A 70,939-nucleotide genomic window follows, 5' to 3' on the forward strand; every position below is an offset into this window, starting at 1 on the left:
ACACCCACGATTGCAGGCGTGCCATGAAAGAGCGTGGCCGGTTACTTCATTCTTGCTTGCTTCTTCGCCTTTTCAACTAAGTGGATTTCTGAGAGCCCATGCCCCGTCTTCGGGAGCCTTCATTAGTTAATGAATTGAATGAATATGTTCTCTTTTCATAGGCTTGTCCCGAGAGCCTGGCTCAAATGGAAGGGAGCGGGATTTCCCAGCCTGAGGTCTGAGTGCCGCGGGAGCCCTCCCTGCGCGCTCGCGGGGCAGGTGAGGGAGGCGCGATGTCCCCGCGGTGCCTTGCGCCGCGGCGCCCGGCTCCGCTCGGCGTGCGCGGGTGGCGGGCGGCGGCCGGGCCGAGCTGGACTACTTTTGGCCCTCGGCAGGCGCCGTCCCCAGCGCCAGCTGAACCCTGAAGCCCTTCGCCTTGCGAGGACCTGACCCCTGACCCGGCCCCCTCCTTACAGGTGGGTTTCCCCTCGCTGGCCTGGGGTGCCGGGACCTTGCGAGGAGCCCGGGGGCCGCCGCCGGAGGGCGGGAGCTCTCTCGAGGCAGAGACCCAGGCTGGTGCCCGTGGGTCCGGTCCGCCTCGGGCTCGGCCATTGCGCCCCTCGGCGGCCCCCACCGCGCAGTGTCAGGTCGAGCCGGGTTGCGCCCTCCGTGCGGCTCGGGACCCCGGGGTCCTGGCGCACGGTTGCCAGCGCCCTAATGCTGTCCCAGCCCCGATGAGGGTCTTTTTTAGTTTTTGAAAGCGCCGTCCCGGCACCTTGCCAGACTCCCAGGCCCCTGGCCTGGCCTGGCCCGGAGCCCGCCCCCGAGTCACCGCGTCTCGGTCCTTCCCCACCCGGGTTCTGGCTCTCCCCTTCGCTGCTGGCCTGGTCGGCTCTCGGTTGAGTGGTCCTCGCTTCCCGCCTCCATCCCACCCACCACTGCCACGGCTATCCTGACCCCAGCGGGCCCTCTTCTTGCCTCTGAACAAAGTGGATTAAAAGCCCACTTTCCCAGCTCCTAAACGGTCAGCGATTGAAACACTTTCTGGAGTTGAGTCTACATTACTACAGTGGTTCAAAGTATGGGTTCTTGATGCTTACCGGGGTTCACATCTTGGCCTAGTCTGTTGTCTTCTCTAGCTAATGGAGATTAACAGTTGAATGGACTTTATCGAGAGAAGTAAATGAGCTATGCACCCCAAATCCAGCGTTGTTAGCCAGCTCCTACTTTGGATATTAAATCTTTCCCGAGAAATGTGCAAATGACTTAAGACCAGCAGGTGGCACTGGTGACGACTATACTATTGTACAGTGTGCAGCTGGTCGGAGGACACCTTCACTTAGAGCTCCCAGCAGCCTTAAACGTTCTTCAAACTGGAAAGCACATAAGAGATGAAATAATACTACATCCTGTTTTTATAGGTGAGCCTCCCCTGTCTGGCCCAAGCAGATCACAATAGGTCCTAAGTTTCCATTTTTTAACGTGTGTATGTATGTCACTAGGATTTAAACTCAGAACCGCACGACTACTAGCTGAACACTACCACTTGAGTCATGCCAATAGCCTTTATTTTTAAAAAGAAAAACCTTCCTGCTCCTTGGTTAGCCTGTTGAGATAGGATTTGAATATGCATTAGAATTAGCTGGAAACCACAGAGTTAAAATGAGTGTCTGTATTCACTCAACAAATATCTATCAAGCACATACTATTTGTCAATCTTTGGTCTTTGCACTAGTATAACATGGTGAAACAAAGCAGACACAGTTCTGGCTGCTACAGAGCTTCCATGTTGGTGAAAGAGATGGACAACGTAATGGGAATAAGTATACATTTCTAGGACTGGGGCTGTTTTTGATTGGGTGGGTCTGAAGAAGTTAGGTGCTAGACTGGGAAAGATGTGATAGTTTGTCATGCAAAGAGCAAAGGGAAGAGAATTGCATCTGTAAAGGCTCTAGTAGAGGAAAAGGTCATGAAATGAACAAAGGTTGGGATGGCTGGAGTACACCTATTGAAGGGAAAAGTAGCAAAAGATGAAGTGGTAACCTAGGACTAGAATTTTATTGTCAGTGTATGTTAGATCATTGAAATGGTTTATGCATGGCGTTCCCAAATTTTTATTCTTTTATTTTAGAAGCTCATTCCTGCTGTGATGTAGAGAAGGAACTGGGGGATTCCATGAGTAGCAAGCATACAGCTAGTTGAAGCTTATTGCAGTAATCCAGGTGAGCAATGATGTTATCTTCAAATAGGGTAGGGGCTTTGGACATGGAGAAAAGTAGGCAGAATAACATATATGTCAGAGGTAAAAATCAGGAAACCAAAATGATATGTAAGAAACAGTAAAGGAGAAGGGGGGGGGGAATCTAGGATAATTTTCAGGTTTCTGGCTGAACAACTAGGTTGTTAGAGGTGTTGGAGAGAGGTACCATTTCTCTACATGAAAAAAAATTGACATGAAAAACAAAAGAGCATGGGGAAAGAAACAACAGAATAGAAAATTCCATTTTAGACTAACAGGTATCTTTGCTACATACAGGTAGAAATATTTAATAGCAATTGCATATAAGAACAGTTCTTAGAAATTTGTATGAGTGATATAAATTTGGAGGTCATCAACATATGAATGATACTTAAAGCCAAAGAAATGATGACATCATTGAGAAATGATCTGGTTTGATGGCTATCACCATCAGGCCTGTGATAATCAGTGTGATTAAATACTTTAGGAGTTTAAAGAGTTAGCTTTAAGAAATTAGATTTCAGTAATAGAGTAATTGGGCTGGTTTTACTTCTGCAGTTAGTCTTGTCACCCTTGTGTTGCCCTGAATTGCCCCATCTCATGGAGGAGAGAAACAAGAGCTCGTGTTTCTGGATATTCCCTGGTTCTGGCTCTTATGCTTACTAGTTTCTATTTTCAGTAGGCCAAGGCCATGTTAGTTTTCTGCCACCTACAGGATTGACCATGAAGCTGAAGGAACTTGAACAGCCCGCTGTCCAAGTGTGGAGCCCAGCCAGTCAGTATCCTGTGTATCTGGCCACAGGTAAGATGATCCTGTGAACTAGGATCCCTGGAAGTATATAGGTTGAGGGGAGACACAGCATCTAGAATTCTTTAGTGAATGGTCATCAGAGAAATCTTTAGACAAGGTGAGATGGCTCCCAATACAAATAAGGGAGGTATTAGGTAGTTTAGGGTACCTAGCAGCCACCATGGACTAAGACTCAAGGCCAGTGGGCACCTCTACTCTATTTGTAGCTTTCCCTAACTCATTTGTCCCTTACATCCATATGTATATTATGTGAATGTGTGTATGTATGTGTGTGTACATACATATATACATACATACATACAGCTGCTTAGCTTATACTCTGTCCTTTCTTATGCCTAGGAACATCTGCCCAGCAGCTAGACGCCTCCTTTAGCACCAATGGCACATTGGAAATCTTTGAGGTTGATTTCAGGGACCCTTCTCTGCACTTGCAACACAAAGGAGTCCTTTCTTCTTCAAGCAGGTACTCTGGACTACAGATGGGTGTGCAGGGCATATCTTGACCCAGATACTGATGAGGAATCCTGGGAGTAGTGAATATATTTCAGGGATTATAAGGCAACAGTGAGGGGAGATGGTGGCTTTTCTGAGAAAAGGTTAAATCCTGGATATACTTTGCAAAAGGATTTAAAAACAACTAGCCCACCTTCCACCTTCCTGGTCATCATCTTGAGCAGCAGCAGCAGCAGCAGGCAGAGAGCATGTGATAAACATGCTTCACACAAGCCTGAACCTACGTGTACCTGGGATTGTTTTTGAACCCTTCCTCCCTTGGCATTTGTGAAAATAACAGAGTTACCCAATATCATATTTGTCTGCCAACAAGGAGGAGAATGAAAGTTGCTCTCCTCATTGCTACTAGGTGCTGATTGGGTACTCACTCACAGGTGATATTGTGTAACAATCATAAGGAATTTACATCCAGCATTTCAGTTCTTTTTCAGCCATTCTTTGTCCCTTAAGAGCTTTACAAGGGTGACAATTAGTTTTGCAGCCAACAATATTGAAGAGCCTTTGAAATACAAGTACTGAATTTCACCTCATCTGTTTGCCTGTCCTGAAGGGACTTGGAGCCAGTGATCAAAATAATATAGTTAATAATTTGGTATGCAGGATTAAACCTAGTACTTTGTACTTGTTAGACAAGTGCTCTGTTACTGAGCTGCAGCCCCAGGCCCAGTTAACATATTTGATATTAAGGGTGTTTTCATGTTGAGTATTTCATCTCTCTTTTCTTTTCCCACCTCTATTACTGTCTCCTAAATTAGATTCTCATTCCTCAGATCCTTGAGATTACCAGTCACGTTGAGGTCTTTCTGAAGAAATCACTTTGGACACCTCCGGGTGTAAGATATCTACTTCTTTCTGTTCCAGTCTCAACTAGTTACTTACTGGAAACTCAGTATCACAAAGTGCAAGTGGGAGGTACCATGACTAAATTGCTTGTTGAGAGGGAGGTCTTGCTAACGTTTTGTCTGGGCTAGATTTGAACCATGATCTCTCAATTTCCACCTCCTGAGTAGCTGACATTACAGGCATTAGCCACCATGCCTGATCTAAAATTGGGATTTTTTTCAAAAGGAACTTTACTAATCAGGATAATGAAGTAATGAAATTGTGGAGGCAAGAATTTATATAGAAAATATTACTCTTTTTAAAATTAGTGCCCATTGTTTGTACAAAGGAAGTTTCATCATGACAGTCTTCCACATATCAACAATGTATCCATCCATATCAACTTTCCCCTCCATTGTTCTCCCTATTCCTCCCTTCTTAATGCAATTTCGATAGATTTCATACAAATAAACTGCCTTGACCACATTCATTCTCTCCATTAACCCTCTCTCCTCCTGCTCGTGCTCCTCCCCACCCCCCATCCCAGCCTGTTTTACTTTTCTGTCATTCTTTCTTTTTCTTGGGGTGTTGAATCCTGGTCTCAGATAAGCTTCACCAGCTTATCATCCTGATTTTACCTTCATCAGCTTATTGTGTTCATTTTGTTCTATCTTTTCTTGAAATTCAGTGTCTTCCCTTCTTGCTGTAAGCCAGTGTGCAGTTTGATGTATCTAGTACAGTGTTTCCATCCTTGGGTACTTGTAATCACTGGGGAGTTTCTGTTACAAATGTAACTTTTGATGATGTCCTTCTGGATATTCTGCACTATGAGGGCTAGTGGGAATCAATGAGCCTGTATGTTCCTTAGATACTACCCATCACTCTGTAATGCCATGTAATTTCTAGTATTGCCATCGTTATTGTTATCATTGTCATTAGCTATGAGCAGAGAATTCCACCTTTATTCTCATGTTTAAAAATTCACACCTTCCAAGTTGAGCATGGTGGTATATACCTGTAATCTCAGCACTTGGATAATGAGATTCTCTCTCATCGACAAAAAGAGGTCCCTCCTCCCTATACCTCTCATTTCCTATTTTCAAGATATTCCATCATTTTTGTTTGTTAACTACATTTAAAAAATTCAAACATTATATTATAGAAGTATATAATAAACAATTGTTACCTTTACTTCGCTGCATCAATTATTAACATTTTGTCATGTTTGCTCCCTGCTGCCCCGCCCCCTCCCCGTGACTATCTCATTTTCTATCCACTTGGACAGCAGAGATGATTGACAATCCTTGAACCCACTGAGTGATAGAGTCTCCTTCCTTGCTTAACTTGACCAACATGTCCTCTGTCACTGCTTTTCCAGGTGCTAGCTTCACACTTACTGGCAAGGCAGGTAACAGCAGAAAGAAACTTTCTGTGTGCATATAGAAAGAAACCTATTTTGTCACACTCTCTATGTTCTGCAGTTTGCTTCTTGAAATAACACCTCTCTTTTCTAACCCTTTGGTGACTTTTGAGGCCTTCAGTCTTTTTATTTTGATCTGGATGTCATGTACCCTGACTAAACTGAAATCTCTCCAAGTCTGCATATTTTTACTAGACATACACACACTCTCTCTGTGTGACCTGTTAATGGGCATCTCTGACTGCTTTGATGGTTTTCCCTCTCTCCCCATGGAGTTTAGTCCCTGGGTGACATGGCAGCCACTTGAGCCATTTCCACATGAAGATCAGTGTGCCTGCCTACCTAATCCTCTACTTAAAGGTAGCATCAGAGTTACTGTTGTGTCAGCTCTGCCTTTCTGCCTTAGATGCTGGCCTAGTCTGAAGTGGTGCTCCATTCTACATCTTGCCAAGTTGGCTCTGCTTGAATGCCTGGCAAACAAGTTTCTGTCCTATCATGCCACTCAATTTCTTTGCTCACCATTCCGAGTGTGGAAATACTTCATTGCATCTAGAGGTTTTGTGACATAATTTTGTGTGGAAATCTGGCCTCTCTGAAGGACTGTGGAAATGTCCTTGGCTAGCTGCTGTAGCCCTGTCAGGCTTCCCAAGGGGCTTTGCAGGGGACCCATACTTGTTGGCAAAGGATCCTGGGCACATCCTTTTCTTTTGACTGGTGCTCTCTTTTTAGAAGTATCCCCAGAAAGCCAGAACGTGTTTCCTAATTCCTAGGTGCTAATGCACATAGCATTTCATGTTTCTGTGTTTGTATGGCTGCTCCATTGCTCATGGCAGCTACAGAGAGGCAGACACATAGGACTTCCTAGCGATAAAGTGAGAGCGACTTACTATGCACAGTATCCACAGTAGTTTAACAATTTCTTTAAGCCTGTTTCTTTAGCTGAAAATGGGGATGATACCTATGGAGTGCCGAACAGGAAGCCAGTTAGTACATGTAAATCATCTGATATGTGACAGGTATTCAGTAAGTGTAGGTGGTTATTACTATTCCTGAGTAAATGAGTTATGAGAATTCAGTGATCTATCTAAAGTAGTTATCATGGAGCCCTCATGACTCAATTTCTTTCTCTCAGGACCTCACATTTGCTAAGCAGGTAACTCTGTTACTTGAACCACTATGCCAGCTCCCTTTGGGGGTTGGTTTTCTTTTTCTTTCTTCTTTTTTTTTTTTGCCAGTCCTGGGGCTTGAACTCAGGGCCTGAGCACTGTCCCTGGCTTCTTTTTGCTCAAGGCTAGCACTCTGCCACTTGAGCCACAGCGCCACTTCTGGCCTTTCCTATATATGTGGTGCTTAGGATTCAAACCCAGGGCTTCATGTATACAAGGCAAGCACTCTTGCCACTAGGCCATATTCCCAGCCCTTGGGTTGGTTATTTTCAAGATAGGGTCTTGCTTTATGCCTGAGCCAGCCTGGACTAGAATCTTCTTCTATGCTTCCCAATGTCCCTGGGTTGACAGGCACATACTACTGCGCCTTGCCATTGGACAAGATAGAATCTCACTATGTTTTCTGCCCAGATTGGCCTCGAACTACAATCCCCTGAGCCCTTCCTCCTAAGGATTGAGACACTATGCCTGGCTTCAATGTTTACTTAAAACAAACAAACAAACAAATGTTCATACAGCTTAGAGGCAGGGGCTTCCTGGCTTCTCGTGTAACATAGATGGAACATGTTTGTTTGTTTTTTCAGAGGATGGTCAGAACCAAGCAAAGGAGACATTCCTTTTCTGGGAAATGAAGGAGCTAGGCAGGTCCTGTCTGAAGGTGGCAGAGCCTCACAAAGACACCTGCCCTTTGCATGCTGATGTGAATATAAGTCGGTGCTGATACCAGTTCCTCCTCTTTGTAGGTTTCACAAGCTGATCTGGGGGAGCTTTGGCAATGAGCTTCTGGAAAGCTCCGGGGTTATTGCAGGCGGCGGGGACAATGGCATGCTTACTCTATACAATGTGACCCACATCCTGTCTTCGGGAAAGGAACCTGTGATTGCCCAGAGACAGAAGCACACGGGAGCTGTCAGGGCTCTCGACTTTAACCCTTTCCAGGTACTCATTTCAGTTAATCAAATATAGCCAAGCCATGGAGCAGCAGATCTAAATGGATGCATTCACTTATACCTCCAGGCTGAACCCTTTTGAGGTTGTAATGGGAAACTTTAACTATCCCAAATATGGGTCTCCTCCCTTTCCTGCTTTCCTCATTTTGGGGGGATCCTGCACCTCCAAATGCCTTTTATTCACACAGGGCAACCTCCTAGCCTCAGGAGCTAGTGATTCTGAGATCTTCATTTGGGATTTGAATAACCTGAGTGTTCCAATGACCCCAGGATCCAAGTCACAGGTGAGGAGGCTGACCTGGGGATGCTGCAACCTGTTGGGCAGATGTCCCAGGCTAAGTCTTGCCTTCTGCAACCAGCCAGAGCACAAGAGATCTCAGACTTTACCACTGGAGGGCAATAAAACCCCACAGATGAACGTGCTGCCAGCTAAAGAAGGGCTGGGATGGAGGGTGGGGCCGGGAGTTGTTGCTGTCTGTGGAGTGGTTGGTTTGTGATCACTAGCTGTTCAAAGAGCCTCTGGAAGGAAGATGAAGGGTGTGGGTGTGGAGTTGGTTGGTGGTGGTATGATTTTGGATAGGACCAGAGCAGGAGGAGTAAAAGAAAGACCCTTGACCTGCTGTCGTTCTTAGGTGGGGAGGGTCAGCTTTGTCCTCATCCATGGCTCTCCCACACTTGGGGTCTGGTGCATTTTATTTCTATGCATCTTGGTCAGTCTGTGACTGGTCCCATCTTTTTTACTGGCTTTTCTCTGTCTTGTGCTTATAGTCTCATCAGGTAAGTATTTCATCACCATGTGCCCTGAAAATAGCACTGTTTTCTCTTTCTGCCTCACTCTCTGTCTTTCTAGGGGTCTTGGGTATTCAAGATTTTTTTTTTTTTTACTCCTTCACTTTCTCTTTTCTCTCCCTTTTTGTCTTAGACAAGAGGGCTGTTTCCAACTCAGGTTGAGTATACTCAAATGTTTCTCTGTCTATCTCTCACAGACACACAGACACACAGACACACTGACACACAGACACACACACACACACACACACACACACACACACACACCCCTCTATACCAATACACAAAAGGATCTTCCTGTGAAAATTTAACTCCTAGCTCCCTCCCTGAGACTATTGAGCCTCATGGGTTTGCTGGGGGTAGTTGGGAGCAGTGGAAGGGCAAGTGCCACTCAGTCCAGGGAGTGAAAAGCTGTTCTCCTCTGCCATCCTGCCTCAGCAGCCCCCAGAAGACATCAAGGCACTCTCTTGGAACCGCCAAGTCCAGCACATTCTGTGTTCTGCTCACCCCAGCGGCAAGGCAATTGTATGGGATCTGAGGAAGAATGAGCCTATCATTAAAATCAGTGATCACAACAGCAAGGTGAGTGGTGGAAGCCAGAGCTCATGGTTGGGCCCTGGCTTCTCTCTGATGACAAGCTGTTGGAGCTTCTGGAAAGAAAGAGAATGACTGAGCCCGGAATCCACTTTTGAGTGTTAGGCATGTGGATTTAGTCCCTTAGCAGATTTCCTATTAAAAGTAAAAGCTGCTGGGTACCAGTGGCTCATGCCTGTAATCCTAGCTACTCAGGAGCCTGAGATCTGAGGATCGCAGTTCAAAGTCAGCCCAGACAGAAAAGTCTGTGAGACTCTTGTCTCCCAATAAACTACTCAGAAAAAGCCACAAGTGGTGCTGTGGCTCAAGTGGTAGTGTGCTAGCCTTGAGCACAAAGAGCCTCAAGGATGGCACCCTGGTCCTGAGTTCAAGCCCTAGGGATGGAAAAAAAAAAGAGTAAAAGCTTAGGGAAGCTAAATAGAGCTGATCTGGAAGCTTCTACCATCACTTACCTATTCATGGCTACCACTTATTCCCTGGTAGTTGTGGTGTTCTCAATACAGAAGAGACACAAAGAGTTCCCTCGGAGTGGTTCCATTCCTACAGAGAGACAAAATTCATAGACAGAGAGTAGGATTACATTATTCAGCATGATCTGCTTTGTTCACAGATGAACTGCTCCTGCCTGGCCTGGCACCCAGACATAGCCACGCAGTTGGTGCTGTGCTCAGAAGATGACCGTCTCCCAGTGATTCAGCTGTGGGATTTGCGCTTCGCTTCTTCACCCCTGAAGGTGCTAGAGAACCACAGCAGGTAACATCTTAAATACAGTCCACATCTTCTGGGAGCTTGCATGGCACAACTGACCTGGACAAGAAGCAATGAGCATCTTACTTTAACCACCAAACATCCTCCCTGGCTTCAAAGTCATTGTAGAGTGAGCACTAGCTCCAGCCCTAACCAGGAGGCATTCCTTTTGACCCTGAGATTATGGAAAGCCTGCCAAGTCCATCTAACTTCTGGGGATGGGAGTGGGGGAGGGGTTATGAGTAACATTTGAACCAATCTCTAATCTCTGTATTAGCTTTCCATTGCTATTGTAACTATCAACATAATGAACTCCTAAAAATAAAAAGGTTAGCTGGGCGCAGTTGGCTCATGCCTGTAATCCTAGCTACTCAAGAAGCTGAGATCTAAGGGTTGCAGTTCAAAGCCATCCCAGGCAGGAAAGTCCATGAGACTCCTACTCCATTTAACCACCTGAAAACTGGACGTGGAGCTGTGGCTCAAAGTGGTAGAGTGCTAGCCTTGAGCAGAAAAGCTCAGGGACAATGCCCAGGCCCTGAGTTCAAGCCCCAGGACTGGCACAAAAAGAAACAAATAAATGAATAAAATGGTTTATTATAGTTCACAGTCTTGGAGATGTTGGTTCGTGATTGATTAGTCCCATTGTTTTTGAGCCTGTATTAGGGCAGCAAATCACAGCAGGAGTGCAGGGCAGAGGAAAACGGTTATCCTGGCCAGGGAGCAAAGAGAGGAGAAAGCAGGTTCTGAGTGACCATAAACTAGGTCCTACCTCTTAAAGATTTTGCCACATTCTAGTAACACCTCTCTGGGGACCAAGCCTTTAACATATGGGCCTTTGATTTCAAGTATACCAGTACTACTAGGAGTTTCCCTAGTATCTGATCTGAGGATAATGTTCATTTCCCTTGTGACAAGGTAGCTTCCTCTAAGACTTCCTGTTAATTAAAGCAGCTTGGTTCCTACCTGTTCCATGAACAGGTCTGCCTCAAAAGCTGTAGTCCCTGGGCCCTCCGCAGAGGAAGTGGCTCCACCACCTGTTCCTTTCTTTCTTTCTTTTCAGCACCCTTTCCGGTATTTGCTTATTTGGTTGGTTGGTTTGGGTTTTCTTTTCTGTTTGTGTGGTATAGAGGAATCGAACCCAGGGCTTCATGCCTGCTAGACAAGCACTCTACCACTAAGCCACACTCCCAGCCCCACCACCTGTTCTTTCTAGCTGAAAAGCCTTTATACCTCCTTAGGGACTTTGTGGGTTAGGTCTTCAATGTTTATTCTCCTGTTCTAAAAGCACCATCAGGATAGGTGTTCGTGTGATTCATACTTTTACATACTTCTACTCTAATTGGTGGAAAGCAGGCCATTGAGCAGTGCTCTCTGAAGAGCAAGAGGTACAGCACACAATGCTCAGCCTCTGGGGTTTAGTTTGCATTGTGGCTGTGTAGCTATCTGAAAGTTATTTTCATTTTTTCAAAGCCTCCTTTTTCTCCCCTGTGAAATGAAATATGACCACTCATTTTGTAGGGCTGAGATTTAGCTGAGAGTCACACGGTGGCTTCCTCATAATACGTGTTTCTTTTTTAGGGGGATCTTATCAATGTCATGGAACCAAGCTGACTCTGAGCTGCTGCTTAGTAGTGCCAAGGACAGCCGGATCTTCTGCTGGAACCTGGGGAGCGGTGAGGTAGGCTGGCCCTTCGGTGGGCTTGCAGGAACGGCGAGGAGATGGTGGTAGAGGCCCAGCTATGTGCTTTGGGTAGCCTCACCTAACTCGGGGTTTCAGAGCTGTATGGTCCCTCACAGTTCTGTTCTACATGGTAGGTGGTATATACGCTACCCACAGACAGCAGCTGGTGCTTCGATGTGCAGTGGTGTCCTCGGAACCCTCCAGTATTCTCTGCTGCCTCTTTCGATGGCTGGATCAGTTTGTATTCTGTGATGGGGAGGAGCTTGGAAATCCAGCACATGGGACAGGCTGACAAGGTTTGAGGGGCTTGATGGAGAGTGCTAGAGGGAAGGGACTATGTATGTTGGGGGGTAAGAGGAGGATATGTGGCCTTGGAAGAAGAGCTATTGAGAGAGCCTAAACCCTAGGGGTTGGAGGGTTGTACCCAGTGTTCCAGTGCCTGTCTTTCTGATGTCAGTTTCTGCCACAAACAGAAGGAGGCCTTCACCTCCTATGACTGGATGTGAACTGTAGTATTTCAGAGACATTAGACCTCCATGCTGGGACCAATCTCTCAGGAATACAGACTGTCTTTTATCACCCCCTCAGCTGTAGATTCATTTGCATCACACTCAGGCTGCCAGTGTAGTAGGCTTTCCAAGAGCTTCCTGCATGGAAATCCCCTTATCCTCAGTCCAATCCTCAGCCCCTGAAAAGTGGCAGCCTGGCCTTTATAGATTAAATTGAGGTCCCAAGGATCCTTCTTAAAATGGAATTTGTAGGTGGAGTTGTTGACTACTCAGGTTTGTGATACAGGTGTCATTTCTGCCTAGATCTCCTCTTCCTTCAGCAAAGGTCAGCCCCTTCCACCACTGCAGGTGCCAGAGCAAGTGGCCCAGGCATCACTGATACCTCCCCTGAAAAAGCCTCCCAAATGGATCAGAAGGCCAGCAGGTGTTTCATTTGCTGTAAGTGTCATGGGTATATGGTGTGGTTGGATATGGGAGCCTCTCATGGATATTCTTGGTAAGGAGCAAAGTTCAGGATTACTCTCACTGCCTCTGTCTCAGATGAAGTCTCATTGCACCCATCTGTACCCTGCTTGCTATGCTGGAGCTGTCTAAAAGAAATTGCTCTAGACCTCTTGGTTGTAGAGAACATTCTGAGATTTCACCTGAGATGTCTCTAAGCCTCACATATCTGGAAAGTTGCAAGGAATACAAAGAAAGAAAGAAAAAGTCAATATTATTCTGTCATTCCTCTGCTCACAGCTTTTGAGCCTGAAAACCCATTGCTTTTGTGGGTACTGGATATTTGGGGAATATTATATAGTTATGTAAATGAGCAAAGAGAAAGAGCTTCTGGGAAACTAGGCTTGGGTCTGACTGTGGGGTTTGCTGCATCAGGCAGAGGTGTGTAAGCACCTTGCGGTGACATGTGGGAACCCCTGAGTAGGAACAGGTTGAGAGAAGCAATAGGTGGAATGTAAGGAGCTAGAGGAGGGAAAAGAATGAAGGCTAGCAAATTGCTCCAGGAGTCTAGATGTGCTAGCACAGAGTGGGGTGGAGGGGCTCCACATGAGAGACTTTGAGCTAGAAGTGGGAAGTCTTGGCTGAACTAGGTATAGATTATGATAATGTACCATGTTTGGGCCAGGTGCTGGAAGGACAGGAGAAGAGAAAATGTGTCCTATGTAGTGACATTTTAAGTTAAGTCTGTGGTACTAAGGATGCAGGAATGGTTTGGATATGGAGCACATTTAGTACTCAATTTTAGATCCTATTCCACCTCCAGGAGTTTGCTTTTTATTGGTTTCCTATCCTAGTCTTGACCAATTTATAGCCTTCCCTGTGATCTTGACTTGGTATTAGCTTTTTGGCTGAAACACTGTAACCTGTATTCTTCTTACCTTTTCTCACCAGTTTGGGGGGAAGCTGGTTACCTTTGGTCTTCCCAGCACCCCTGCCCAGCAGGCGACACAGCCCTGCCCCCGCCTTGTCTTCATCAGTCAAGTCACCACAGAATCTGAGTTCCTGATGAAGTCAGCTGAGCTGCAGGAGGCCTTGGGATCTGGAAATCTCTTGAATTATTGTAAGCACAAGAGTCAGCAAACTTCACTGCCAAGCGAAAAGATGCTCTGGGAGTTCCTGAAGGTAGGAGGCTGCTCAAAGATGTTTCCTGAAAGCTTAGAACTCTAACATCTGTCCGTTCGAGGAGATACACAATGGCACTGTGACCCAGATTACAAAAGTCCTAATCCACATTGAGTTTTTCCTGTGTATTCTTTTTGTTGTTGTTGTTTTTTTTGCCAGTCCTGGGCCTTGGACTCAGGGCCTGAGCACTGTCCCTGGCTTCTTTTTTGCTCAAGTCTAGCACTCTGCCACTTGAGCCACAGCGCCACTTCTGGCCATTTTCTATATATGTGGTGCTGGGGAATCGAACCCTGGGCTTCATGTATACAAGGCAAGTACTCTTGCCACTAGGCCATATTCCCAGCCCTTTCCTGTGTATTCTAACACAGAATCTTCACCTTCTACCAGAGGCTCGGAGGCCACTTGTGAAGATGGGGAGTACAAGAGAAATTCGTGGGCTGGTGATATGGCCTAGTGGCAAGAGTGAGGCCCTGGGTTTGATTCCCCAGCACCACATATACAGAAAATGGCCAGAAGTGGCGCTGTGGCTCAAGTGGCAGAGTGCTAGCCTTGAGCAAAAAGAAGCCAGGGACAGTGCTCAGGCCCTAAGTCCAAGCCCCAGGACTGGCCAAAAAAAAAAAAAAAAAAACACAAAACAAACAAACAAACAAGAGAAATTCGTTTTCTTTGATACTATTGCCGATACAAGAGCCAAAGCAAAAGATTTCATAGTATCATGCCAGAGGATAGATAGATGGGAAGAAAGAAGAGAATGAGAAAGAAGGGAAGGACTATTAGTTGGAAGGGCACATGATTATAAGAAAGCTCTGAATTTGTTTCAGGTAACCCAAGATTAGTCTTTGTTGTCCCAGGGTTCAGGTCCCACTATTCCAGTGTAACACAGTGTCAAGTTGAAGTGCTTCACCTGTCAAAGAAAGTGAGCAAATGAGAGATCTAAAAGAAGCAAGGGAGGAAACTAACTTGTCAGATGGTGGAAAGATTGTGTAACTTTGAGAATTGTAAATAAAAATGCAAAAGGAGGACATGGTATATCTCAGGAGCTTTGAGAGAGAATTGGAATCTGTGCTTCAAATATAGTATGGACTTATGAAGAGTATACTAGGAACCAGGTGACAAAAGAATTTGAAATAATCTGGGAAGATCTTTAAAAAAATGTTTTTGATACAAATAGGATATAACCTAATAAGTAGGAAAGAAAATAGAAGGAGTGATCAGGACGTCAGCCTTTGCTGAACAAAGGAAGCTGTGACCATTTTAATGGCCTTCCTTTCCTTCCTTCTTTCCTTCCTTCCTTCCTTCCTTCCTTCTTTCCTTCCTCCCTCCCTCCCTTCCTTCCTTCCTTCCTTCCTTCCTTCCTTCCTTCCTTCCTTCCTTCCTTCCTTCCTTCCTTCCTTCCTTCTTTTTTTGTGCCAGTAGTACTGGGGCTTGAACTCCAGGCCTTTGCATACACTTGATGTTCTATCACTTTGATCAATACCGCCACTTTCAGCTTTTAGCAAAAAGCTAATTAGTTGGAGATAAGAGTCTCATATTTTCCTACCCCAGGTAGCTTCAAACAAAGATACTCAGATCTCAGCCTCCTAAGTAGTTCAGGCAACTGGCTCCATGATGGTACCTTTCTTGTCTTGCCACAGATCCACTTCCAGCTTTTTGCTGATTGATTGGAGAGAAGAGTTTTTGTAGACTTTCCTGCCCAGGCTGGCTTTGAACTATGACCCTCAGATCTCAGCCTCCTGAATAGCTAGGATTATAGACACAAACCACTGGTTCCCTCTGTGATCATTTCTAAAGCTGTATGCAGAGGGAAATTTCCCAGGAAGAGCACTGTAAGAGAAGCAAGCTCAGAGAAACTAGGATTATAGGCACGAACCACTGGTGCCCTCTGTGATGGTTTCTAAAGCTGAATGTGGGGAAGATTTCCCAAGGAAGAGCCCTGCAAGAAGGGTGAGCCCAGAGAGACTGTGAGAAAGACTGTGGTCAGAATCCATGTTTCATGTGGAATAAGTGAATGGCCCAGGCCAGATGACCCAAACGAGAGGGACTTCAGGAAATCCTGGGACACTGAGTAGGAATTTTGTTTACTGTCTCCAGGCAACTGCTGCTAGGGATCTTCTCAACTACAGTAAACTTGAATCACAAATTACTGTAGGTTATACTTGTCATCAGTGTACTCAGATGGACAGGGGACAGGGACCACAGTTTGTCCTCAAGATAGCACCAGGGGGTCTCCCATGGGAGTCTTTGCAGCATTCCTTGCAGCAATTCATTGCTCTTCCTCAGCTCTTGGAAGGCTTCTCGGATGCAAGGACACGAGACGGGCAAGGTGCCCTGGCTCTAAGCCTCTTGATCATAAGAACCAACAATGCACCTTCTCCCAAAGCATCACTCATATTCTACATCCCTGCCAGGGGAACTATCCAATAACAAAACTCACTACAACCAGAGAAGCCCTGAGTATGGCACCCACACCAGTTATTTATCGTTTACATAGTTCCAGGACAAATGCAACTTGCTAATCACAAGCAATAAGCTACTCAGTAGGCTGATATCTGATAATCTTCAGTTTGAAAGCAGGCTAGCAAGAAAGTCCAAAGCCCAAGAGATTCTGATCTCCAATTAACGAACAAAAAGCTGGAAGTGGAGCTGTGGCTCAAGTAATAGAACACCACCTATGAACCGAAAAAGCTTCAAAGCCTCGAGTTCAAGCCCCAGTACTTGTACACACACACACACACACACACACACACACACACACACGCCTCAAAACAGCTAACATTTTACTCTCAGCTTACCAGAGTAACAGAGGTAAGAAGTCAATTGAAGCTCAAACTCTATACAAAGTGGTAAAAGGTTATGATAAGACTACCCATAGCCAGGAAAAAAAAAATCAAAAGAGAGAGGTAGCATTAACCTGCTCAGGGCACTTTTGCTGGTGCACAGAACTATATTTAAGGGTATACTGGTACAGATGCCCACCATGGTATAATGATAAGGATCATTCACATTCATTTAATGGAGACTCTTGTGTATTCTTTGATTCCTTAGGTGACCTTAGAGCATGACTCCAAAGTGAAATTCTTAAAGCTATTAGGATACAATAAAGATGAGCTCCAGAAGAAGGTATGTGCTTTTCATATCTATAAGGTGAATTTATTGCAGAAAATAACAGAATTATGCTCAAAGAAACCCTAGAACACCTCTACCTGGACTTAATCAGTTCATAAATAAGTATTTTTACCTTATGGAGTTAGGCTTTTTCCCAATAAAGTGGATGAAAGATCCAGCTGCCGGGGCATGGAGGTGGGAGGAAAGCATAAGGCATGTTTGACCTTACTTTGGAAAGAGAGGTACTCATTAGCACTTAACCCTGTGCAGGTGGCCACATGGCTGAAGAATAACGTGAGGTTAGGAGAGAGCCTTCAGCCTGAAGGAGATGACCTCAACCGCAAGAGACAGTATGCCTTTGGCAGTCAGGTATGTTCGGAGCCCAGCTAGCCTGGCCTAGGGTAGCACAAAACACTGCCTTTAGAGCATCTTCTCCTTGCTGGCTCTTTGCTTTGCTCTTAGTAAATGATTAGCTTCTACAGAAATCTTCGAATTACTCACTATTTGGGACCAAAGTAAGACACAGAGCCCATAAGCTTTTGGGCTAGGAGTGAGTCATAACTGCCTGAACCATAACTAGGACTTTTCTTAAGCCTCACTGGTTATTCTTTTAGTATTACCCAATAAGGACCAAATAGTAGAGTTCTCGGAGAGGGCTACCAAGCATGCTCTCTTTATTTCTCTCTTCATTTCCTACATTGTCACATTTGTCCTTCCTTATACAGGCCTCCAAACACACCACAGATGAAATTTCTGCCTCTTCAGCCTTCTTTGATGAGCTAGTCCCTCAGAGCATGACTCCTTGGGAGATCCCCATTACAGAAGGTACTGGGGACCTGCGGGAGAGAAACTGCTTGGGAGCAGGTAGGCCTGGATGTGTGGCCCTGAGCCCCAGTCCCTTTTTGTCTTCTGCCTCCCTCCCACCTTCTCAAATACCAGTGGGTCCCTTACCAATTAGAGTTCTTTTGGTTGTAGATTTTCATGTGTTGGATCCATTATTTATTTTCAAGGATTTATTTTAGCATGATAGGGTTAAAGTAGGGGAAAATGGAGAAGAGAGAGACATATTTCTTGCTCCTCATGCAGGAAATGGGAATTAAAAACTCAGGATGGGGGCTAGGAAGGTGGCTTAGTGGTAGAGTGCTTGCCTAGCATGCATGAAGCCCTGGGTTTGATTCCTCAGTACCACATATATAAAAAAAGGCTAGAAGTAGAACTGTGGCTCAAGTGGCAGAGTGGTAGCCTTGAGCAAAAAGAAGCCAGGGACAGTGCTCAGGCCCTGAGTCCAAGCTCCAGGACTGGCAAAAGAAACAAACTCAGGATGTGTCCTTCCTTGGAAGGTTTTCTGCCAAGATCTGTTTTCTGATCTTTATTGAAAGGATGGTTGCCCTGCCCATGTGGAGTGAGCACATGTCACACCTCTGACGTACCACACAAGGTCTCTCCTGGTTTTGAGTCCCATCTTTAGAGAGTTCCTACTGGACCTCATTATCCCTGGGGCATCTCAGTACATTTTTTTTTTAACTTTTTTTTTTTTTTGGCCAGTCCTGGGCCTTGGACTCAGGGCCTGAGCACTGTCCCTGGCTTCCTTTTGCTCAAGGCTAGCACTCTGCCACTTGAGCCACAGCGCCACTTCTGGCCGTTTTCTGTATATGTGGTGCTGGGGAATCGAACCCAGGGCCTCATGTATACGAGGCAGGCACTCTTGCCACTAGGCCATATCCCCAGCCCTCAGTACATTTTTGCTGTTCAAAGTAATGCAGCCTAAGAGTTTTCAGAGAAAGGCAAGCCATATGATCTGGAGACAGAGGGAGTGGGCGAACCATTGGCTCTGCAGGGAGCGGAAGTGCCAGCAGGGTGACAGGCTAATTTGGGAGGGATGCTTCTGCCTGCAGACACTGATGGACTCCTGAGCCAGGCTCTGCTGCTTGGGGAACTGGGCCCTGCTGTGCAGCTGTGTCTGAAGGAGGAGCGCTTCGCTGAAGCTATTATCCTGGCCCAGGCTGGGGGTACAGATTTGCTGAGGCGGACACAGGAGCACTACTTTGCCAAGAGGAGAACCAAAATCTCTCCGGTAACTGCTTATCAGGCGGGCAGAAAAGGGAGGCACTTGTGGACCTTGTCAGGTAGAAGCCCACATCTCAAGACTGGTATCTAACAATCTATCTGCCTCTGTCTTTCTACTCTAACCACCCTGCCTCACTGCTAGCCCTCCTCCGTGGTATAACAGAAGGCCTGCTCCTGAGTGGCTTTCTTAGCACATCCCTGTGTGATTCCTGCTGCCTGTGCTGGATGGATGGCTGAGGGCTTCCTTCCCTCTCTGCCCACTACAGCTTCTAGCCTGTGTTGTGCAGAAGAACTGGAAGGGTCTGGTATGTGCCTGTAGCCTGAAGAACTGGAAAGAGGCACTGGCCTTGCTACTCACATACTCAGGGCAAGAGAAATTCCCGGAGCTCTGTGGTAGGTGTGGTGCTAGTGTTTGGGTATGGCTCCCGCTAGGAGGAAGCAGAGAGGCAGTTGTGCTCTGGGAGGCTGGGCCTGCTGTCAGTACTGGGGTCAGGCTCAGCCAGGAGGCCAGGACTATGATTCATGCCCCAGCTTCCAGGAGGGATCATTACTTCTATCTTGCTGCCACCCGTCACTTCTTGATGCAAGAGTTTGGGCCTTCACCGTAGGTCAAGTTTAGGCTCAGTGTTTTCTTAAAGCCACTCATGAAGTTTGCATCTCTCCACAGACATGCTGGGAACTCGCATGGAGCAGGAGGGTGGCAGGGCACTAGCCTCTGAGGCCAGGCTCTGTTACGTGTGCTCAGGGAGTGTGGAGCGGCTGGTAGAGTGCTGTGCCAAGTCCCCCCAGGCCACATCCCCCATGGCTCTGCAGGTACTCCTTCACGGGTTCTGGCTGCTCTTAGGGGAGGCTGGTGGTGGGGATGTCCAGATAGCAGAGGCGAGTCTTCCTGGTAAGGTGGGAACGAAGGTCCTAGGGAGGAACAACAGGCCCTCAGTGTCTAGAGTCTTCTCCCAAGGGTGAAATATCATCCGTTTCCTCAAAGGAGACTAAGCAGTAACTGCTTGGGGTTAGCCTTCATAAAAGGTTTCCAGTTGTAGGTTTGATTAGTCATGAGCCTGGTTTTTCTATTTGCTTCTGTGAAGCATCCTATGGATTTCAATTGTGCTCTATGGGTGTACACAAAGGTAGGAGACAGAATTCACACATGAAAGAGTTAGTACGGGTCTAACGTAGTTGATGATATACTAGTAGAAATGGTAAAGAAAGCCAAAAGAGGTGGCAGAGATATATAAGAATTGAACATTGAGGTGGGTCCAGTTGAGCCCAACCTTAACGTATTAGGAGGTGAGGCCAAGTAGCACTTCTGTGTCACCTCTCCAATACCACATGGCCTCCTGCACTCACCTGGGAAGTCGCAAGGTGCCTTCCCCTCTATCCATGGTGGGATGTTTCTGTCATCTTTTTCTCCATAGAACCTGATGGAGAAGGTAATGGTCCTCAGAAGAAGCTTGGAGCTACTACAGGGTCCTGGCAGAGAGAGCCCAGGCCCCACTACAACATACAGGATCACCCAGTATGCCAGCCTCCTGGCAGCCCAGGGCAGCCTCGCTACCGCGATGAGCTTCTTACCCAGGGACTGTGCTCAGGTGAGTGGGACCAAGTGAAAGAGCAAACTATTTTCTCCCATCTTTTAACACTGGCTGAGCACTTCTGTGCTTCAGGCACTATGTTAATGCTGAAGCTCTTAGGATAGATAAGATCAGGATCCTCAAGCAGCTCACCAAGTATGGAGAGAGATCAGATGTGCAGTAACAGAAACTTATACTAAGAACTGCGGGATTTCAGGGAAGAGCCTGAGTTTGTTTGGAGAAGTCAAGAGAGGCTTTCCAGTGGCCCAGACAAGCTGAGCTGGACCTTCAAGAAGTATCTGACCGGGGCTGGCGATATGGCCTAGTGGCAAGAGTGCTTGCCTTGTATACATGAGGCCCTGGGTTCAATTCCCCAGCACCACATATATAGAAAACGGCCAGAAGTGGCGCTGTGGCTCAAGTGGCAGAGTGCTAGCCTTGAGCAAAAGGAAGCCAGGGACAGTGCTCAGGCCCTGAGTCCAAGGCCCAGGACTGGCCAAAAAAAAAAAAAAAAAGAAGTATCTGACCAGCACACGTAGGACATTCCAGGCAGAAAGAACAGCCAGGAGGGAAGTATGCAGGTGTTGGGCAAGGATTAGGGAACTCCGAGTCTAGGGTGGCTAAAGTATAGAGCATCATTCGAAGTTTGCTGAAGAGGCTAGGCTTTTAAGAGATGATTGCTTGTTTTCATTTATTTAACACACCTCTTACTACCACCTTTATAGCCATCAGTTCAACAGCTGAGAGACCGGCTATTTCATGCCCAAGGTTCTGCTGTTTTGGGCCAAGAGGCTCCCCCTTTCCCCTTCTCCCGGGTTGTTGTGGGAGTTACCCCCCACTCTAAAGAGACATCTTATAGATTGGGATCCCAGCCTGCTTACCAGGTAAGACTTTGTTAATTTATTTTATTTATATTCTATATCTTCCTGATATGGTAGATGCATTGTTTCACTTTTAAATATATTAGATCAGCCCTGCATGTCCTGAAATAAACCCCTCTTGGTTATAGATGATGATGATGATGATGATGATGACTATTATTTTGTCAGTCCTGGGGCTTGAACTCAGGGCCTGAGCACTGTGCCTGAGCTTCTTTTTGCTCAAGGCTAAGCACTCTTCCACTTGAGCCACAGCGCCACTTCCAGCTTTTTCTGTATATGTGGTGCTGAGGAATCAAACCCAGAGCTTCATGCATGTTAGGCAAGCACTCTACCACTAAGCCACCTTCCAGGCCCTCTTTTCTTCTTCTCCTTCTTCCTCTTCCTCCTCCTCCTCTTCCTTCATCTCTACTACCTCCTCCTCCTCCATCACCACTACCTCCTCCTCTTTCCCCACCCTCCTCCTCCTCCTCTTATTATTATTATTTGGCGGTGCTGGGGCTTGAACTCAGGGTCTCATGCTTGTTCAGTTTGCTTGCTCATCTGGTACTCTATCACTTGAGACATGACTCTAGCCTGGACTTTTCCTGGTTATTTGAGAGATGGAGTTTCTTGGACTTTTTGCCCAGGATGGCCTCAAGCCACCATCCTTCAGATCTCAGCCTCCTAAAAAGCTAGGGTTATAGGTTTGAGCCACCAGCACCCAACCTGGAATATTATTTTTACACACATTGGTGGATTTGTTAAAAATTTGTCAAGGAGTTGTGTATCTATGTTCATGAGAGATATTGATCTGTGGTTTTCTTTTGAGCTATTTTTGTGCAGTGTTGGTATTTGGATAATAGTGGTCTCATCAAATGAATCAGAAAATGCTCCTATTTTCTAGAAGAGATCGTATGAATTTTGTGTTAATTCATTGAATGTTTGATTGACTTTTTCAGTGAAAACATCAAGACGGCGTGGGATGCAGTTTTTGTGTGTATGTGCTGGTTTGAGGCTTAAACTCAGAGCCCCGAGTGCTGACCTTACTTTTTCCCTCAAAGCTAGCACCCTGCCACTTGAATCTCAATGAACTTTCCTGCCCAGACTGGGTTTGAACTGTGATGCTCAGATTTCAGCCTCCTGATTAGCTAGGATTATAGATGTGAACCACTGGCACACAGCTTGGAGTGAGCTTTTTAATACAAATTCAATTTCTCTAGTGGTTATGGGAATATTGCTTATCTTCCATTTGGAAGTTGGTGGTTTTGAAAAATTGGTCCCATTTCTAACTTACTGGATTTAGTAACTTAAGAGTATTCCTTACTATTGTTTTAGTGGTTTCAAAGTCTACTGTAATATCCCCTATTGCATCTCTAGTATTGATGCCTAATGTCCTCTCCCTTTTTATTTTTTTTCAGTGTTGATCTAACTCCAAACCTCTCTCACTTACTAGGTGTGTGCTGTGCCTCTGAGCTATATCCTTAGCCCTCTATTTTTATCTTTATCAGTTTTTACAAAAATGAATTTATTGTCTCTTTCCAAAAAACTAGCTTTTGGGCTGGGAATATGGCCAAGTGGTAAAGTGCTCACCTTGTATACATGAAACCCTGGGTTCGATTCCTCAGCACCACATATATAGAAAAAGCTGGAAGTGGCGCTGTGGCTCAAGAGGTAGAGTGCTAGCCTTGAGCAAAAGGAAGCCAGGGACAGTGCTCAGGCCCTGAGTCCATGCCCCAGGACTGGCAACAAAAACAAAACAAAACAAAAAAACAAAAAAAAAAACTAGCTTTTGTTTCATTAATTTTGTTTTGTTATTTTTATTTGTTACTTATCTTTTTTCTTTCTAAGAGCTGACCCTTTTTCTCTTTATAGATCTCACCTCCATCTCCAAGGTCAGGGGCTACCACTCAGCCCTCACTAGTGATGCCTTTAACACCTTCCCAGCCTGGCCCTTTCCAGGGCTCCATGACACCAACGATTCGTTACTCCAGGGCTCCTGGGGCACCTGCACTGCAAGCCACCCAGCCTTTGCCTTTACACCCTGGGGTGAGGCCTGGTGAGTGAATGAATGGTGATCTCCCTGTGTAGTATAAAGGTCTCCAGGAAGATAGACATACTGTCTCCCAAATCTATTCAGCCCATACCTAAAAAGAAGAGCTTATTATTTTTTTAAGAAAAGAACTTGGAAGTTTTAAGTCTGAGTTCCTAATACTATCCATTATTGCATCCCTAATGTTATCTCTTAGGTGGAAGGCTTTGAGCCTTTTTGCAGAATATCAAAGTACTTCTGTTGATCATTTTGGTCCTATAGGATTATTTTGAGGGCCAAATAAGGAATACAGTTAAATGTACTTTCTAAATTATACACATGCATTAATTATTCATTACTATTATCAGTTGTGGATTTTTTGTTTTTGTTTTTGAGGCAGTGTTTTACTATGTAGCCCAGGTTGGTCTTGAACTCCTGGATTCAAGGAATCCTCCTCCTTCGCATCCTAAGTAGCTGATATACAGGGGTATACAGCACACCTGGCTTTCTTTTTTCATTGCTGACTTATTCCTCCTTGATGAGTTCTAAGTCTCTCTCTCAAATTCTATGGTGGCAAATAACCCATTTCTTTTCTACTTCAGCTTTATCTCAGCCACAGCTGATAGGACAAAAAGCTCAGGCTCCAAACCCTGCAGGATTGCCTGGAACATGGCCCCTTCCTAGCCTTCCTCCACCCATGGCATCCCCAGAGGTCATGCAGCCCGGCTCTCCCTTCCTGCCTGAACCTCCTAGACCACTGCCTCCGCCTCCTGTGGGACCACCAGGTCCCAGGCCCCTGAGTTTCCAGGCCCCAGCCCTTCCTCCTAGCTTCCCAATGACTTATCCTCCTGGAGGGCCAAATGCTCCACTCTCAGGTACCGTCCCACATTCTGGCATCTGGACTCCACGTCCAGGTAAGTCTCCCTTCCACGGCTTTCTTCTTGTGGTTAATACCTCACTCTCTTCCCCTCCCCCCATTACCTTGGGAATGTTTTGTTTTTAAAGACCCTGTGGGTTGGTGTGTCAGCTAGGAGTTCCTAGCTAATCCGCATTAGGAGGTATGACAGACTCCAACTGAACAAGCCTTCAGACCAAGCATTTATGTATTTATTTAAATTTTATTTTATTTTGATGGTACTAGAGTTTAAGCTCAGGACCTTCTGTTTGCTAGGCTTCCATGATGCCATTTCTAACGTTCCTGACCATGCCCTCAAAAATCCCTGTCTTTACCTTATAGGACCTCAAGATTCCTGGCAGGCGGCTCCAGGCCCCAGGGGAAACCTCCAGAGGAAAATGGTGAGTGCATCTTCCTCCACTCACCCCCCACTGGTGAGTCAATCTCTACCTCCTTACAGAATACAGCTCTATCTGTAGCATTCTCAAGTTGCCCTTGTACTTGCACTCAGTCTTCGCCCTCAGTGTTGGTCTCTTTCCTGCCTATACACATTCACCACTCTTTCCATTTCCCAGTTTCTCATTCACTATCCTATATCCTTGGTCTACTGCTCCCCAAACCAGGTCCTATGGCATGTCTCTGTTTAGACTCATGTGCCTTTCTTCCCTTTAGCTGCCAGAGACATTTATGCCTCTCGCACCAGTTACTGCTCCAGTTATGAGCATTGGTCATGAGACAAAACAGGTTCTGCCATCGCAGCCTGCTGCAGTCTCCAGTGTGAGTCACCCTCCTCCTGGAGCTCCAGCAGAACGTAACCTACAGGTAACCTGGGAATCTTCCACCCTTGCTTGGGTGTAGAAGAGTGGTAGCTTGGCTAACTCCTCAGGTAGCAGCAGAACTGAAGATGTCCTCACTACAGTAGGACCTCTCTGCTCTGCTCTAATGGGAACAGTGTGAACCTGGGTGGCTGAGAGCTGGATCTTAGGGAAGCCATAAGGACAGCTTGCCTGTCTGTTCTTTTTCCCTGCTCCTTCACAGCAACTTCAACAACTGCCTTCTAAGAAGATGGAAAAGAAGGACCTGCCTCTAGAGCATCAGTCCCTGAAGGTCAGCTTTGAGGCACTTCTCCAGCGCTGTTCCCTATCTGCAACTGATTTGGTAAGTTTGAACTTCCCCCTGATGCCCTTCTCAACACTTAGTTTCAAGCTGCATCTGGTGTAGAACAGTTCCCTCGCTGTTCCTAGGTAGGCTGGCTGTGTGCTATGCTTCTTTGATGTCCTGCGGAGTAGAGGAGGGACTTGGAGTCTGGTCTGAGGTCCAGCTCCTAGTAGGGGGATCAAAGCACATGGAGACATACAGACAGCAGGAAGTACTGGAGGAGGGTAAGGCCAGAGATAAGGAAAGCTAGTTCATTCTCTGGCTGTGTCAGCCTGAGCAAGTCTCTTACCATGTGTAGACTTCTATTTCCTCCTGTGAAATGAAGTAATATGGGGCTAGGAATGTGGCTTAGTGGTAGAGTGCTTGCCTAGCATGCATGAAGCCCTGGGTTTGATTACTCAGTACCACATAAACAGGAAAGGCCTGAAGTGACACTGTGGCTCTCAAGTGGTAGATCACTAGCCTTGAGCACAGAGTGGCTCAGGGACAGAGCCCAGGCGCTGAGTTCAAGCCCCAGGACGGGCAAAAAAAAAAAAAAGAAAGAAAACTATGGAGTCATTCTAGCTTCAATATACTGTGGTTCTTTATAGTCCTGAATAGTATTAGACTTAGGAGTAGGATCAGAATCCACTTCTCTCCATGCAGAAGACCAAAAGGAAGTTGGATGAGGCTGCCCAACGTCTAGAGTGCCTGTATGAGAAGCTCCGTGAGGGGACAGTAAGTACCTAGCCCTGCACTCTTGCCTGTGCCCTCTGGCCACCACCAGTGGGCAAAGGAAGCCCCACATCTCTTCTTCCCATAGATCTCCCTGACCTCCCGTCCCGGGAAATGTGCACCTCCTCTGGACCAGGCTAGGGCACTCTGTCCTCCTATCCTTTCCATGCTAGGCTAGGGGCGAGGTTAGGCTTACTAACCTAAGGGTCACCCGCTCCACAGCTCTCACCCCCTGTCCTGGCTGGGCTCCACGAAGTTGCCCGATGTGCGGATGCAGGGAATTTTGCACAGGGCCTCGCAGTGCACGCCCAGGTGGTGAGCTGCAGTAGCTTTAGCGAGCTGTCCAGCTTCATGCCTGTCCTGAAGGCCATCCTCACCATCGCGCAGAAGCTGCAGGGCTAAGCCGGGCGGCGTCTCCTGCCGGGCGGCCCCTTCGGCTGTGACTCACTCTTCCACAGAAAGAAAAGGGGGGTCTTGCAACAGATTGTGTTTGTTCCTTCCAGCCCTCTTCCCTAACTGCCAGGTATGTGATGCAGTGGACTCCAAACCAGCTGAGTGCCTGAATCTACCCCTTATGCCTTGCGACCTCGGGCTTGCGGCACCCTGGTAGGCAGGACGTATAGAGCCAGGTCTTCCTTCCCTTCATGCAGCACAGTGACAGGACCTGCACCAGCATGGCTTCTCCCCACGAGATAGTTCTGTTCTAGAAGCTTCAGGGCGGGTGAACAGGGTTATATTCACGTCTACCTCTACTGTGACCTATCTTGTGGGTTTCCTGTTTTTTCCTTCCTGGGACTTATGAGCCTGGTCATAATCCTCTCACACCCCTGACTACGTATTCCCAGGTCCATATTTATCTGTAGCCCCAAGGACTGAGGGAAGTTGGCTGTTCAGCCTTCGAGCAAGTCATGGAGTCAGGGTTGGGTGCTAAGCAGGACGGGGAGAGGAAATTTGGCCTGTTTCAAGTGGAACTTTGCTGTGTCAGCTGTACTCAGGTTGGGCTAGGCTAGAGAACAGATAGAGGGGTGCACTGCCTTTTTGCTGGGAACTGTCGAGCTGTGAGATAGAAACAGGGGGACCACAGTCTCCAAGGAACTGCCCTGGATTCCACCTAGGTTTGTGCCCAGCCCAAGGCCTTGGGCTATCCATTCTGTGATTTTCTTACGTCCCATTCTGGAATAATTTCTCAGCTATCACCCATCTCAGGATTGCCTTCTCTGGTTGCATTTTCATGGTTCAACTGTGCATTTGATACACCGATGTACTTAATACTGCAATAAAGCTGCTTTGATTTGCTTTGGTTATCTCCCAATCCTTATCTCCTCCAGGTCTTATTTTGCCACTACCTGTCTTTTTTTGCATGCTCTCCATCTTGTTCCCAGCCCCCTAAGAAGGCAGGGAGAGGTTGGGAAGAGGAGACAAGAAGTCAAGAGAGCTGAAGAAAGGAACCTTTTCCAGTCCAGCCCCAAAGACTTAGGCTGCAAGACTCTCCTTTGCAGCATTTGTGGCCACACTACTTGGGGGGGTGAGGGGTGTGTGTGTGTGTGTGTGTGTGTGTGTCCATGCGCGCATGCGTGTGTGTCCATGGCCATCGTGCCTTATATTCAGCTACAGGGTTTCCTCCACACCACTTCAGGGCTGAGCTCAGCTGCACAAAGGGCCTGGGTGTGAAGCAGGGGGTACTAGCCTAATCCTGTTGTGGATCCCATCATGTCTGCAGGCTAGATGTGTGTGTTTGGGAGGGAGGGATTGTTAGGCTGTATTTGTTTGTAAAGCCACTTGCTCTTCAGATAATACTTGCACTAACTTCTATTGATGAAGCAGTGTGAGCCCCAGCAAAGTCCTTTCCCAAAGTGTCTTTGAAGCCAAGAGCCCATTGAAGGGAAGAAAGGCTGGGAGAGGGGATTAGTTTGTTCAGCAGCTGTGAATTTCAGTGGGAGGTTGATGAACTCCGAAGCCTTTGTTTAAATTAAAGGGGGGTTGAAAAAAGCCTCTGCTGGAGCGGGAGCCCCACTTGGGGCCCTGAACTAACACAAGGAGAAGTCTGAGCTGCAGGGAGCTGTGTACTGACTGCAAAGATTTTTCCCAAACACTTTCGGAAAAGGTGTTGTGAGAAGAGAAGGGGGCGGGGTAGCGGATTAACATGTGAAATGAAGTTTTCATTGACTCCCGTGGGGGTAGAAGGCTATTTTAATGGCATTTTGTTCCCCTATTTTCTCTTCTTGAGCTCTTTAGAGATATTGTTTTGCTAAGACAGGCTTTCTTCCCCCTTCTTTCCAGTCTGAGGATTGCCTCTATGGGAGCCAACATAAATATTTCTCCTCCAGGAATGTGGGTTAATTAAAAGGAAATGAATGAGTGGAAGCATCCAATCCAGACTCACAATAGGCAAGTGCCCTGGCCTGCCCTCCCCTCCCGCCGCCGGCAGCACCACCAGCGCACCAAGGACGACCCTCTCTCTGTCTCTGCCCTGACCTGCTGCTAAGGCCAGTGGAGGCTGGGATTCTTTTCAAGAAAAGAAAGCCCTGCCTGTGTGCTGGCTCACGGGCCAGGGACAGGAAGGAGACAGTGTTTTGCCCGTCCCTCCCAGCCTTCCTGTCACTTCTCAGGACCTCCCTCTGCTCTGTCCTGGGGCTGAGACAGACGGGCTCCTAAGGTGCACGCAAGGGGAGTGCTGGGGTCCAGCACGCACGCCGCCCCCCCCCCCCCGTGAAATTACATGCCAATCATCTTCCTCAGCATCAGTTTAAATAAAACAGAGAAGTGTGACTAGCTGACCTCCAACCTATCTTCCTAGACAGTGGTTCTGGAGTTGTCTCTGCCTGTGAAGGGGGTGCAGCCCTGCTGGCGTAGGGTGATAAGAAGCATGGATGCAGGGGTGTTGCTGTGTTGTTTATCCCATTCCAGTGTTTGCTGAATGAATCAATGAGTGGATTGTATAAGGAAAAAAGGCAATACAGATCTGAGGTAGTCCGGCAATGTTTTCTATATCCAACTGGAATAAATCTGATGCCAATCATATCTATTTGGGAATATAAAACAGTATGCTAAGAGGCTGCCTGCAGAATGTAGCTGTACTTTGGAGCACTGCACTTTCCTGTTGTCTAGCTGCCTTCCAGATTGTCTTCTAAGTAGACTCTGCCAGTGTGTTAGTGCATGCTGTTGCTTGGTTTGGCAAGAACAGTAACTTGGAAGAGTCAGGAGGCCCGGGAAGAAGAAAGGACCCAGAGTCTTTTGCTGATAGAGCTGGAAGTGAAGCTCCAAGAGCCCCCGCGGAGCGTACCCTTGCTAAGCAGGCACCTCTCTCCCAATAGCTATTAGTAGGACCAGAAGATGTGTAGGAGTAATGTCTAACTTCACCAACTGTCTGACATTGAATATGGTATAGACTACTCTTCCAGGTTAGCTAGCTCCTGGAGCCTTGGCTTTTGTGACCTCTGCACTTCTTACTCTGGGAAAAGAGAGATAAGGCTGGCGAGCATTTTGATCAATTCTTGTCCAGAAGAGCTGCTCAGGTGCCCAAACCCAGGACTGGCCTGTGGGAGGGAGCAGGCTAGAAAGCTCCTTGGGCTACAGGGGGACTGGTATGGATTGGGTCATCTTTCCTCAGAGCCCTCTTTCATGAACAAGTTCCCCCCCCCCCCGAATTGCTTCTTTCTGAGAATGGAACCACTAAGTCAAGCACCACACGCAGCAAGCTCTTGGTTCTGAGCAAAAGGTATTAGTGGAAGGTTTATGTGTATGATTTACTAATCCTTTTGCAGATTCGCCTCAGTCAAGTCAGGCTACTTAGGCCATCAAGGAAGCAAGGCTCCAGGGACAGGATGGTATCTAGCCAAGGTAGAGGGAGGAGAGGAGATTATATATTCCACCCCACCCATAGCATCCCCAGAATAAGCTCAGGGCTGGGGGAAAGAGCACATATCACAATGGCTGCAATAAATTAAAGGTCAAGGCATTGAAAGTCCTATTGGCAACACTTTTGATTTTAGGAAGTTTACTTATTGAAGGGAGGTGTCAATGGCCCAAATAATCCCTATTTGGAACCAAGTGAGTGAAACAAAAGGGTTTGCCTCCTTTTACCAGTGGCCCACCTTGGAGGTGTAGAGCAAGGTGTGAGTATTTACCCCAATTTTGGCCCAGAGGAACAAAGCTCCCTTGGAAAGCTCTTTTAGTTGAAGTTGGTTGGTTGGAGATAAGAAATAGGAAGTGGAGCTGTGGCTCCAAGTGGTGGAGCACTAGCCTTGAGCAAAAGGGCTTAGGGACAGAGCCCAAGCACTGAATTCAACCCCCACAACTGACCCCCCCCCCAAAGAAAGAAGACAGGAAATGATTGGTAATCAGTGTCCCCTTATAGTTCCAAGATCTCTTGGGTGTGTATCTGGAGTATACATGCTGGTTAGGTATGTAGATGGTTGTTTAGAAAGGTCACCACTGTCCCTTGCCAGGCCCAGGTGGCTCACGCCTGTAATACTAGCTACTCAGGAAGTTGAGATCTGATGATCCCAGTTCAAAGCCTGCTGGGGCAGGAAAGTCCTTGAGACGATTATCTCCAATTAACTACCAGAAAACCGGAAACAACGCTGTGGTAGAACACCAGGCCCATAGTTCAAGCCCCATAACTGACAAGAAAAGAAAAAAAGGAAAGCAAGAAAGGCCATAGCCCCACCAGTAATGCCCACTAATGGCATAGGTCATAAGGAGGAATGGCACAAATAGTTCAAGCGAGAGCTCCACGGTTCTCTCTTCCTCCATAATCACTTCTGCCTCCAGGTAGACGTGCTCCATCTTGGATTAGTTTCCTCATGGTTTCTTTACAGGAAAGCAGAAAGGAAGAGAAAGCATTGGGAATTCTTGAGAGGGCTCTGCCGGAGGAAATGAAGCTATGGTGGAGAGCTACAAGCAGACGGGAGGTGGTGGAGGGGTGGGTAGGAAGAGAACAGCTATGGCTTTACCTGGGCGCTGCTTGTCTGGGAAGGGTCTTTGTGGGTCCAGGCTTAGTAGGCTAGATCAGGCATTAGGGTAGCTAGGATTGGGGGGGGGGGGGGGAGGGATGCCTATTTTCCTTCTAGTCCAAGGAAGATCAATTACGCTGGATCTTAAGAACAGTTCCCAGACTTAAGTGTGGGGAGCAAAGACCATGCAGAGCCAGCTTGTGGGAGATGGCGGAGGAGCCCAAGAAACTGGAAAATGGCAAGCTCCGGAGAGACTGCCGCTTCTGCCTCTCAGGATTTCTGGTTTGAGAATGCGAGGCTCCCCTTCCCTAGATCCCTCCGTTACTGCGGTTTCTCTCAAAGGAGCCGAGGACGAATAGGGGACCTGAGGCAGGAAAGACCCTTAGGGGTTTCTCCCGGGCTTGTGCACAGCGCCTCCCCGCGGCCGCTCGGCGCGACTGCAGAAGTACTTGGTGACGCGCCGGCGGCACTGCTCGCAGCGCACGGCGCAGCACCAGTGGAACTTGCAGTTGCAGCTGGACACCGTCTCGGCGCGGCGCTCCTCCACCGCCAGGCCGCAGTCCCCGCACAGCCGGCGGCAGCTGCGGCGCTCCCAGCGGCCCAGGGCCCGCCCGCGCCGCAGGCACTCGCGGCCCTCGGTGCCCAAGAGCCCCAGAGTCTTGTTCTCCAGGCAGTAGTCCGGGGAGTCCTCCAGGTGCACCAGCTCGCGGGTAGAGATGGAGCGGAAGGTGTCGGCGATGGCGCCGCGGCCCGCCGCGCTGTTGCCCGCCCCCTGCAGCAGGTCCACCTTGAGGGCGGCGTGGTACTTCTCCTTCAGGTGCGCGCCCACCTCGCGGAACTCGGGCAGCTGCAGCCAGCACGTCTGCGTGGTGCAGCTGCCGGACACGCCGTGGCATTTGCACGTGCGTTTCATGGTGCCCTTCACCGCCTGGGGAGAGGGCGGAGCGTAAGCGGCGCGTCCCCCGCGCGAGCGCCGGGCGCCAGGCGCCACGCCAGGCGGCCAGCGCGCCCCGTCACGCGCCGGCCGCGGGCTGACGGCCGCTCACGCCGGGGGGCCTGCAGGACTCACCTTGCGGCCGGCCTCGTTGTTGTGCAGATTCATGGCCGCCCGGGCATCCTGTCCGGTCTCCAGGGCATCGACAAACTGCTTGGAAATGGCCTCTCCAAAGCCCACGTTGTCGCTGCAGCCCCCCCACAGCCAGCCCTGGCCCCCTGGAAAAGGGACAGGGAAGGTCACTGAGCAGGCACAGAGCCGCCGGAGCCGCTGTTTATAAATGGGTCGGGGAGACTGGTGTTTGGTATATATAGGAAAGGAGGATTTGTTTCAGCCTAGAAGATTCGTTGTGGATTTGTTTCTCTTTTGCCACCTTGGCGGCGGCGGGGGGGGGGGGGCGGAGGAGGGGGCACCACCTTCTATGTCAGCCAATCCCCTGCTCAGGACTCAATGACGTAGGGTGTTGCCATGTGGAATCCACCTCTATTTAGAGGGCGGCCTGTGATTGAGGTCTGGAAGGGGCAACGTGGTGGGGGACCCGGGGATAGGCAACATGGAAGGAGATGATTGCGTCTGCAGGATATGTTGCTCGGCTGTTGTTATTAAATAAGGAAAGCCCTCCATGGGAAAGAGGACCGATTCACTAATTGTCAACACGAGTTTCCTTCCATTTAGAAGATTATACTAACCCACCAAGCTCTTCATTCTGTAAATGAGCTTACCTGGCCGGGCTACTCACCCATCCCACCTCCGTACTTACCCAGTTGCCCGTTCCGAGAGTCATCACAGCCACAGTTGTCAAAATCTCCAAGGCTGCAGTTTCTCGTTAGGGTGTACATGACTCCAGCAGAACTGATGGCATGCACAAATGCCGTCTCCCGATTAGCTATCAGGAACCCAAGATCCATAGAGTTAGAGGAAGAGCTTGCCCCCAAAGAAATTCCAGTCAGATTATCTTCCTTTGAAGGCCATTGTGACACCTGCTTTTCCCAGCTCCATCCTATTTCTTCTGCTTCATAATGTACTTATCCTCCTTCCACAGTCTGCTGTGGCCCCAGCCTCAGCCCTATTCTTCTCCCCTCTAATCTTTTCAGATCACACATCTTATGACTAGGTGGCTAAACTATTGTTGACACTATTATTGTTGTTGATGATTGACATTATTATTTATTTTTGCCAGTCCTGGGGCTTGAACTCAGGGCCTGAGCACTGTCCCTGGCTTCCCTTTTGCTCAAGGCTAGCACTCTACCACTTGAGCCATAGCGCCACTTCCGGCTTTTTTCTATATATGTGGTGCTGAGGAATTGAACCCAGGGCTTCATGTATATGAGGTTAGTGCTCTTGCCACTAGGCCATATTCCCAGCCTGACATTATTATTATTGATTCATATTACTGTTGTTGACTGTAAGGGATTTTGGTGGGAGTCTGAGAAAGAAATGTGGAAGGCATGGTTGTAAAGCCAGGTTGTAAAGACCCCACCCCCACTTCCTCCTGGCAGACTGGACTCTTAACTGACATGACATGCATAGCTAGTCTCACAAAGAACCTCTGGTTGGCAATTCTTTTATTTATTGGTATGGTTATTGTCCTTCTATGGAAATCTATTCTCAGTACCAGTTTCCATTTGCCCAGTTCCTCTCTGTTAAGATGGCCAAAGGACAAAGTAGCAGGATACAAAATCAATCCACAAAAGTCAGCAGCTTTTCTGTACACCAGCAATAGACAAACAGAAAAGGAAATTATGGAAACGATTCCATTTACAGTAGCCAAAAAAAGAATAAAGTACCTAGGGATCAACTTAACCAAGGACGTGACGGACCTATTCAATGAAAACTACAAAAATCTAATAAGGGAAATCAAAGAAGACACAAGGAGATGGAAAGACCTCCCATGCTCATGGGTAGGCAGAATCAATATAGTGAAAATGGCCATACTGCCCAAATTGTTATACAAATTCAATGCAATACCTATCAAAATCCCAGCCACATTCTTCACTGAAATAGAGAAACCAATCCATAAGTTCATATGGAACAGCAAAAAACCTAGAATAGCCAAAGCAATTCTAGGCAAAAAACATAGTGCAGGAGGTATCACCATACCAGACTTCAAGCTCTACTACAAGGCCATCATAACAAAAACAGCATGGTATTGGTATAAAAACAGATCGGAAGACCAGTGGATTAGAATTGAAGACCCAGAAATAAAACCGCACTCTTACAGCCAACTGATATTCGACAAAGGAGCTAAAGACATACAATGGAATAAACATAGCCTCTTCAACTACTGGTGCTGGGAGAACTGGGCAGCCATATGCAGAAAACTCAAAGTAGACCCAAGCCTATCACCATGCACCAAGATCAACTCAAAATGGATCAAGGACCTCAACATCAGACCTGAATCCTTGAAACTACTGAAGGACAGAGTAGGAAAGACACTAGAACTTATAGGCACAGGAAGGAACTTCCTGAATAGAGTCCCAGGCGCACAACAAATAGGGGAAAGACTCAACAAATGGGACTACTACAAATTAAAAAGTTTCTGCACAGCTAAGGTCATAGCCACCAAAATAGAAAGACAGCCAACGATATGGGAAAGGATATTTACCAGCACAGCAACAGACAAAGGCCTGATATCTGTCATCTACAGAGAACTCAAAAAACTAAGCCCCTCCAAGCCCAATAAACCTATTAGGAAATGGGCAAAAGAGCTAAAGAGAGACTTCACAAGAGAAGATATAAAAATGGCAAAGAAACACATGAGGAAATGCTCAACATCCCTGCTAGTAAAGGAAATACAAATAAAAACAACCCTGAGATACCACCTCACCCCAGTTAGAATGGCCTATACTCTGAACTCAGGAAACAACAAATGCTGGAGGGGCTGTGGGGAAAGAGGAACCCTTCTCCATTGTTGGTGGGAGTGCAAATTAGTACAGCCACTTTGGAGAACAGTATGGAGGTTTCTCAAAAAGCTCAATATAGACCTACCCTATGACCCAGCCATACCACTCCTAGGCATCTATCCTAAACAGCAAAACCCAAGATATCAAAAGGACATTTGTACTTCCATGTTTATCGCAGCACAATTCACAATAGCCAAAATTTGGAAACAACCCAGATGCCCCTCCACAGATGAATGGATCCAAAAAATATGGTACTTATACACAATGGAATACTACATAGCGATTAGGAATGGTGAAATATTGTTATTTGCAGGGAAATGGTCAGAACTCGAACAAATAATGTTGAGTGAGACAAGCCTAGAACACAGAAAACAAAGGGGCATGATCTCCCTGATATATGACTGTTAACAAAGGGAGATGGAGAGACAGTAGAGACCAAGTCTGTGAACACTGTATATGTGCTTGATACATTGTATACTGCATATGGGTCTACCTGACCTAGACAAGGGATGGGAAAACAGGTTGTAAGATATCACAAGAAATGTACACAATGCCCTACTATGTAACTGCACCCTCTTTGCACAGCACCTTGTAAAAAAAAAAAAATTTATGTTCAATTGATAATAAAAACAAAAAAAAAAAAAAAAAAAAAAAAAGATGGCCAAAGGAGCTAAAAGCAAAACATGAATAATTATGAATTGTGACTCTGACCTATCTCCTGATGTAACTTCTAGTGTGAAGAAAACCCTAGCCAGCTATGTGAACAAGGATGCTATTTATAGGACTGGAGGTGAGAGCAGATTCATTCACTGAACAGTGAGGATGATTTGGAAGAACCAAATTCCATAGGTAGGAAAAGAGGAGATGGAGAAGAAAAGGAGACCTCAGAAGAGGGAGATTTCCTGAGAGAAGAAGCCAATTGACAATTGAGTGTATGGAGAAGGAAGGGGGCCATCCTTTAGGCTCTAGACTCTGACCAGTGGGGTCCAGGGAGCAGAAGCCAGGGCTTTCCTTACCACTGCGGAGTCCACCATGACTGGACAGCTGCAAAGCTCTCTCAGGACAGTTCCAGCGGTCCCAGGCAAACTGGTATTTGCATTCTTCAATGCCACTCTGGGCACCAGCTGCCACACTGCTGGAGTAGATAAGGTAAGCCTACAAGAACGCAGAGTCAAATTTAGCCTGAACTTAGGAAATAGGAAATATTTGCCCCCAAACTGGCCATGCAAACTCTTCCTGCCCACTTACCCATCCCTCCAAAATAATGATTGAGTGAGTCATTTATATATGTGGTCTCATTTAATATTGCAAGTGACCTTGTGAAATAGGGGCTATTTTATAGATTGGGAAGTTGAGACACAGAAGGGAGAGGTAAAGTGTTCAGCTAGCAAGTGGCAGAACTAGGAATGAAAGACAGCTTTATCAGACTCATTCTAGTTCCCATTATTATGCCAAACTGCCTCTCTACATGAGCCCCGGTCACACACTTCATCAGGTTCCAGCCCTTCTCTTTCCATTGCTATCTTGGAAAATAACTCTGTGGATCTGGAAATCCTCTTTCAGGTAGAGACTGTGTCATGCAATTTCATCACTGGAATTGCCTGGGAAATGCATCTGACCTCTGCACGGAGCAGGACGTGTGACTCTGCAGCCTGCCACAGCAAGGCTGGTGACGTCTGTTCCTTGAAAGGATGACCTCTAAAGTCACAATAAGTACCCATTAGTCTTCTCTGGGGCCTGGCATTCATTTGCCCTGTATTTTGAAGCATGGTCCTAACTCTCTCTGTGCCTTAGGTTTTTCTATTTGTAATATATACTACAGCATAATAATAGATGTGGACATAATGAAAAGAAATTGATAGCTGTCAGGTTAAAAAATCAGTAACACTGAATTAATCAAAGAAGTTTTCCCTTACCTTTGGACCAGTCATCAGGAAATTGTTCACAGACCTAAAAGACAGAAATATTAGTGTACAGTGGAGAGACATCAGCTTGTTTCTGCCTCCAAGAATTGGAAGAATCAAGTATCATTGATAGGAAGAAAGGGAAGCTAGTTTTTTTAAGGAAATATCTATGCATAACTGGCCTAATAAAGGTAACTAAGTAAAAAAGAATATGAATAAAGGTAGCATACTTTCTTTGGACTTTGAAAATAAATTATAATTTCTAGTACCATAAAAATGGAAAATAATGTTTGATTATAATTTTGCATAGGGTGGGGAAAGAGAGCTAGCATTGTCATGATTGTATATCACATGCTCTACTCTTGGTGTTTTACATGTTTGTTTGTTTGTTTTTGTTGTTGTTGTTTTTTTGGCCAGTCCTGGGGCTTGGACTCAGGGTCTGAGCACTGTCCCTGGCTTCTTTTTGCTCAAGGCTAGCACTCTACCACTTGAGCCACAGCATCCCTTCTGGCCATTTTCTGTATATGTGGTGCCGGGGAATTGAACCCAGGGCTTCATGTATATGAGGCAAGCACTCTTGCCACTAGGCTATATCCCCAGGCCCTGTTTTACATGTTAGTATTGCTAATTACTTCCTGTCTCGTGTATTACTGTCACTAATTTGCAAATAGTGAATCTCTTAAAATATAATTTTATTGTTATTATTAAGGAGTTGTACAGAAGGGTTACCATTTCATAAGTTAGGTAATGAGTACATTTCTTCTTTTGGGGAGGTGGGACAATGTCACCTTTTCCTTTGCTGCAAGTAGTGAATCTTGAACTCAAAAACAAATATATGTTCACGCTCACTGAACTAATACATGAGTAAGTCAGGCCTTGGATCCAGGTTTCTCTGGCTCCACGGGATTTTAGAAGGAGATTCTTCTAGTGAGGAAGACCTGAGCAGTGGGATATCTATCTTAAAAAGCCAACTCTGGTCTCTTTGTTTGTTTGTTTCCTTTTAAAACTAAAAATGGATTTTCCAGGGCTGGGAATATGGCCTAGTGGCAAGACAGCTTGCCTTGTATACATGAAGCCCTGGGTTCAATTCCCCAGTACCACATATATGGAAAACGGCCAGAAGTGGCGCTGTGGCTCAAGTGGCAAGAGTGCTAGCCTTGAGCAAAAGGAAGCCAGGGACAGTGCTCAGGCCCTGAGTCCAAGGCCCAGGACAGGCAAAAAAAAAGGATTTTCCATATGACTCTGCAGTTGCATTCTTGGGTATTCATCCCAAGAAAACAAGTTCTTTTACTCCGACCTTTATTCCTTGGTGGCCATTCTGCTTTATTCATAAACATCCTTCTAAGAGTAAATGTGTTAAAGAAATTATGGCATTGCTTAGCATGCTCAAGCATCCTGGGTCAATCTCCAGCACTGCACAAACAAAACAAAACAAAATATTCCAACAACAAAAACAAAATCCCAAACATGTGGCACATCTGTACCATAGAATACTAGTCAGCAACAACAACAACAACAAAAAACAAATGAATTGCGGTTGAAAGCCAGCCCAGTCAGCAAAGTCCTCGAGACTCTTCAATTAACCACCAGAAAACCAAAAGTGGTGCTGTGGCTCAAGTAGTAGAGCAGAGGTATAGCACCCAGGCCCAGAGTTTAAGCCCCACAACCAACAACAACAACAACAAAAAAGAAAAGAAAAGAAAAAAGACAGGAAAAGAGAAAATCAGAATGATTAAAGTCAACCTCAAAAGGATACATTCTATAGTATCCTATTTATGTCACAATAGTGAAATCATGCAATTATAGCACTGAGAATGGATTAGTAGTTGCTGGGGGGTTAGAATGAGGAGATAGAAGTGACTACAAAGAGTAACATGAAGTCAGCGCTGGTAGCTCACACCTGTAATTCTACTCAGGGGTAATCTAGTATAGTCTACTCAGGTGGCTGAGATCTGAGGATCACAGTTTGAAGCCAGCTGGGCAGGAAAGTCTATGAGATTTTTTTTTTTGCCAGTCCTGGGACTTGAACTCAGGGCCTGGGTACTGTCCCTGAGCTTATTTTGCTCAAGGATAGCACTCTACCACTTAAGCTCCCAGCCTTTTCTACTTATGTGGTACTGAGGAACTGAATCCAGAACTTCATGCATGCTAGGCAAGCATTCTACCACTAAGCCACACTCCCAGCCCAGTCTATGAGATTTTTATCTCCAATTAAAGTGGAGGTGTGGCTCAAGTGATGGAGCATCAGCCTTGAGCAAAAAAGCCAAGTGAGAACACAAGGCATCGAGCTCAAATCCTAGAATTAGCACACACAAAAAGAGAGGAACGTGAACGAGTTCTGGGGTGTTGATAGGGTTCAGTGTCTTAACAGCGGTAGTGGCTTTACCGGAGTACACACATGGCAAAATTGCATCAAGATACACACATGCCCCCATATACAGATACTCATGAGTATACAGATACTCATAAATTTAGGTAAAAATAATGAAATCTGAATAAGCTCTCTATATTTTGTAAAATAGTTGTAAGATGTTAACGCTAGGTGAGGTTGTGGAAAGGATGCATGAGCTTCCTTGAAAGTTTGCAACTTTTGAAAATCGATAGCTATAAAAATTAAAAGTTAAACATATTTTATACATATACACACATATATACACATGTACACGTGTGTGTGTGTGTGTGTGTGTGTGTGTGTGTGTGTGTGACTGGCAGTGGTGGAAAGTTGAAGAATGACTTCAGAATGGGAATTTCAAATTAATCAAAATAAGTTATTTTTCCATTATAAGAAAGTAGCCTGGGGATCATTATGGGTTGTTCTATGAAGGCTGCACCCTTGGCATTCTGAAGGCTGTTAAGATGCTGCATGTCATTAGAAAGGGGAATAGAAATGCAATAGACTGAGTTCAGTATGCTTTTTCTTGTTAGAAATCAAATGGCTTGGTTGATTTGATCTTCATATAACACACACACACATACACACACACACACACACACACACACACACACACACCCCACTCAGAATGAGTAGTTCTTGGCAAACAATATTAACAAACTAAAAGGCTTCTATATAAGAAGATGGAAAAGATTTTGAAAGAGAAAAGCCATAGAAAATCCTAGAAGACTACAGAACCCAGCAAAACAAAGGGCTGCTTTTTAAAGATTGGTGGGCAGAACCAAGTCAACTGAAAAAAAAAATACTCTAGCATGTGGCCAGACCAGCAAAACACAGAAATCCAACATTACTAAATTGTCAACTCATATCTGACAAAACTCTAATGAGTCTGGAGGTGAATTTCTGATCCTTAAAGACTGGTGTATCAGCTGTATACACACATGAACACATGTACCTAGAAGTGTGCATAAAGATTATGAGCTCTGAATAACAGTTAAGTAGTCAGAGCAAGGAGCTTACCTTGACTCAGAAGGGCAATCTTTATGTTAGGAAAACACTTGAAACATTTGAACATTACCAGGCTTGAACTCAGGGCCTGAGCACTGTCCCTGGCTTCTTTTTGCTCAAGGCTACCACTCTGCCACTTGAGCCACGGCACCATTTCCGGCTTTTTTTGTATATGTGGTGCTAAGGAATCCAACCCAAGGCTTCATGTATATGAGGCGAACAATTTACCACTAGGCCATATTCCCAGCCCCTTCACCTCTATCTTGAGGCCTAGAAATATATTTCTAAGTGAACACCAGATTTCCCTACAGGGAATGTTTCAGCTTGTAAAGAAAACACATCTAGCACATAAGCTCCTGGCTGTACTGATTTTTGATGATGGAGCCTCTAATTTCCTGTCTCTTCCAATATCCTCCCATTATCCAATCCGTTACAAAGACCTGTAGGGAGGGTGCCAGGATTATAGTTTTTACATACTGGTTCATTTTTTTTTTCTGTTCACCATTACATACTTACTTGTGGCCTCTGATTAAGCTACTGTAGAAGTGCCACTAACTGATTTATCTCTTAGAATCTTTACCCAATTCCAGTCCTGCAGGAGTCTGCAGCTAAATCAGTCTTCTAAAAGCCTGACTCGGATGTTCTTCAACTCAAGCAGTTTACATAGCTCTCCAACTTTTGGCACTCTTGCCCTTCCATAATCTATCCTACATATCTTTTCAGTTTCATCTATCATGAAACATATCTAATTGTCCATAGGGCTACATACTTAGTCAAGATGAGCCAGTTACTATTCCTAGAAATTCTTGAATGCATGTTGCTATACCTTTGCACATGATGTTCTACTAAAGCCTACCCATTCTTATTATTTCCAACAAATGGTACTTGGACATCTGGATACCATATGTAAAAAAAAAATGAGGGTGGATTATTACCTCTCACTTCACATGAAAATTAGCTCAAAATGAATCATTGATCTAAATATAAGAGGTGAAATTATAGAACTCTTAGAATAATGCATAGAGTTTTTTTTAAACTAGAGTTGGACCTTTTTGTGTCCTAAGAGTAAGCAATGATTTTCAGAGATACCAAAAGCATAAGCAACCAAGAAGAAAGAAAGAAAGAGCGAGAGAAAAAGGAAGGAAAGCATAGACAAACTAGTGTCTTTAAAATTAGAAACTTTTCTCTGTACATCACTTTGACAATAAATAGAATAAAATAAAATAAAATTAGAAACTTTTGTGCTTTAAAAGACACCATCAAGAAAGTGAAAAGACAGGCTGGGCACCAGTAGCTCACACCTGTAATCCTAGCTACTCAGGAGGCTGAGATCTAAGGATCATGGTTTGAAGCCAGCCCAGGCAGGTAAGTACATAAGACTCTTATCTCCAATTAACCACCAGAAAGCCAGAAGTGGTGCTTGGCTCAAAGTGGTAAAGTGTTAATCTTGAATATAAAAAACTCAGCACCCAGGCCCTGAGTTCAAGCCCCATAACTGGAGAGAAAGAAAGGAGGGGGAGGGAGGGAGGAAGGGAGGAAGGGAGGGAAGAAGGGAGGGAGGGAGGAAAAAAGAAAGGAAAACAAGAGAAAAGACAATACACATAAATGAAGAAAATATTTTCAAAGTATATATTTGACAAGTCCTTAATAACTAGAATGGAGAACTCCTAAAACAGAACAAAATAAACAACCCAGTATAAAATATCCAAAGGAAGCCGGGCACCAGTGGCTCAATCCTAGCTACTCAGGAGGCTGAGATCTGAGGATCATGATTCAAAGCCAGCCCAGGCAGAAAAGTCCATAGATTCTTATCCCAGTTAACCACAGAAATCCAGAAGTGGAGCTGTGGCTCAAGTGGTGGAGGGTTAGCTTTGCAGCAAAAGCTTAGGGACTGTGCCTAGGACCAGAGTTCAAGCCTCAGGACTCTCAAAAAAAAATCTTTTTAACTAAAAAATAATAAATGTTCAAAGGAATTGAGTGGATATTTTCCCAAAGTAGATACATACATGACCAATAAATGGGTCATTAGTCATCATAGGATTACGTGAAAACACAAGATGAAATTCATACCCACAGTACCCACAAGCAGAGTTAAAATTAAAAAGACAAGGGCTGATGAGAATGTGGCAAAATTAGAATTCCTCATGCATTGCTGGTAAAGGTTGTAAAATGCTGCAGATGGTTTTTAAAAATGGTCTGACAAGTTCTCAAAAGGTTAAATAAGGGGCTGGAGGTACATTTCAAGTAGTAAGTAGTGCTTGCTTACTTAGCAAGTATAAGCCCTCAGTTCCAACCCCAGGACCACACAAAAATAAAAGGTTAAAGATAGAGCTACCATGTGACCCAGAAAGCATGCCTACTCCTATTATAAATACAAAAGTATATATATATATATATATATATATATATAATATAGCAGTGTTATTTATAATAGTCCCAAAGCAAAATAGCCTAAATGTCTATCAGCTGAAGAATGGTTAAACAAAAATGGTCTAGTCATAATGGACAATTGCTGGGCCATAAAAGTGAATAAAGTACTGATGTTTGCTACAACATAGAGGAGCATCTAAGAATCTAGACACAAAAGGCCCTACAGTGTGTGGTCTCTCTATAAGAAATGTCCAGAATAGACTATTTGGTAGAGACTGAAAGTAGATTTGCAGCTGTCAGAGCTGAAGGGAGGGCACAGGGGAGTGACTCCTAATGGACAAGTGGTTTCTTTGGAGGACAATAAAAATGCCTAAAATCAATTGTGGGGAGGGTTACACAAGCATATAAATTTCCTAAAAATATTGATCCATGCTCTTTAAAGGTATTAAATTTTATAGTAGGTGGATTTGTCATCAAAAAGCCAGTATTTCATTTTTTTCACTTATTCTTGAGAAAATATCTAGTGCAAAAGCCACAACTGAAACCTCTCAATAACTTATTTATTGAAGTTAGTGCTAGCATCATGCCTTTTACAAAGTCACTCCAACTCATAAAGCTATGTATAATTGCCATTGTGCTTCATGGTAATTAGGAATGAGTGGTAAATAATATGGTAGTATTTTTTATATTGTCAAGTAAATATTTTAGCATTGTTTCTTATCCTTAGGTTAGTATTACACACACACACACACACACACGCATGCACACGTAATCCATGTCACACAGTAACAATCAGCATTGGAATACTTCCAAGACTTCTGTTCTTGCAAGTGCTTTTTCACAATGACTCATGGTAACTATTATACTTTTTGTTGGGAGTCTATTCTGTGCCCGACAAGTACCTTTTAAGTTTCACATGTTTAAGGCTCATGGAATTATCACAGCAATTACCTCAGGTAGAAAAGATTCTATCCTGCATTTTCATGAATGGAAAAAGGAGCAGCCAGCACCACACACTCATTAAGTGATCAGCCTGTCTGACAGCTCTACTCTCCTGCCCCCAGATTTCCCGTGGTCCTAGCTCTTCTGCTGACCCAGGACTCAGGGTTCCTGAAAGAGACTTCATGAACACTTCCTGGAGTCTTAATGATGTCCATCCACACTTACAAGGAAGCCTAGATAATTATCACATCATCTCTGCTATATTTTTACTCTTTTGTTCCTCCAATCCTTCCTTCTAGAAGTTTCCATGTGCACAGGACAACTGCAGCTACCTGGCAAGGGCTCTGCTTTATCTGGGGACATCACCTTCCCTGGGTGTGTCTTCTAGGAATTCATCTTGCTCACACTGGACAAAGAGACAAGGGGAGGGGGACACTAGGTGCAAGGAGGAGAATGAGAAATACAGAAAAAATCTAGTTTTTGTTCACCTTCTATGTAAACCTAAAACTACTTTTTAAAATGTCCATTCATTTTGGGGGAAAAAAAAGTAGGGACAAATGTCCTTTAGCCCCAGGCTTTTGTTTTCCATATAGGTATCAAGACTGTCATTTGTGCACAAGGGCCTTCCAGATTTTGCTAACATAATTCTTTCTTGGCCTTCAATACTCTTTCCTAGTAACCTCCCAAGACCTTCACTGGGTTGAGGGGCTACTAACAAGGCAAGTGACCTGGCTGGTTGCTGGATCTCTCCAGGTCTTTTCCTTTAGAGCAAAGGTGTTCTTGAGAAGATTCCACATTTGCTCATTTCAATCAACTTCTAGTGCCTGTAGCCCAATCAGTTCTCTTGATATGCCCAGATGTGCTAAATCAAGTGCTAGCCCAACTCAGAGCCCCTGCAAAGGGTGATCCTTTCAAAGAGGACCTTTTTTGCAAAGAACAAGTTGAAGATGAATCCTAGTACTTGTGAGATTGAGTAAGGAGGACTGCGAATTCAAGGGCAGCCTGGGCTACACAAAAAGGCTCTTTCAAAAAACAAGGTCTAGGGCTGGGGATATAGCCTAGTGGCAAGAGTGCCTGCCTCGGATACACGAGGCCCTAGGTCAATTCCCCAGCACCACATATACAGAAAACGGCCAGAAGCGGCGCTGTGGCTCAAGTGGCAGAGTACTAGCCTTGAGCGGGAAGAAGCCAGGGACAGTGCTCAGGCCCTGAGTCCAAGGCCCAGGACTGGCCAAAAAAAAAAATTTCACACAAAAAAACAAGGTCTAAGTCAAGTATGTCTGGGCATGCCTGTAATCTTAGCTACTCAGGAAGAGGAGGTAAGAGGATTGCAGTCCAAAGCCAGCCTTGGCAAAAGTACAAGACCCTATCTGAAAAAAAACACCCTAAAAGCAAGATTCCAAGTGAAAGGCTCTGATTTCAATTTCCAGCCAAAAAAGGAAACAAAAAGGAGTTGGGTTGCTGCTGTTGCTGCTGGTCCTGACTTTCCCACCCTTCCACTCCTATACTGATTCTCTGGAGAAGCACCAGAGAATTTGCTAATCTTGAAGAAAGATTCACAGCCTCCTTATATAGCCTTGGGATCTGGCGATCTCCACTGACTCCAAAGCAAACTCAAGCACTCAGGCATGGCAAACAGAATAATTTCTCAACAAGACCCTGATGCTTTAGCCCTGATGAAGTCTCCAGAGGGCTGGGAGGTGGTTCTAGTAACAGCCTATCGCCCAGATATGCCCCTGGCCTTACTGAGCCCAGGTGAAAGAATGCATGCGCCAATACCCACAGGCTGCCAAGCAGCCCCAGTGCCTGTCCAGGACATGACTGAACCCTTTCCCTGCCCTGCTCCTAGCCCTGCTGTCTCTTGCTGGAGGGGGCTTTGAAAGCTCGTCTCAGTGCAGAAAAAGCAGTGCACACTGGAGTGAGTGAGAATCCCCTGCAGACCATATTTCCCATGAATGTCCCAAGATGAAAGCTCTAGAGATTCTTCATCAGTGGCGATTACAGGGAGGAGGAGAACTGGGTGACAAGAATCTGTGCTATATTTTCTTGAGATGGCAGCATTGCTGGCCCATCCTCAGACTCCACTTGGAAAACACAGGACAAGGAAGACAAGGGGAAGCCTGCAGGCAGCAAATAGCCAAGGACTCATTTGAGAGACACAGAGGATTTCTCCAGTCTTCTGGAAAAAGCTTCTCCACTGCCACAGTGACAACCTAGGGAATGTTCTTTTCTTTCATTTCTGAAGGACACTACTGGCTTGGCAGCTCTCATGTTCTATCTGGACACTGCCCAGTGAGGGGCTGGTCTCTCTCTGCCTATCCCCAGCATACAAAGTTTGTTGAGATCACTCTCTTTCCTTGAAAGATAAAATGGCTCCTTAGCAATTATGGCTGACCTAAGGCCATCTTCCCCACACTAGAACATCTTATTTTAGAGAGTAAAATAGGTAACCAAAGATTCTGAGTCTCTCCTGAGGCCATCTGTCCTCTGACCACTACATTCACTCGTCTACCTCTGGAGTCTTCAATGCTACAGCTATTCATTTATATCTCAGGACCACCTCTGTATGCTGTCACCAGTCCTGAAGCAAGTGATGTCTCAACTCACAATCTGGTCTATATTTTGTCCAATAAGCTTTTAATGCCACTTTGTTCCTCCCTAAGTTAGTTTATCAGCAATAAGAACTTGGAAGAGCAATTAGATCTCTTCTCTCTTCTCTTCTCTCCTCTCCTCTCCTCCCATCTTCTCATCTCCCTCTTTTCGCCTCCCTTTTTATTTGCATGTTTTATTTTTCTTTAACATTCATTACTCTCTCTTTCTCTCTCACACACATGTACACATACGCACACACTAGTAGTCAAAACTCTTCTTTATCACCTTGTAGAATTCAGAGATGATTGCATTTTCCCATTCTTTGTTTTCTTTTGGCACAAAACTTGCTGAAATAAGTTTCTTTTTATATGTGGTGGTACTGAAGTTGGAACTCAAGGCCTATCCCTCTAAAGGCGGATGCTCTACCACTTGAGCTGCTCCCCCAGCCCAGTTTCCCATTCTTTGGCAATCATATCTAATAGTGAATAGGGGCTTAAGCCACTGTCCAATTGGTTTCAGCTATTTCTCTTTATTTTGTGCTAGTTTTTCCCCAAACTTACAACTTATATGAGATGGTTTGTATTATATCATTTTGTTGTATTACCCATGAGTGAATACTGTCTTACTATAGTACAGGTAGGCACTGGGTGAGGAGTGTCGATCACAAGCTCTATCACATTTCTTTGTACAGCCAGGACTTTATTATCAGCCAGTTTGGAGACAGGACTCCAGTGGAAATTGGGGCCAAAAGAAGGATGTTTCAAGATGGATAAAAAAATTTAAAAATATGTACAAACAGGTAGTTTCTCCTTTTCTAAAAAGAACACTCCTTGTGTTAAATGTGTAAATTAAATGCATATTAAGATCCCATATTTTCCCAATTTCAGTCTTTATCAAGTAATCATTGGTAAGAGCCAAGGAGCAGCCCCAGGACAACTGTGTGACAGGCACTCTGAAAACCTACAAACCAATCTCAGGCTGATTTCTTCCCCAACTGACCTCATGTTTTCCACTGAAAGGGGAAACTCCATGTCATCTGTTCTCCAGCATATTTTAGAGAGCCAGAGGCTGTCTTTCCTTGTCCCCATTTCTTCCTTTGTGTTACAGCAAGCTCTGCTGAGAAACATTGAGCTACAGAAAAGCCCTCAGCACTTGGCATTTCAATGAGAACTCTAAGAGAACCAGGGCTGCTTGCTGCCCTCTCCCTGGTCTCCAAGTAAAAGCTGCTGAGGAGCAGCCCAGGACACTGTCCCCAAAAGGCTGACATTGCAGCAGTTCCTTGCACAGTCACGGTGGAGGCAGAGTTTTGTCTTGTTTGCTGATCTAGTTAATCCTGGTCCCTGTGGTCTGGACTTGAAAAAATACTCATATTCATGGGGCACTGGTGGCTTGCTCCTATAATCCTAGCTACTCAGGAGGCTGAGTTCTGAGGATTGCAGTTCGAAGCCAGCCCAGGCAGAAAAGTCTCTGTGAGACTCTTTTTCCCAGTCAATCACAAAAATGCAAAGTGATGCCGTGGCTCAAGTGGTAGAGCACTAGCCTTGAGCACAAAGAGGTCCAGGCCCAAAGTTCAAGTCCCACAACTGACAAAAAAAAAAAATCAAGTCAAATCATATTTTCCCTTTCACTGGTAGATGGAAAACAGGTTATTTCAATATCAAGAAAGTTTGTTACATGGTAACCCTAGGGATTATCTTGTGAAACATTCAAGCTAGCAAAATCAGCAGGCATGGGTACTTGAGTGCCATTTTGTCTATCCAATGAAGTAAATCCAGGTGGTTAGTAAGCAATTTCTCACCTCAATCTGCCATAAATTTTGCTTGTCCTTGATAACCAGCCAGGCTTAAGCAGAAATACATTCAAACCTATCTTGGAATGACTTATCTCCTTTTGCTGATATTCTGGATTTTTCTTTCCCCAAAGTCAATCACTTCTGTACAATGGTCCCCAAGATGCATTTTACTTACTGGCCTAGATCGCAGGCTCAGGAGAGGAGATTCCATTTTCTTTTCCTCTTCTTCCCAATTTGAACAGTTTGGAAAGTTTAGACTATGAGAAAAATATGTGAGTGAAAATGCAACAGAAAGTCTAAGTGAAACATGATTAGTAAGTGATAATGGGTAAAGTTAAGTTGTAGGGGTACATTATATATCTGTTGTTTAGTTGTTGGTTTCTTTTCTTTTCTTTTTTGCCAGTCTTAGCTTGGACTCAGGGCCTAAGCACTGTCCCTGGCTTCTTTTTGCTTAAGGCTAGCACTCTACTACTTGAGCCACAGCTCCACTTCTGGCTTTTTCTGCTTATGTGATACTGAGGAATCCAACCCAGCGCTTCATGCATGCGAGGCAAGCATTCTACCGCTAAGCCATATTCCCAGCCCCTTGGTTTCTTTTTCAGAAAGAAAATTTTCCATAATGTAAATTTAAAACCAAACAATGGTCTTGAAGCAATAATCTATATGAAGTCTGGGATGAAAGTAATGAAATGACAAGCATGGTAATGAAGACCATCAATTGGTATGTAATTAGTTATCCTGGATGTTAGTATGGAACAGAGTCTTCAGAGTCTGACAGGGTGAATGTGCCGAATGTGCTGAATGTAAGAGAAAGACTGAGACTGAAGGAAGTCAAAAGTTATCACAGTTTGGATTAAAGGGAAGATAGGCATGAAGATAGAATTTCACACACTGACTTGCATAGAAAGACAAAGCTAGTGGACTCATGTTTTTTGGGAACAGAGGATGCTGTCCTATTCAAAACCATGCGTTTGAGTTGGTCAAATGAAGTTTCAGTGACTCCCTGATGGTCTGAATTTCTCTTGGCCCAGAGAAAACTCCAGCCCAAGAAGCACACAGAGAAATGATATGATCAATACCAAGGACTTACAATAAAGACTGAGAAAACAAACCATAAAACTGTGACCCATAATAAAACTGCAGAGTCTGTCCACAATGGATGTCATTTCTTTCAAGGGGCCCTCAGAGTCCAGGTATATTTCAAATGGAGGCAATGGGGAATGTTATTGATGTGAACCAAGCTCAAAGTTTCCCCCAGCTGTTAACCCAGCCTGATCCTTTACTTAGTAAGAAAAACCTGCTTTCAGAAAAATAAGGACTTAGCCCAAGGAAATTGTCCTGACCTCACTCTCAAAGGCATACGATTTCTCCTCTGCCTTCCTGATGGAAATAGAAGAGTCCCTGGAGCCTAGGAATAAAGGAATTTTATTAATAGTCTTGAGAGAAAACAGCATGACCAGATATACAGCAGCATTTTTCACAGATTGTCCAATTGGGAAAAAGAAAAAATAATCTCTTTCCATAAAATAGAAAGGGTTGGGATAAAAACTCCTTTGCCCTCTGATCATATAAAATAATATTTATCAAAATGATCTCTAGATGGGTGGAATCTCTTTTGCTTCTCGATCCTTCTTATGTGCTCTTTATCTCAATCTAAGTCCCCAAATGTATCTTTGTATCATATTTTTACACACACACACACACACACACACACACACAATGCACTTCACAGTATCTTCCTCATTGCTTACACAATCTAGTACCATAAGGAAAGCTACAATCAAGTGTCCCTTTCTAGGACCTCATAAATGTCGTTGTTAATAGTTCTTCTGACAGTAACTGCTTACATTCATAAGCAGAGAAGTCGAGACTACAAAAGTAGCCCCAAGCTTTGGTTGCTGAAGAAACCAAGGATAAACCAGGAGGAGCTAAAGATCTCTGATTCTGTCTCAAGCCCCCAGACTACCTGCCATGCACTGCTCACATTAGCGCCACTACACCATCCCCAGGCTTTCTTTTTTTTTGGGGGGGGGGGGTAAAGACGCAGTATTGGGGGTGGGGAGAGTCAGACACTTTTTTTTTAATGGTTGAGGGAAGCTATTAGCTGAGTGAATCTTTTATAGGGTATGCTATTTTCCAGATTCCAAAGCAGTTCCTCACCCCTTACTTTGCATTTCTGTCTTTTCAGACCTCTCCAGCCTCTTTAGGAAGAGAATAGCTTCCTAATTCAACAACTGCAGTGGACCTTTCCTTCACTGAACTTGTTCTTCGTATATCTGTTAGTGGGGAAATGTTAACAAGACACAATTGAATCTAACAAAAATAGAATGGATTCAATCAGTTTTTAAAAGTTTATATTTCCTTGTTCATAATATGTGTTAGAAAATAGTCTCATATGTATATGCAGAACAAGAATTGTAGTTTGGTGAGACTATGTATATATTAACTTTTCACAATAACAGATTTCTGAGCTAGGATGTAACTCAGAACACTGGAATAGCATACCCAAAGCCATGAGTTCAATCCCTGGCACAACAAAAAACAAAACTAAAAGTTAAGTCCCTCCCTAACCTAATCAAGGCTTCAGTATGTTATTATTGATGAAATTTCACTATACACAAAAAAAGTTACTCTAGTTCATAAATGTTCATATCTGGTGACCATTATGGTCATCACTCTCTGTTTGACTGTTTTATGCATTGTCTCTCTTTTTTTTTTTAAATAAGCCATGAAGATTAAGAAAGAAGAAAGATTTTCTCAAGCTACTACAGGATAATTCTCCTCAAAGTGTCCAAATTCTTTTTTTAAAAAAAAAAATCTTACTGATTTATCCAGTGAATCTGTGTATTGTAGGTGAATGTCATCATTATTCTCTCCTTTTCAAGCCCAGGAATTTCTGTTGATGGACTCTTTTAGACAGTAATTTTCAGGCTTACAATTGAACAGCCAAGCAGAAATTGTAAGATCTCTATTTGTTAAATGCTTTTGAGATCCTTACAAAAAAGGTTGATAATGAAGTATTAAGAGAAACATCTCGAAGGCGGTGGTTAGTCAAATCTCTCTGCCTGGCACAAAGGGGAGGATGACCTTATACAAATGCTGATGGTTTCATTATAAGAATAATCAAGACTCAATGTTATATTCTAACAATCACTTTTGAAATACTACCCCAAACCAGAACCATGCCAAAGTGTAAATGTTTTCATTCAAGTTGAGACATACAGAAAAAAGTAATTAAAATCAAATTGAATGACATAGGAGATCTGTACATTTTCTCTTCCGCATCAAGCCAGCCAAAAAGGGGTTCTTAAACCCTGTTTTTAAATTAGAACTTTCTTTCACATCTCTTTTTTTTTCTTTTTTCTTTTTGAATCCAGACACTTGAATTTGGACAGACAAGCAACCCAGCCACCTTTCAGTGTGGCTGTGTCAGTATGGGAATGAAATGGGCATGACCCCCTACAGCAGGGAAGGGGGCACACAGTAAAGGTATTTTTTGTAGAACAATTCTTCGCACTGCCCTGGTGACTAGGGAAAGGAATCTCGTGTTTCTCTTTTGCTGATACTGAATCAGCTGAAGAATACCGTGAGCTGAACACCAGTAGAAATGCTCTGAAATAGTCTTCTCTCTTTTGTCTTTTTGTTCTCATGAGGCACAGAGAAGAGAGGGTTTTTTCCCCCCATGTTGAAATATTCAAGGAAAATGCCAATTAAAATTGACCAATTATTTGGTGGTTCTGTATATAATTAGAAGTGTTATAAATTGTTTTATTTACTTACAAACAGTTGTACTAAGTTGACATACTTTAAAATCAACACTCCAATAATGATGGCCAGGAACTTTTATGACAAGAACATACTCTCAATTAATGTAGGATGTTTACTTCAGCTTTCTCTTCTAGCTTTCTGGACAGTTTATGGGGCAATTGGTAATTGGTTCTGTGTCTTGGCTAAACAGATTATCAAAATGAAAACTGATGGAGAGAGAGACAGAGGGAGGGAGGGAGGGAGGGAGAGAGAGAGAGAGAGAGAGAGAGAGAGAGAGAGAGAGAGAGAGAGAGAGAGAGAGAGAGAGAGAGAGAGAGAGAGCCTGAGATTGTATGTGAATTGGTGAGAAACTCCAAACACTCCAGCAACATGCATTTCCCAGGTTGGGCTTCTATATGTCATTGAGTTCTTGTTTATTAACAACTGCAAGTATAGATACTTTTACCTTATTCTCGGGAACGAAAGGAGAGTGATGACAAAATTATGTATCATTTGCGCAGTGGTTTAAAGCCTGAAAAGCACTTTCACCTACAGTAATTTAATTTTAAGTACTTTTTTTATAATTGGACAAATTAAATACATTTGTAGAGTAGTTCAGATTTCTGAACATATTCCTTGAGATAATACCAACTCAGTGGTCCAGATGAACTTGTAATGACTTGGAAATGACAATGTGAACAGTTACTTAGAATATTCTGAAGACAGTCAAGTCAGAAAGTGAAAACTCAGAGTCTGTAGAATTTTGACGTTAGCCCGCACACAACATCAGATTGGGCACAGTAGAACTTGCCTGAGGAACTTCTTGTCCTCAATGCTGACATCAGGATTCAGTACATAAGTCTATTGTCCATCTCTCTCCAAATCGCTTGGACTATTTGTGCCATAGTAATTTATAAAACTAGGAGTCTCTCATGTTTTAATTCATTTCGTTATTGATAGGGGTCCTAAAGATTTACTGAAATCAGCCATAAACTTAGGAGGAGCCCTACTGTATAGAGTGGGTGTTTGTTTTTTTCAGGAGAGATCTCAAGGCATCTTACAGTTCTGAAAAGGAAAGTGGAGTTTCTCCTATAAGATCTTACATACACTTATACATTCCCAATTCCACGTAGGAGTCCAGATTACTTACCAGGTGTGGCTGAGTTGGAGGACACAGGTGAGAAGGAAGATGCACACAGGAAACTTCATAAGAAACATAATCCTCGGAGTAACAGAGAGAAAATTCTGAAATATTGGGGGACAGAGAAGTAAGATGGGGCAGTGTTCTCCTCTGTGGTATTGGGATGGAATCCTCCTCAGAGCCCAACTTCCTTGGTGTGTAAGCGATCCCAAACAGAGTTAAGGGGAGGTGAAATGGAGCTGCCAAACGTCCAAAGAAGAGATTATCTACTTAATTAAAGTTTTTTTTCCCCCTCTAAGTCCTTCAGCCAATCAGAACTCAAGTGCCAGAGAAAGATTGAGTCGATCAAAAGAACACTCCAGGATCCTCCCAGACAAATGCAGAAGGGGACGAGGAGAAAGAGGACAAAGAAGGTGGGGGGAGACACGGGAAGGGGGGGAGGAAAAGAGACATAGTAAATCCCCTCTACATAATTGCTGCGTGGAGTCTCTTTCCTCCCTCTTCCATTTCCCCAGCCACCACACCACACTACAACCATCCCTGCACCCATGCACACGTACACACAGACACATTCACACAGAGAGCCTGGTCCCCCTAAAAGGATTTAGAGGGCACTGTGCTTTCCTGCTTGCTCCTTGTAACACTTCGAGACTGAGTTTGCATTCAAGATAGTTAACAGCAGGAAAAAAAAAAAAAAAACTTATACCATGTTGGAGCCCTCTGATTAGAGAAGCCCGATGGTTTCTTTCTTTTAAGTGTTTCCATCAATTACTTCTGAGCACCTGTGATAGTCCCAGCCCCACACTACATTGTGGATTCAAAGAAAAAAGAATGATTTCTGTCCTGAAGATATATATAGTCTAGTAAGGTGCTAATAAAAGGATATGATTTATTAAAGTATTCATTGCATTGCTACAAACTGCCTATAAATCCTATAGATCTATTTAAGTAGAAGGTAGAATTGGAATTTCAAGGAAAGGAAGAGGTTTCAAAACAAAAGTGGCCTCAAAATCTCTACCCTCTTAAATTCAGGAGATGGAGCCTAGAGGGTCTCCTTCCTCACACTTCTCTGAGGGGCAGCCCCACCGTTCCCCTCTTCCCCTGGGGAGTAAGGGCCCCTCAGTGGCAATGCTAGGAGGAGGAGTCCCAGGGTTCCAACCTTACTTCCATTGCTCTTATATTCCATTTTAGCATCCATATCACCTTTCTTACTGATTGGGTCATCTTGGTTTTCTTCTTGTTGCTTCAGAACTCAATGGCCAGAGCTACCTTGCAGCTGAACCAAAAAGTAAAGAATTATTAGAGTAATTCATGACCTAGATTATTTGGGCCAGTTGATTTAGGTATCTTGCTCTCAATGTTTTGATATTTACTTGGACTCCTCCATACTATGTCTTCATTGGGGATTTCAAACCTTACTCAGGCAGTTTTGAACCTCACCCTAGGTGTTCTCTCTCTCTCTCTCTCTCTCTCTCTCTCTCTGTGTCTCTCTCTCTCTCTGTCTCTCTCTCTCTGTCTCTCTCCATCCAGAAAGACAGTAGCAAATCTATTTCAGAACAACTTTCTTTAGAGCTTACCATTCCTCAGAACTTACCTTCTTTTGGTGTAAACCAACTGCACAACTCTTGGGGGGAGAGGGGAAGGGGGAGGGGGGAAATGAGGGAGGAGGTAACAAGTAGAACAAGAAATGTACTCACTGCCCTTCCTATGAACCTGTAACCCCTCTGTATCACACTTTGACAATAAAGAAAAAAAAAAGAACTTACCTTCTTTTACTACTTTCACTTATTTATTTGACCATACATTGTTCCTTCTTACTTTGTTAGTTCATGGAATTCATTTAAGAAAATGTTTGAAATAGTTTGTCTAGAATTTTCAGTTATTTTCAATGATATTTTCAGTTATATTTCAATTTATTCAAATTTTTAGTCTGTCATATGACTAGAAGTAAAGGGTCTGGGTCAAAGTTTCTTAATTTTATCATTAAATTTTTGTTATACGTAAGATGATGCTAAGTGAAATGAACTCCAAGTTATGGAAACAAGTGGTTATCACTGTTGTAGTTATTTTCAACATGCCATATGAAACCATGCCCTTCTTTTTTTTTTCCATATTCTCTTCCTGTGGTTTTACCACTGATATCATTGTAACTAATTTTAGTACTTTGGATATTGTATATACATGTATTGGAACTAGGGAAGGGAAAGGGAATGCCAGAATCAAGAGACAAAGGATAAAAAGACAAACCAATGCAATAGCAATACTTAGAAAACTATATGGTGTAAACCAACAGTACAACTCATGGGGGGAAGAGGGAAATGGGAGTGGGAGGAGGGGGAAAATGAGGGAAGAGGTAACAAGTTGGATAAGAAATGTACTCACTCCCTTACATATGAAACTGTAATTCCTCTGTACTTCACTTTGACAATAAAAAAAAAAAAGAAAAAAAAGAAACACACAGTTTAAAAAAATTTTGTTCTTTTATGTATTGGGTGTGTGTTCATCATTCCCTTTATTTTTTATTTATTTATTTTTTTTGGCCAATCCTGGGGCTTGGACTCAGGGCCTGAGCACTGTCCCTGGCTTCTTTTTGCTCAAGGCTAGCACTCTGCCACTTGAGCCACAGCGCCACTTCTGGCCATTTTCTGTATATGTGGTGCTGGGGAATCGAACCTAGGGCCTCGTGTATCTGAGGCAGGCACTCTTGCCACTAGGCTATATCCCCAGCCCCGTGAGGAGCCATTTTTAATTCAAGGAGAATGGTATTAGAAACTAAGAGCTGGACATGAAGTGTGCTCATTGCTACACTGTTGTCATTACATCAGGGATCTCTTCATCAGTATCACACTGTTAATGGAATTCTAATCATCCAGATTAGAGATCTCAACATCAATTCTTGATGACTTCTATCCCACTTACTTATGCCTATTGGTTCTATTTTAATTCCTGTGGGAAGTCAGCCTCCAAAATGTCTTTTATCCTATCATTCCCTTTCCAGTCCGTTTAATGCCAACCTAGTTCAAATCATTATCATTTGGACTAAATATGTTTTTATTATACAACAAATATGAAAATACTAAGCATACAATCATTATAGAGTGGAGATTAAAAAATTTTAATATAGATCTCAAGGCTAAGGTTTCCATGGACACGCTAAGGAAGAAAAAGAATAGTAAGATCTGTTTCACCTCCATATGAATGTACTTAACATGAATGGAACTTAAAAATGGCTAAGTTTAGCCAGGCACCAGTAGTTCACACCTGTAATTCTAGCTACTCAGGAGGCTAAGATCTGAGGATCGCGGTTCAAAGCCCACCTAGGTAGAAAAGTCTGTGAGATGCTTATCTCCAATAAACTACTCAGAAAGGGTTGGAAATGGTGCTGTGTCTCAAGTGGTAGAGTGCTAGACTTGAGCACGAAGAGGTTCAGGGACAGTGCCCAGGCCTAGTGTTCAAGCCTCACAACCAACAGCAAAAAAAACCCCAAAAACATTAAGTTTATAGGACTAGGGTGTAGCTCAATTGATAAAGCACCTTCTTAGCAACTGTGAAGCCCTGAGTTCATATCTTAGTACTGTCAAAAAGAAAATAGTTAAGTTTTTGTTATTTAAGTTAACTTTGTTATTTTTAATTTACCATAAGAAAAGAAAGAAGCAATCAGTAAAATGAAAGACAAATGAAGACGAGCGCTTCTGTATCAGCAATAACAATCTGCTAAGGGGTAAGTCTGGAGAGACCAAAACTGTCTCAATCATGAATTGTCAGAGAGACAAATGCCCTTGTGACCTAAAGACCTCTCACTAGGCTCCACCTCTCAGAGGTTTCATTTCCTCCCAATTGTACTACATTGGAAACCAAGCCTGTAACATATGGGCCTTTGAGAGACATGAAAGATGCAACTATAGCAAACGTACTTCACTGGGCATGACTTCCATTTATTTTAAATAAATACTTAGTAATGGAATCTTGGGTCATTTACTAGATATATGTTTACTATTTAAATATACTACTTACATGGAAGTTGGAGATACCCTGAGACTCCACTGGGTTCTATAAGTACTACAATATTCGAACTGTAGTTATACATATTGATTATTTAGCACATAATAGGGTGTTCCACAGGACACAGTCCTTACTCTAAAGGTGAATCACATGAGCAAGCAGGCAATTGCCTGTGATGTGGGAGCAAAAAGTTGGAAGGGGTGATATAGGGAGGGGTTAGTGAGGAAATGCAGAGGCCTGGAGAATAAGCCGGAAAGACTAGTGCAGTGGACATTTGCATGGGCTGCAACCTGCTTCATTCTCTTTATGAACTGTTGCTGATTCTGAGGTAGTATTTACACCGGCTATGCAGTGTTTCTTCTAGCGTTTATGAGGCGTTTGGAGAGAGTAAATAACTGTCCTCTTATCTGCTGTCTGTTTAAAATCCTTATTTTACTTTTGGGAAAAATGGTCAATAATAAAATATTCTGCTTGTTTAAAAACTCCAGAAGTATTTCAAATAAAAATGAAATCCCCCTTCCTCTCCTAATCCTATGTTCCTCCCCACCAAGGTATTTGCTGTTAAGATATAGACATGTATAGTTTCAAGCATTTTCTACCTTTTTGTAGGAGATGGATATTTCTATCCCTTTACAATCTTACTAGAATTTTATTTTTCCACTTAACAGATAGTGGGGACATCTCTGAAGACTAATGCAATATGATAGTTCTTGTCATCGCCCAGTTTCTAAGTGTTTGATTCTCCCAGGAAGAATATGAGTGCTTTTGGCTACTTTGAAAAACATTTCCCAGTGTCCGCCTTCCTCAGGACACCCTGTCGTGGACAGTGTTGGTCTGTAGACTGAGAGAGCACCACTCTCTCATGGCCAGTGGGCAAAGACAGCACAGAAACTAGGAGACCGTCCTATTTGGGTGAGTAATGGAAGTAAAGGGCGCTTTGGCTTGGAATTTCTCTTCTGCTTTTCTTCCTTCCCAATTGGGTATGGGGTTCATCTTGGGGAAAAGGAGGTTAGTGGGGTTGAACATGACGGGGTTCTGAACAAGAGGCATTGGGGTTGTCTCCACCACAGCGTGAGTCACTGAGCAAGTGCCTTGCCTCTCTGGACTCAGAAACAAATCTTATTTTTCTAGAAAATTATTTCAAATTCCATTTAAAATTGATTTCAAGTAGGTGAAGAAAACATAGAAGGCATGCAGTTTCCATTTCCCTTTTGCATGCCCTTCTGTCTGCCAGGCCCCTGAAAGCTTTGGCATTCATGGTCTAGGACTAGGTCATTTTTAAAGCTATGCTTCTCCAAGTATACTGGGGGGGGGGGGGTTGGGGAGGGGAGAGGCTATTACATTGATCATTCTAGCCTCCCAGGTGAACTTAATCAGAAATTCCCAAGTCTCTCAGGATTCAAACCCAGTCCTGAAAGAGGCTTAGGACAGTCAGATCCCCTGCTCCTTCTTTGGGATGTTCAGTACACGGAGGGTCCGGGGAAGCAGGTTCTAGGCATCCACCATCTGTTGGGTCACGAAGCCTTTGCATGAACAAGGCTGCAGGAAATGCTGAACAGAACCTACCTAGTAGGCAGGCTCCTAAAGAACAAGATGGGCGGGGGCTGGGGATATGGCCTAGTGGCAAGAGTGCTTGCCTCGTATAGTTCAATGAAGCCCTGGGTTCGATTCCCCAGCACCACATATACAGAAAACGGCCAGAAGTGGTGCTGTGAGCAAAAAGAAGCCAGGCACAGTGCTCAGGCACTGAGTCCAAGACCCAGGACTGGCAAAAAAAAAAAAGAACAAGATGGGCATGCTCAATAAACTGTGCCCATTTCTTAAAGATTCACGGACACACAGTTCTCAGTAAGATTTTTCTTTTTCTTTCTCTCTTCCCCCTTTTTTTTCCTGGTCCATTGTGGGGCTTGAAATCAGGTCCTGGGTGCCCTCTGCCTTTTTTTTTTTTTTTTTTAAGATTTTCATATATACCAAAAATAGGTTCTAGTTCAGAGTTCTTCAACAGGTGCTTTTCCTTTAAAATAGCTTCTTCTCGTCCATTTTTAAAAAGGAAAACCAGAGTTTATTTAGTGAATTAGCTTCTTTAAAGTAAGTTTTTTTTAATTCTTGCCATGAAATATACGTATATTTTCTGTGCATCTTATCATTATTTTAATAACACATTTGTTTTACTTGAAAATTAGTCATTTACTTATTTTACCTTCCATTGTATACTGAGTCCTAGTTTAATGGCCTCTATATGTTGAAGATTCAGAGGGATTTTTTTGTATTATTAGATGACTAGTATATACTTTAATATTTCCAACATATTCTTTTTTTTAATACTCATTTATTGTCAGAGTGATGTACAGCGGGATTACAGTTTCATATGTAAGACCATGGGTACATTTCTTGTACTATTTATTACCTCCTCCCTCATTCCCCCCTCCCCCTTCCCCTTTCCCTCCCCCCCCCCCTTGAGTTGTTCAGTTGGTTTACACCAAATGGTTTCACAGGTATTGCTTTTGGAATTTTTTTTGTCTTCTTATCCATTGTCTCATCTTCCATTTCTTTTTGTTGTTTTTGTTTTTGTTTTTTTTGGGTTTTTTTTGGCCAGTCCTGGGCCTTGGACTCAGGTCCTGAGCACTGTCCCTGGCTTCTTCCCGCTCAAGGCTAGCACTCTGCCACTTGAGCCACAGTGCCGCTTCTGGCCGTTTTCTGTATATGTGGTGCTGGGGAATCGAACCTAGGGCCTCGTGTATCCGAGGCAGGCACTCTTGCCACTAGGCCATATCCCCAGCCCCCTTCCATTTCTTTTTTAAACACTACACTAATGAGCTAATGATCATCCTGAGACAGTTTTGAAGAGAGAGGTGACTCAGTCCCTCCCCAAATTTATGAATTGGAGTTTCTTGTAATAAAATCTGAGCATCCATACATTAAAAGCAGTTTCCCCGGTGATTCTGTTTCTCAGCCAGGTTTGTGAACTGTTAGACCAAATATTCCAGAATGAAGTAGGGAATAACTTTCCTCTCTACAATGAAGCAGAAACAATGGGTCCTTAGGAAGCCTCATCTGGCAAGAAGCCTGTTAGCTTTCTTCTTTAACTTTCTCGCCTTCTACTTCCCTGGCACCCTCCCAATCCCTTCTCATTCTTGCTATCATGAAGTTTAGCCTCCTGGTAGCTGGCTGGACATGACACTTGGAATAGCAGCGCCGCATCGTGGAGAGAAACAACAGCCCATGGAAAAGCACAGGACACTGTCCTAATAGATGGTGGGACTGCAGGTACAAGTGTGTCCTGAAGGGGGCAGCACGTCCTCACATTCTTCCATGCTGACTTCCTTTGTCTACCTGGGTGGGTGATCTCAGTGGACATCCATCCCATAGAGAGGGCATGGGATGAAGCATCTGTTCCAGATCAGAAACCAAAAACAACCAGGTGGTGAAAGTGGAATGGGCTGGACAGAGACTAAGCACAGAGGCTTGAACAAGCCTTGTGTAGATTGAAGTCAATGTGTATGACTGTCCTGGTCAGGGTAAAACTATGGCAGTTCCCAAGTCCCTATAAAAACGCTTTGTAAACACACATTGGTCTAGGTTAGAAGCCACTGTCAGACAGGTCTTGGAAAGATTACTGTTTATTTTATGTGGTACCCATGAGTCAGGCAGTAATTCGTAGATAAGGCCTCTTGTCTGTGATATTTTTACTTGATGAAAAATAGGCCACTGCATTATTGTTCTAATTTTGTATCGTTTCATTGATTCGTTCCTTCCTAGAAAAGTCACTTTCTTTCTGACTCTTTCTGCCCTCTTTCACACAGACACACAGACACATAGACACACTTCTGATTTTTGTGCCACACTTCTTTCAATGGAATGTTTAGTGACACCTACGTTGATACAACTCGAAGGAAGATGTATTAATGTGTAGTACATCCACCAGTCTACTTTCATGCTTTCTTTAGAAAAAAATCAACTACAGCTGGGCATCAGTGGCTCACACCTGTAATCTTAGATACAGATTATGGTTCCAAACCAGCTGGGGCATGAAAATTCATGATTCTTTCTTTGGTTTTGTTTTTGTTGCCAGTCCTGGGGCTTGAACTCAGGGCCTGAGCACTGTCCCTGGCTTCTTTTTGCTCAAGACTAGCAATCTGCCACTTGAGCCACAGCACCACTTCCAGATTTTTCTGTATATCTAGTGCTGAGGAATCGAACCCAGGGCTTCATGTATATGAGGTGAACACTTTACCACTAGGCCATATTCCAGCCCCCCAAATCCATGATTCTTATTTCCAATTAACCCCCAGAAAATCAGAAGTGGCACTGTAACTCAAAGTGGTAGAGTGCTAGCCTTTAGCAAAAGAGCTCAGGGAGAGCACCCAGGTCCTGAGTTCGAGCCCATGCCTGACCAAAACAAACTACTTTTTATGTAGATGTATTTGTGTCTTTTTATGGTGCACATTATAGTAACTCAGTACACATGTACAATGCATAATAATTGAAGTAATAAGAATTTCCATTTTCAGGGGCATTAGTCACTTTTATGTGCTAGGAATTTGATACTTTTCTAGTAATTCTTAAGTATATGGAAAGACTGGAAGTATGGCTCCAGTGGTAGATTCCTGAGTGAATATGCCAAGCAAGAGTGCAAGCCCTGAGTTCAAGCCGCAGTGCCAGCACAAACAAAAAGGTACCTGCTGAAATATATAGGAGGTTGTTTTAACTTTAGTGGACCAAAGACTCAGAGCAATTATGCCACTCTAACTGTTGTTAGTGTCCCGTATTGAACTTGTTTCTCTCTTCCCTTTCTTTTCCCTTCCCAGTCTCCGTGACCACTGTTCCATTCCATACTTCTATAAGACTAACTTGTTAGTATCCACAAATGAGTAGAACATGTGGCATTTGTCTTTCTATGACTTGATTATTTCATTATTCATTTAGTATTATATATATTAACTCTCTCTATATATACATTTATATACACATATATATTGCTTTGTTCATTTATCCACTGAAAGTCATCTAGGTTGATTGTATATTTCAGGTAATATTTACAGTGATTCAATAAACATGGGATAGTTGGTATCTTTTTGGTGTAATGATGTCAAGCTCCTTTGGTTATATGTAGTAAGAGGATTGCTAGACCCTATGGTAGTTCTATTTTTAGTTACTGAGAGCTGTCCACACTGTTTTCCACTAAAAGTTATAGTTTTGGATGGAAACTCACAAATGAGTCTACAGAATTAACATAATGGACCAGTCTTTAAAATTTCCCTCAAGCCGGGCACCAGTGTCTCCCTCTTATAATCCTAGCTACTCAGGAGGCTGCGATCAGAGGACTGAATATCAAAGCCAACCCCAGCAGGAAACTCTGATCTCCAATAAACTACTCAAAAAAGCCAGAAGTGGCACTGTGGCTCAAGTGGTAGAGCTCTTGCCTTAAGCCAAAGAAGCTCAGGGACAGCACCCAGACTCAGAGTTCAAGCCCCAGGACTGGCAAAGGAAAAAAAAAAAAAAAAAGACAAAACAACAACAAGATAAACCTCCCTCGATGTTTCAATCAAATACTGATTACAATACTAAACTCCCTTTTGAAACTTGCTTTATTCTGTGTAATTGAGCCAGTCTAACTGTCCAGTAAAATTTTATATGCTTTTTTATTTTTTATTTTGCCAGTCCTGGGCCTTAGACTCAGGGCCTGAGCACTGTCCCTAGCTTCTTTTTTTTGCTCAAGGCTAGCACTCTGCCACTTGAGCCACAGCGCCACTTCTGGCCGTTTTCTATATGTGTGGTGCTGGGGAATAGAACCCAGGGCTTCATGTATACCATGCAAGCACTCTTGCCACTAGGCCATATTCCCAACCCCCAATAAAAATTTAGAATTTACTTTAGCTCTAGCGTCTAGGACATAGTGAGTAAAATTGGGCAGCCCTTCTGATCCTCAGCCTCCTCAGAACGGGGCATGCTCCAGAGACTCTTCTAAACAGCTTTATATGTAGAGATGTTTACAATTTAGGAAGGATTATGACACTTGGAAAGTAGATGTTCTCTTAGTGTTTTGTTTGCTTTCCAATTCCACACATACTTAATACAATGCACAAAATGCCTTCGAGCAAAACTCAGAATCTTATTATTTCCATCATGTCTATTTCTTACAGAAGTGATTGTTTTCATCTGCAGAAGCGATGGTTTTGCAAGGAAACATTTCATCTTGTTGCAGGGAGAAGGAATTCATTGATTTCATGGTATAAATGTGTAATGGCCAGGAACTGGATCAGTGATTTGGTCATGGTTGTAAGCAAACATAAATAAGTCTGAAAACAGTAAAAATCATGGAGTAGAAGATATTGGTTAATTGGGTTTCTGATTAACTATGGGTTAATGAGAAGATACTTTTTATTTGAAAGCTCTCTAAATAGCCTCGGTCTATTTTCTCCTTTAATAAGTAGTCTAATGAACATAATTAAATCTTCTCTTACTGATTCAGCATCCTGTAATGCCTCAGGGTCATTGCTCTAAATACAACATACAATTCTATATTGTGCTATGGCTACTGCTACTGAAGGTGTACGGGTTTAGGATGATTCCTAGCTATTTCTTTACTTACAACCTAGATCTGGATTGAGGGTATAGCTCAGTGTTCGAGAGCTTGTCTGGCAGGCACAGAGTTCCAAGTTCTAATACCATCAGTACAAAACTTAATAAATATCAAATAAACAAATAACCTCCTGAGGTCTATACCTTCTGTTATATGAACATTTATCATAATTAAACAAGAGCCTGTTACACATCCTAGAATAACAGACCATTCCATCCACAAGGGACTTTTGAGATTATGAAATGTAGGGCCTTCAAGTAACAGATGAGGAAACACAGAACCAAAAATAGCAAGGATTTGGAGAGCCAGGGCTACAACCATGTCTCCTGAGCTCAACACTAGTGGTCTGGTGACCACGCCATGCTGTAACGATCCAGTGATGTGGGTTTTGGTCAGTTCTCTCCCTTCCCTTGTGAAAACAGAGTTGATTCAAATTGGGTTATTTGCAACTTTTGGTTAATCAAATATAGTCTCAATTAAGTAGTCAGCTCCATGGGGACAGGAAATGTTCCATTTAGTTTACTGATGTATTCTTAACAGGTGGAAGAGCACCTTCCCTTTAGAAGACCTCCAGTAAATGTTGGCTGTATGAATGAAAGAATGAAATGAATACTGAGTATCTGTGCAACTTGATTTTGGGCTTATGGGCTACACACACACACACACACACACACACACACACACACACGTTAATCTACTAGGCATTTGTTAAGAATGGTGGTTTTCAAGATTATATATTAGACTCACTATAGTCACAATTTTGAAGGCAAAATTCGAAAATGGAAGAAAAGATGGGCTGGGGATATGGCCTAGTGGCAAGAGCGCTTGCCTCATATACTTGAAGCCCTGGGTTTGATTCCCCAGCACCACATATACAGAAAATGGCCAGAAGTGGCACTGTGACTCAAGTAGCAGAGTGCTAGCCTTAAGCAAAAAGAAGCCAGGGACCAGTGCTCAGGCCCTGAGTCCAAGGCCCAGGACTGGCAAAAAAAAAAAAGAAAATGGAAGAAAAGAATAAATATTCATTGTCATGGTAGAAACATCTCAGATTTTTGTCTCACTTGGACTTTCTTTGTCAAACACTAAGTGTTTTTCTTCAGGACCCCAGATAATAAAGTTTAAAAACACTCTTCTAATAATCAAGTGAACCAACAAAATAGGAAATGTTAAATTCAGCTTATGAAGCATATTTTCAACATAAATTCTACAGAATAATATAGCACATGACTCCTTCACGAGACAAAGAGAGCCATGAAAATCAGGGAGAACAGAAAATTCTCACATCCTATGCTCATTACCACACATGCACATAACTCTCAGAATTGCTGAATATGTTTAAATTGGTGGGGAAGGCTTTCTATAGAAAAAAACACACCTCAGAAATGAATCAAAGAATGAACTGCAAACACTTTCCTTCAGCAGCAGTTGAAAATTTAAGTGTGATCACTAAGGTTGTGGCCTACTTGAAGGTCTTGGTTTCAACAATACAGACTCAGAAGGCAGCACTATTATTTATTCTATAAGAGACTAAGTCTCTGGGATCCTTTGAATTTCAAAACTGTAAGTTCTATAAAGTTAAAGACCATGTTGAATTCCTATATGTATGTACAGTGCTTGGTATAATGTTAGAAAATAAAGGGAACTTAATAAGATTCTTTTTTGAATGAATTTTGGAGGCAGACTTAAGGGCCCTCTGCTAGATTGGAATGGTTTACAGAAATGCTAATAGAAGTTTGTGATGGGGCTGGGAATGTGGTCTAACGGTAGAGTACTTGCCTAGCATATATGTAGCCCTGGGTTCAATTCCTCAGCAACACATATACAGAAAAGGCCAGAAGTGGCGCTGTGGCTCAAGTGGTAGAGTGCTAGCCTTGAGCAAAAAGAAGCCAGTGACAGGCCCTGAGTCCAAGCCCCAGGACTGGCCAAAAAAAGAAGTTTGTGACAGCCAGAAAAACTTCCCTGAGTGGACATGATGGGAACACACTAAAGGAAATGAAGACTCATTGTGTTGAAGTTCCAGTCCTGGGTGATTCTGGGCTAACCTCTAAATCCCTTAATCCTGCTAATCTGCTCCTCAGGGAGCACATTTTTTCTGGGAAGCAGAGACCCAGAAAATCATGTTTACCCTTAGTAAAGTTGTTAAAAGGACAGTGTTCCTCTCATTTCCTTATCCCTTGATTTTGCCTTGATTTCTACAACTAATAAGAGCCTTCTGTGCACCATGGGGTGGGGGTGGGGGGCAGCGGGGAACACTGCTTTCTGGGTACAGGTTTAGTTTTATGTTCTCTTGAGCTCAGATTTCTGCTCCAGTCAACTTTAACCTCTTCTCAGATGGGGTGAAATGAGTGGACACAGAGATGCAGAGATGAGGGGATGCACAAGGAAGACACAGCCCGCAGCATGGAACTGAGAACTGTCTGCCGGGCACTGGTAGTGTAGCGTGCAGCCTCCTGACTGCAGGGCTGATAGGTTCCAAGGTCATTTAGGGGTCAGTTTGAGACTTCGGAGGTCAAAAGTATGTTGATACTCTGGATTTCTATATTAAAGGCTTGGGAAGGCATGTTTTTATGCCAGTTTTCCCTGGTCATTATGTATAACCCTGAGAACTTTGACAGCAGGAACAAAATCTGTACTTTATCATTCCAGTTCCCAAAGGCAGTCTGAATGTACAAACTTGAAGTGGCTGGCCAATGGCACTTAGGTTAATCCTTAATTATATTAATCCTTAGGACAGGAAATGTTACCTTGTCTTTTTGCTGTTGACATAAAACTTGTGTAAAGCATGTCACATAAATAGTTGATTAGTTTTCCAACATCCCAGTAACTAGATCAGGGACATGAAAGATGATCTACAGCAAATCACATGCCTAAACCAAGAAGTTACCCATTCTTCCCCATTTCTTAGCTGACTGAGAGAGGTTTTATGGTTATTTAAAAATATGCCCTGCTCTAGCCACTGGCAAGCTTATCTTCCTAGGGGAGGTCGAGAGGCTTACAGAAATGTACTGAAACTCCTCAAGAGGCCTTTCTTTTCTGGCTATTTGGGTTAGAGCCTTGACAAGACCAATCTGGGAGATATGGAATTCCACTGGCTGACTAAGCCTGACAGTAAATCCTTTGACTTTCTTGGATGAAGATTAGGTTGATCTAAGGCAAAGTGAAGCAATAATCAGAGTTACCTTGAGACCCACCTCTCACTCTGGCCATTCTAGACACTTCTGCCACCTGTCCACCTACTGGCTTGGTAATGACATCTACCTTGCTTACCTAAGGGCTTTGGGTTAAAATTTACTCATGAAAGAAATAGGAGGGGAAAAGGAAAGAAAAAAAGAAAGCAGAAGGCAGTGAAAATGGTGGAGAAGAGAAAGAGCAATATTGATTTAATTCCCATATGGAAGATTAAGTTTGACTTAATGTTAATTGTACATCAGAATATGCTTCTTTGCATATGAAAATAATAGAATGGCATGCTGCAGTCCTCAGAGCAGTGGGGGGACCTCATGCAGGGCAGGGAGCTGCCTGGCACTGGGTTTTAGAATCTTAGTGAATAAGGACAGTACCCATGTACTGGACCCAAGTTCGGGTATTTCAATAATCTCAAATGATCTCCTCTTTAGGAGGCATTAGAGGCTGAGGTTAGGGGCCATGTCTGTCCATACATCCACTTCTTTTTGGACTTTTTGGTTTTTGAGAAAGGAGCTCTCTCTGAAAGAGCCCTATTGATTAAGAACTAGCAGTCCTCTTGCTTAAACCTTCTAAATGTGGGGATTGCAGTTACTCATCACCATGCAAGTTTTTTCAGATTGAATATTCTAAGCCCAGATTGCCCTTCAAGGTTAGGAAAGCACATGTGTCAATGGGAAAAATAAGGCTATCTCATTGTTCTCTGTCTCCTTCTGTGTGTGTGTGTGTGTGTGTGTGTGTGTGTGTGTGTGTGTGTGTGTGTGTGTATTGGCCAATATTGGGGCTTGAACTCAGGCTTAGGAGCTGTCCCTTAGCTTTTTTTGCTCAAGACTGGTGCTCTTTAGTGGTTAAGTGGAGATAAGGGTCTCATGGACTTTCCTCAGGCTCCTCAGGCTCCTGAGTAGCTAGAAGCTGGCGTGAGCCACCAGCACCCCAGTGTCTTATATTATTTACCAGTTTGTTTATTTACCTTATAAGCCCACAGATGTGAGCCTCCTTTGTTCTTGGCTGATGCCATGCAAATGGTCAAGCAGATCTGTTGACAATTTCCATGTGCTATTTATTTTGTACTTTAACAAGAATTAAGAAAGTAGAGCTTTAAAAGCCCTCTGGGTCTGCCTGTGCCTTTCGTCACATTATTATAAATTGCTGGTAAACATTTCATAAGCCAAATTGGCACAGGGATAATTCAACTATGGGAACAACCAGCACATGCCAAACAGTCAAATTGGAGCCAAAAGTCTCAACTAGAGATGGCCTGATGTGGCAAAAGGAACAGCAAATCCTTGCCACACTTTAAGATTGACTCTTGACCATCTCTGCTCTATCCAGGCTGAACTCCATTGTTGTATATGTTCTTTCAAGTGATACCTGGCTCTATAAAATTGTCAGACACACCTTACCAAAGGTTTGTATTTTCAAATTGGCCAGAGCTTGCAGTTTTCTAAAAAGTCAAAAATGAAACCTCTCTTATTCTCTCTCTCTCCTTCCTTTTTCCTTTATTCCTCTACTTCTCTCTTCTTTATCATGATCCTTCTGTCTCTACCACCTTTCTTCTTCATAGGGCACATAGATATTTGTTTCCAGAATAAGAAAGGTAATAGGAATGTCATTGGTCCTGGAAAGTGGATGAACTTGTAATAGGAAGGAAACAAACAATTACTCATCTAGAGTCCAGGACTTTTGCTTATTATCCCAGAACTGAAAGGGTCCCATTGCATCCTCATAAACAAGTTCTTCAGACCTCTTTTCATCATCAATAAACACGTGGAGCAGACACTTTCTTTGCCTAAAGGAAGTGGCTATCTGCATAAACTGAATAAACAAGGAAAAGTACAAAATGTCATGTGGATATGTTTTATTCATGAGAGTCAGCATGAAAGCAGAGCACTGTGAAGAAAGAACTGTGGGGTCAGTATTGGGTCCAGACACACCCACACCCTCACAGTAATCTCAGGAAGCTGGGTTACAAAGAAGTAACCCCCCAAAATTGGCTGCACCCAAGACTGAAAGGAACAGTTTTGATGACAATTCTCCTAGGTAGCAAGACTGAGAAGCAGTCACATGGGCTAAGGACCCTGACAGTTCAAAGAGTCTAGAATTTTGAGAGTTTGGAAGTAGGGATGCTCAGCTGACACAGGAGGTGTTTCATTGTCATTCATCCCTTTTGAAATTCTCACATAGCCCAATGTGGTGGGGGTTGAAATAGACACTTTATCTTAATTTGGCTTTAAGTTAGTTTTTGTCACACAGACTACAAATACAGGATTCTAAAAAAAAAAAATACTATTAGTTGTTGTTTTTTTTCTATGTCAGTGAAATAGACTTTCACTGACACAGAAAAAACTTGGCCAGTATCCTTTCCTTTTCTTGACTCATTCAATTTAATTACTGAATTAAGGCTATGGAGAATGAGCTACTATAGATTAGTGAAACCAAAGTTAATTGAGGGCACTCCCTTTGGATTATAGCAAGTGCAGAATTATAAGAGGTCTGGTGTCTGTTTCTTTACAGAGTGCAAAGTGATGTGAGTATGTGGAGCTCTGAAAGAGAAATCCACATCTCACTTATAGGAGAAAAGAGCTACTGATGGGAGTAGAGCAGCTTCCATCAGGCCCAGCTCTGGCTACAGTTCTGGAGGGATAGAACCCATCACTGGTCCTTGATGAGTCTTAGCCTGAGCCTGGCCAAGAACATCCTAGAAACATCATGAGGAGTTTTATTTTCTCCCGCCAGGTCCAGGGACCAAAGATGTGTTAGCATGAACCTGAGAGAGAAAAGACCAGTTTCTGCATCTTTCCTGCTGGTTGTTCTGACAACTAAGTCTATAATTGAGAGAGAGAGAGAGAGAGAGAGAGAGAGAGAGAGAGAGAGAGAGAGAGAGAGAGAGAGAGAGTTGCTGTGAACTCTTGAAAGAAAAGAAAACATATTGTAGTTGTTAAGCAAATATCTCCATGAAGAGAAGTTCTTCCTTCTCCCTCTGCATCTTGGTTCTAAGACTATAAGCAAATAGAACTTCCTCATGAAGAAAATCAAAAGCTTTTTGCTAAGATGTTCAGATGTTGGCCTCTTTTCCTCCTTCACAAAGGATTCATGTTTGAAGGAGTTCCTCCGGTAGGCCTGTCAGTAGATGCCATTACAAACCCAACTTGCCTAGGTGCACCTGGGCTGGTCACGAGGTGACTTGGGGCAGCTCAGTCTCTGGGATGTCTTTGTATCTGCTCTGTACTTTACTAACCTTAAAACCTGAGAAGGATGCAGGGTAATTTCTAACACAGGCAGTGAAGAAACCAAAGTTTCTAGTGCTTTTAATAGCTTTCTGACATCATATTGATACTATTAGTAAGTAGATGTGTATGGAAAGCTATGTGGGGAAAGCTATTCTATTCCATACAGGACTGGAGTTAGGAGCTAGGACACATCACACAAAAAGCTGGTGCAGAATCAAACCCCCTGCTTTCATATGGGGTAGTAGCTTAGTTTGGACAGTAGTCTGATATCTACTAGACTTCCAACAACTATTCCCTAAATATTAAAAGATGTTCAACTGATACCTCCTTCTCTAGAGTTCTGTGCTCTCAGTAACATTTCCAAACTCTTAAGTAACAATGAGGACACTGATCCCTAAAGTTTGACCATAAGTAACTTGAGTTTACTTCACAAGACTTTAATACATTTTTAACTAATTTCTTGTATGTGCTGAAAATCAATTGTCCTCTGTTATAGAGGAACTCTAGCTTAGAGAATGAAAGTCAGTAGCTTCAACGTCCTGAATTGCTTCCTGCCACATTCCCCTCTGCCACACAGAGATATGTGAAATTTTTTTCATTCTGCTGGTGGGTACAGTGGGTTAAGGATTAATGTTGGCTGGGGTTTTGAAGGGGAAATGTAGCAATACGAAACAAGCAAGAAACAGAACCCTAGAACAAGCTCTGTGGATTGAACAGAATTTAACAGTGTTACACAACATGTTCATTGTACCAAGGGACTAGTAGATGACTTAGGAAGAGTGCTTGTGTTAAAAGACTTTCTGTTGTGCTGGCAGTGGTAAACAGCAGTCTGCTTTAGCAATTACTTAAAATGTTTGAAGCAAAGTATGTGTGAAGAAGGGGAAGCAATAATGGAGTCCCTTTTGTTTTGTTTTAACCTGTGACTCAACAAGCCCTTACTGAACCCATGTAGGACATCA

At 43.9% G+C, this 70,939-nt stretch overlaps 2 protein-coding genes across 14 annotated transcripts; one reads left to right on the plus strand and one right to left on the minus strand.

Moving 5' to 3' along the window:
• Positions 1-337: 337 nt before the first annotated feature.
• Sec31b (SEC31 homolog B, COPII coat complex component) lies at positions 338-27,538 on the plus strand. 13 transcript variants are annotated; one of them, XM_048338461.1, is made up of 28 exons: positions 338-455; positions 2,111-2,201; positions 2,934-3,020; positions 3,369-3,492; positions 7,694-7,889; positions 8,089-8,184; positions 9,128-9,271; positions 9,894-10,036; positions 11,609-11,708; positions 11,846-12,007; positions 12,524-12,658; positions 13,613-13,843; positions 16,889-16,963; positions 17,219-17,317; positions 17,674-17,773; positions 18,844-19,022; positions 19,282-19,408; positions 19,683-19,828; positions 20,431-20,604; positions 21,312-21,470; positions 23,319-23,338; positions 23,438-23,502; positions 24,078-24,389; positions 24,713-24,771; positions 25,043-25,192; positions 25,409-25,528; positions 26,174-26,245; positions 26,465-27,538. In XM_048338461.1, the coding sequence occupies exons 3-28, from the start codon at positions 2,942-2,944 to the stop codon at positions 26,642-26,644; spliced, it is 3,447 nt and encodes a 1,148-aa protein (XP_048194418.1). In that variant the 5' UTR covers positions 338-455; positions 2,111-2,201; positions 2,934-2,941; the 3' UTR covers positions 26,645-27,538. The 13 variants fall into 13 exon arrangements, with proteins under 13 accessions (XP_048194418.1, XP_048194415.1, XP_048194412.1 ...); XM_048338458.1 differs by having other exon boundaries at positions 2,898-3,020; positions 23,319-23,502; XM_048338455.1 differs by having other exon boundaries at positions 23,319-23,502.
• A 3,325-nt stretch (positions 27,539-30,863) lies between these two features.
• Positions 30,864-37,040, minus strand: Wnt8b (Wnt family member 8B). The gene is made up of 6 exons (XM_048338470.1): positions 37,011-37,040; positions 36,111-36,249; positions 32,952-33,077; positions 32,267-32,409; positions 31,198-32,125; positions 30,864-31,107 (listed from the first exon to the last, which is right to left on the minus strand). Exons 1-5 carry the CDS (start codon positions 37,023-37,025, stop codon positions 31,580-31,582), a joined length of 969 nt encoding a protein of 322 aa, XP_048194427.1. The 5' UTR covers positions 37,026-37,040; the 3' UTR covers positions 30,864-31,107; positions 31,198-31,579.
• Positions 37,041-70,939: the final 33,899 nt, after the last annotated feature.

The sequence above is a fragment of the Perognathus longimembris genome, chromosome 2 (genome assembly GCF_023159225.1).
Source record: "Perognathus longimembris pacificus isolate PPM17 chromosome 2, ASM2315922v1, whole genome shotgun sequence".
NCBI classification, from domain to species: Eukaryota; Metazoa; Chordata; class Mammalia; order Rodentia; family Heteromyidae; genus Perognathus; species Perognathus longimembris.

Excerpts from the sequence above, each read along its gene's own strand:
- Wnt8b (XM_048338470.1), bottom strand. Across the intron at positions 32,410-32,951 it reads CTCTCGGAACGGGCAACTGG|GGGGCCAGGGCTGGCTGTGG; the intron begins GTAAGTACGGAG and ends TCCCTTTTCCAG. Across the intron at positions 32,126-32,266 it reads ACAACGAGGCCGGCCGCAAG|GCGGTGAAGGGCACCATGAA; the intron begins GTGAGTCCTGCA and ends CCCTCTCCCCAG.
- Sec31b (XM_048338458.1), top strand. The coding sequence starts at position 2,942 with ATGAAGCTGAAGGAACTTGAACAGCCCGCTGTCCAAGTGTGGAGCCCA. Across the intron at positions 20,605-21,311 it reads TACCCAGGGACTGTGCTCAG|CCATCAGTTCAACAGCTGAG; the intron begins GTGAGTGGGACC and ends CCACCTTTATAG. Across the intron at positions 25,193-25,408 it reads CAGCAGAACGTAACCTACAG|CAACTTCAACAACTGCCTTC; the intron begins GTAACCTGGGAA and ends GCTCCTTCACAG.